Source organism: Hesperophylax consimilis, chromosome 17 (genome assembly GCF_061612785.1).
Source record: "Hesperophylax consimilis isolate HC1 chromosome 17, BYU_Hcon_1.0, whole genome shotgun sequence".
In the NCBI taxonomy this organism is placed as follows: Eukaryota; Metazoa; Arthropoda; class Insecta; order Trichoptera; family Limnephilidae; genus Hesperophylax; species Hesperophylax consimilis.
Genome location: NC_142852.1, coordinates 16564907 through 16636995, shown reverse-complemented (window position 1 = coordinate 16636995; position 72089 = coordinate 16564907). Strand labels below are relative to the sequence as shown.

Genomic DNA, 72089 nt, shown 5'->3' with positions numbered 1-72089 from the left:
CGTGCGGAAAAGAGCAGTAGACAAGGTAGAAAAAACTCAAGGTCATCAAAATATAAGACGTAACCATAGACAATATAATTGCTCTCGGCCTACTACATTCATTCACTAGCCCAAAAATATATTTTAAAAATAAAAATATCCTTGAAGCAGAAAAATGTCGAAATTTTTTCCAAGGGCAAGGTTCATCTGCCAAACAAAATAATCTTTTTAGTGTATTTCCTTAAGATAAAACTTGTAAATCTGAGAAGAAGAAATCCAAAATGACAAGAAATTTGCAAAAACACTGAAGAAAATTTCCAAAACATGATTGTCCGACAGTACAACGATGAATTCCTTTTTTTTTTATAGTTAATACCTCAAAAGAGTCCCAACTGCTCCCGTCTGGAGCCAGTGAGACTATGGAATCCCCAATTGCGCGATGTTGTGAGGCTGAAGGTAAGTGGGGAAGGGAAAGAGGAAGGTGGGGAAGTACCTGGCTATTCAGATCTAGTCACTAAACACGGCTAAAGCCATTTGGAGCAACGTTTCAATTCTGAATGGTGGTCTTACACCAGGGCGATACTGGTAGTATCTTCCACTCTGGAACGTGCCGCAAATATACTATATATTATTTTTATTTAATTAATTGTGAAATAACACAAATCAATCAAATAAAATTGATTTGCGCACGCCGGGTTTGAACCCGCGACCTTCGGAATGGCAGTCCAGTTACCACTGGACTATGCCGGCCGTCTCATGGTTACATGTGTTTAAAAATCTTTAATTTCACCAAAACAATAAGATAATACAGGAAAACACTAATCAATAACATGAATAAGTTGGTCGATATAATAAATAACATTTAAACGTTGTGGAGGAAGACATATGCAGAGTATGAAGCATTGTTCAAAATCCCGAACGAACAACCTAAAAACTGTTAATTCACTTTAAACTTGAACTTACGTAAGTAGGTTAAACATATGTTTGTGACTTGCTAACACTATACTGGCTTATATTGTATTTTCATCACGAACCACTTTAACACGCATAATTTCGACGCGAAATAATAGTATTTCGGCAGCAAATGACAACCCGCGTGCAAAAATAAATCACTCTCATTTTGTTTGAATGATTTGAATACAGTCAAGCGACAACATTCCGTCATCTCTTTCTGTTACACGAGTCATTATGGTAGAGAGCGAGAGATCAAACCAATCATTCTGCTCCAACCAATGAGATCTGAGCTTTAAGCCATACTAATCGTTTTCTATAAGAATAAGGAGGTGGGCGCGGCGGTTTCAAATGGGTTTTAATGCCAAAGCTGAGTTAAATAATGTACCGAATTGTGAGCGGAGACAGAAACCCAGCCGAGCAAGACGTTCTTCCTTTTCGTCCCGGAGAGAAAAAAATCACATAAGATCCGAAGGGGGGTCACTAGGGTCCCCCAATTTGTTTTGCTTATTAAAGGATGTTAATGGCATAATATTGCGTAATTTGTTTTAGTAATAATTAGGGGGGAGTATATTCAACGTGTTTCAGAAGTCATTATCTAAATAATTCCATAAATAAAGTCGTAGTTAATATTCTAATGAATTTAGATAATAATGCGCCTTTTCCCATACAAAACAGGGAAGGCGGGCCGAAAACGAGCATAACTCCTCGATTCTGAATCTTGACTGGCGATTGGCGATTACAGCGTAGCTAGTTTGTTGGACAGAGTGATCCGTAAATGATGGGTATATTTATAAATATATATTTTTTGAGTTTTAAAAACCTACCACTACCTACCTAGGTACGGATGTTATTTCGAATATTATGGAATTTTTAGATGTACCTAAGTGAAGGTTATAATTCCTAATTTATGATTTTAAATAGTACATTTACATTTAGGGTTAAATCGTAGTGTTTGCCTTACCATAAATAATGGGTTCGTTTGTATATCAAGGGGTTCGAATAAAACGAATTTTTGGAAAATAGTGAAAAAAACAAGGTATTTTTAAAACTTAAACGTGGAGAAGTTTATTTTTCATTGTAACCTCAGATATTCCTGTTTTTGATTTTTCTATGTAAATACACCACAACAGTCCCAACTGCTCCTAATCATCTGGAACCAGTGCGACTATGGCATTCCCAAATGGGGGATGTTGGAGTGGCGGCTCGTAATTTTTAGGTGTACTAGAGTGATAATATTTCAATTAATAGTAGACCCAAAAGTCGCGAGCCGCTACTGGTATGTTGTAAGGCTAAAGGTAGTGGGGAGGGTAAGGAGACGGAGAAGAGGTAGGTGGGGAAATACCTGGCTATTCAGATCAGGTCACCAAACAAGGTAAAAGTCATTTCAAGCAACATTCAAAATGAATTCTGGTCAGTAAATTGTGAAATATCACACAGTAATCTATTAAAATTTACTTGCGCACACCGGGATTAGAACCCGCGACCTCCGGTTTACTAGTCTAGAGCCTTACCTCTTGACAACAGATGCTGTAATATTTATAAAAAAATATATATAATATCAATTTGCAGGGCGGTAGATGCTTTCAGTATAGCCCTAGTAAAAGACCACCATGTAGAATCCAAACGTTGCTTGAAATGACTTAAGCCTATATGGTAATTAGATTTGAATATGCATGTTTGCTTAAATTTCTTAAACTTCCACCTTTGTCTTTCCCATATCCTCCCCCTCCCCATCCCCACTATCTTCAGCCTCACAAAATACCCCAATTGGGGATGCCATAGTTCCACTGGATAGGACTGTTGGGGCTCTTGTGCGGTTTTCACACAAATTAATTAAAACCATAGAATTTTATGATCTAATTTAAAACATTGGAAAATATGCCGTAAGAAACTGCAATAAAAACCTGCCGACTGATTACATAAATTCTAATATTAAAAGTACAGAATAAATATTTTACAACCCTGAAATAGATATTAATTTATAAACACTATTTCATAAATATGAATGAACTACTTACCAGTCTGAAGATGCCCATAGCAGGGTGAAACTAGTCCGGTTTTGCAGAGAATTGTTTACCACGAAAATTTAGAGAATTAGCAAAAACCCAATATAAAATTTAACAGACGTTTGCGATAGACTTTTTAACCATATAGTATTCTGTTTTTATTCAAGTTCCTTCAAATTACTTAAAGATGTAAACAAAATATGTGTCTCTTTCTGACCGATTTCTTTTCCATGCGAGAAACAGAGACAGACATAATTTTAATGTTGTCTCTAAACATGAAAAATTTACTGGATGGACGCCAGATAGGCCGATCTTAGTCCGGCAAGTGAACATTTTAGCATCGCAAAAGGAAATACCAGTAGTGCAGTGTACGCGACCGGGAGTAAGCCTTTTCCATAAAATGCAACTTTTACGGTCCAGTTCGCAGCTCGCTGGATCGTTCGCGGTGGAGAGCGGGGAGTGGGGATGGGGACGGGGGAATTTTAGCCGATGCTACGAAGCTGAGGTGCGGGGCAGGGATAGGAATTTTGGCGGAATTTTGTACAAATTATTTAATATCTGAGAAACTAGAAATAAAATATATATTTTTTAAATGCAGATCGATAACCAAATAGTTTTTTTAGGATTACCTAAATTACAGAGTATGTGGTGTAAAAAACAACTTAGATATAGCATAAAACTCTCGTTAGTGTAAGTGTGTTCCCCCCGTCCGGTACGGAAGTGTTAACATGGATCGAGAATAGAAGCACTGTCATCTGTAGCATCCACGTGATCGAAATTGACAGGCGGTAGTTTGTGCAGTTTGTTTTGATTCTGACCCACAAATGTTGATAGAGCTTTATTCTCAGTTTCCTTCAGTATTTTAATTATATCGTATAAATTCTTGAACTTCGCCTTTTTTAAGAACCCTGCTGTCAACTTTTTTTAAAATTATTTATTCATTCAGTTGTTTTTACATTTGTATTTTAAATAGTGTCTTACAAAACTGGTAAGTATTCAGTTTGATTGTAAAAAATCTCTCAATTAATAATTTTGATTTATTCATTGACATGTATTGTATCTTGATAAATAGATTAAGGTTTTAATTACATAAATATATTTTTTACGTGATGCATTTTTAGTCTTAAACAAATTTTAAATGAAGATACTAGATTGATCATAAACTCATTAAAAAACTCGTCTTCAACTGGCTTGTACGAAATATCAAATATCGCTTTAAAAAAACTTGTATCAGAAATAACCACTCCATCAAATCTTATTAACCTAAGCATCCTAAAAGGCCGATTCCCCGACAATCTAAAACACGGAATCATAATCCCAATACATAAAGGAGGCTCTAGAGCGGACATAACTAACTATCGTCCAATTTCATTACTAAATTCACTATCTAAAGTCTTTGAAAAAACTATTAATAATCAACTAATTGAATACCTTGAACAAAGTATATCTGAAAACAGGACGGTTCGTTGTTATTTTTCCCTTTTTATGACAAAAAAAACAGAAAACTTCGCAAACCATAGTTAAAAATATATATATATATATATGTCAAAAAAGACAGGAATTCGAATCCATATATGCAAACGTAAAATCACCCTTGACAGATAGGGTGAGATTTGTAGAGGTCCTTTATCGAATGGTGAAAAATTGAATTAGCTGCCAATTGATAGATAAACCAAATAGAGGTCCATTAAATGGAAGACTTGGGAACCTAGGCATCGAAACCGAAGCTAGTGGTTTGAGTGCACTTCTGCTGAGCTGTTCCCGTCTGCAGTCTGCGGGGTAAACTAACCCACCGTTTGAAAGGGAACAGGAAGAATAAGTTTACCTCGACATTGGTTAACTCAAGATGAACGAAGTATTACTTGTTATCAGGAGAGTCAATATCTATTTCAGAGAATGCGCCACATTCTTGCACACGTTCCTCTGCCGCTGGAGTCCCCGGTTCACACCTGTTGGCAGTAGCGTCTTCTGTTTCCTGTTTGAAAATCCCGAACTGCAATATTTCTTCATAAGGGGATGTTGAACTCTCTTCTCCGGGGATTGTCTCCGGTTCGGACTTTATGACACCGACATCTGAGGCTACTAGATCCATTTAAGGAAACACTGCTTTGTCAGTCTGATGTTAGCAAGATATTCTGGAAAACAAAATAGTCGTAGGTATGTCATATTCACGTCGTACGAACCATCTACGAGTCAGAAGAGATGTGCACATTGTATCACACTTCTTCAAACTGATTCGTGGATGGTTTGAAAATCCGACTATCGTGGAGAGTATTAGTCTCTATGTTCCTGATGGTTATCTCCGTCACCGACAGCATAGACTCTTGTATCTCCCGGCCTGCAGGACCAACTTGCCTGCAGGTCATGCCGGTGGGGAGAGCAGGCTTGCTGTTGAATAGAATCAATTCGGATATCGACATATTTAGCAACGGCGAAGCTGCCGTTAAAAAGCAAGCTCTATTGATGCTGGTATAGTTGATACACCGTTTACTTATTATGTAATACCATTTTACAAATGTACTTAAGAATTAAGATGTAATTTTTTAATGTTTTTAAAGGAATAAACTAATTGAATTGAATTCAAATTATGTAAAATGTGCCTCGTGTATCGGTTACTTTTAAGCGCGGCTTGGTTAGAATGTCAAGTTTAGCACACAATCAAATTGTGTATAAATATGATTTTAATATATGAACATGCTTCTTGTTTTTTGCAAAACCAATCCAATGTCAACGTAAAGCTTATGTCAAGGAACGCAATTTTTTTTTACGCGGGTTGTAGCACACAATTTTCGTAAAGGTATGAGGGCACTATCCATATAATTATGACGACTTAAGCGTTGAACACAAACTGTTTATACTATGAAACTTTTAAAATGTTTCATATATCAGTATGATCCATCATCAATTAATATCATAGAAATAACTCATCGCTCATGAATCATCAAATACCAATATGTTTTAGTAATAATGTTCATCATGTCCTCCGATGTTTCCTTGCCTTACGCAGTAATCACAACGGCATATTTGGGTTCTTCGATTTGTACCGTTCATTCTCTTAGTATTGTGGTTCATTTTATTTACGAGTTATACCTTGTCATATCTTTTTTTAGGAGATCAGTAATTTGTTCCCGGAAATTATTTCTAGGTTTCTTCTAACTCGTTATTTCACACTTTGGAATCCTTTACTGTAGTTAGATTTTTTAGGTCGCTTTTTAAATTTGTAATTAACTTTAGCACGACCATTATGTGTTCAACTTTAGCTTAACTCTATAGGGAACAAACAAAAAACGTAAATTTATATATATAATCGTATATTTATTTAAAACGAAACAAAAGTGTTGTATTTCTTGTTTACTTGCATGACCAATAAACAAGAAATATAAACCTGAAAATTTAAGAATGAGGAGCTGGATTTAACAAACAACAGTCAGTGAATATCGTCATTTTATTAAATAAACATTTTTATTTACTTTGAAACATTCAAAACGGACATGACAAATTCCAAACGACACTTAAAATTTCACGTAAGTCGTTTAAAATGTTGCCTCTGAATCCAGTGATTTGATCCATCAAAAAGTTGAAATTCTCCAAAATTATCCATGTAGGTGTTAGAGAAAGTTTGAACATGAAAATTTAAGAATGAGGAGCTGGATTTAACAAACAACAGTCAGTGAATATCGTCATTTTATTAAATAAACATTTTTATTTACTTTGAAACATTCAAAACGGACATGACAAATTCCAAACGACAATTAAAATTTCACGTAAGTCGTTTAAAATGTTGCCTCTGAATCCAGTGATTTGATCCATCAAAAAGTTGAAATTCTCCAAAATCATCCATGTAGGTGTTAGAGAAAGATACACCAATCCACCACGAATAGCACACAAGATTTCGGGCACACCATGATTATCAAATTGGATAAGGGAATATGTGTTTATACCGTTAAACATTAAAATAAAGCCTTACGCAATTACTACATTTACGAGAGCATTTGTGTGTGCATTCCGAGCAAGCGAAAGTTTTCTAAGCCGTGTGGGTTTTGGTATGACAAACCAAATAGATTTTTGTAGAGGACTTGTACGTGCATTCCAAGCACGAGAATGGTTTCTCTCCAGTGTGGGTTCTAGTATGAAGAACCATATTTGTTTTTCGACAGCACTTGTACGTGCATTCCGAGCACGAGAATGGTTTCTCTTCGGTGTGCGTTCTAGTATGACGAACCAAATCTCTCTTTTGAAAGCACTTGTATGTGCATTCCGAGCACGAGAATGGTTTCTCTCCAGTGTGGGTTGCAGCGTGATACACCATACTGCTTTTGACAGAGCACTTGTAAGAGCATTCCGAGCATGAGAATGGTTTCTCTCCGGTATGCGTTCTAGTATGACGAACCAATGAGCTTTTTGTAGAGGACTTGTACGTGCATTCCAAGCACGAGAATGGTTTCTCTCCAGTGTGGGTTCTAGTATGAAGAATCATATTTGTTTTTCGACAGCACTTGTACGTGCATTCCGAGCACGAGAATGGTTTCTCTTCGGTGTGCGTTCTAGTATGACGAACCAAATCTCTCTTTTGAAAGCACTTGTATGTGCATTCCGAGCACGAGAATGGTTTCTCTCCAGTGTGGGTTGCAGCGTGATACACCATACTGCTTTTGACAGAGCACTTGTAAGAGCATTCCGAGCATGAGAATGGTTTCTCTCCGGTATGCGTTCTAGTATGATAATCCAAATGGCTTTTTTTAGAGGACTTGTACGTGCATTCTAAGCACGAAAATGGTTTCTCTCCAGTGTGGGTTCTAGTATGAGAAACCAAATTACTTTTTTGCCAGCACTTGTACGTGCATTTCGAGCATGAGAACGGTTTCTCTCCATCGTGTAATCCTGTATGATAAAGCAAACTTACTTGAGACGGTAGCAAGGAAACTTTTCCAAGCATTTATATGGAAGATGTAAAACAAGGGCTATAGAAATATAAATCTACCATAGCTTCTCTAATAACATCCTGGATATGTAGGGTCAGAAGGGTAGAGGTCCTACATCAGATAAACAAAACTCGTTTAAAAATATAAATAATAAAATAAAACTTTAATTGGAATAAAATAACCTAGTTTGAATACAACTAGATTTGAGTATAATATAAAAGCCAACCAGTTTCGATTCGACCAGAACCTCATTCAGGGTGTTAAGAAACATAACATATATTGTAATTATACTCTCTCGCAGAGAATGCTTTATATGAAAAAAATAATAATTGAACGAGTTACCAATTGAAATATAACTCAAATCACTTTATATTGCGCTGTTCCGGGCTAAAGTCTGCAGGATAAACTAACCTCTAACAGTAGATGCAACCGGAAGAATAAATAAATAGCTTACCAAGACTTTGTTCAATCCTTTCAAAACATTCCTTTTTGATATCAGGATAGTCAATATCTATTTCAGAGTGTGCGCCACATTCTTGCACATATTCCACTGCCGCTAGAGTTCCGGGTTCACACTTGATCGCAGTAGTATATTTGGTCTCCCGTCTGACTATTCCGAACTGCAATATTGCTTCATGATGTGATGTTGGACTTTCGTCCTCGGGGATTGTCTCCGGTTCGGACTTTATGACACCGACGTCTGAGGTCACAAGATCCATTTCAGGTACACTGCTTTTTCAATCTGATGTTAGCAACATATTCTGGAAAAGGGTTGAGCGGCCGATGTATTATACTTAAATTTGAACGAGGAATGTCGTATGTAACTAGCTTACGGATCTACTGATATATCGGGCCTCAAAGACTGTGTGCGAAGTACTTTTTTGGAGATGGGTACCAAACGTAGGACTAAGATCTAAACAACCGATTTTAGAATGTCAAATCTTGTTGTGATTATAAATCGTTATAGTGAATTGAATAAAAGGCTCACGAAGTGACAATTTAATTAACAGAATATTAATTTGAGATGTATTAGTAGATAATTCTGCGTTAGAAGAACGATGACAGGCAGGTAAAATAATGTCATAGACAAATAACACCAAAGGCAAAACGGATAATAGCACACAAGTCAAAAGTATTAAGAAATATATATATGGCAGCACTCAAATCGTTCATAATTCTTTTAATGGCAGCACTATGTATTTGCTTATTTGTTCTAAATCATTAATACAAATTCTAATATTGAGCGAATAAATGTTTTAATTACAAATGCGGTTGTGAAGGGTTGAATCAATCTTGGGATGCATCCTTCAAGTTTGTACCTGTCACAGATGGAATTTTTGTCTGAGCTGAAAAACGTCGCGCAGTCCATAAAGGCCCGTTTATAATAGGAATAAGCGGTAAGAATAAGCCGTAAGGCCCTAGGCCGTAGAAGTTGGAAGATAGGAAACCTGTGTACCCGTTTATAATAGATGGCAATAATCTCTTATTTTTTTCCATAACCAAAAAGATGGTCCAACTTTATTTTTTACGGTTACGGATTACAGAAAGCTGAGATATATACCGAGATTTATGTTTTTTCGATCGATAATCTATGGTATCCACTATTTGACAAGAGTGGTTTATTTATGTATTTGACAATCGAACAATAATATTTGTGTTGTAGAAGTCCTAACAATTTATAGAAATAGGTCTGCGACATTCTTGTATATTTCTTAAATTGATCGTTGTCTACTGTTGCCATGTCTTTAAACAAATTATGGAAATGTCCTGTTTTCTTCCTTTTATGATTAATGGGACGCACACTCCAACGTCGTTTTTTCCTTATTTTTTTCGTCAACTATGTGTCTCCTATTGCAGCGTATGCTAGCCCCAGAATTGACAAAAACATTCCACATGCAACAATATCTGATGAATCCATCGTTTCAATATTTATTTATCTAAAACAATATTACTTTTATAAGATGGAGGAAGAATATACTCTCGGTCGACAGTTGACATAGACAAGTGACAGCGGCATAGTCACTTCTATGGGCGTATTCTATTCTATTCCTATTTCAATTATAAACGATAATCTAAAATATTACGGATAACGGATTACGGCATCGGCTTATTCTTACCGCTTATTCCTATTATAAACGGGCTTTTATTATCCCTAAATCTCTTTATTCAATGCATCATTTCAGTTCAACGCAATTTATTTTTAAGGGTATTAATTTATTTTTTAATCTTAAGCTAGCTCATATTGTCGTGTGTGCGAGTAGTTTTAGAAAAATATTAAAAAAACTACAGTAATTTTCAAACAATGGATCTTTAAATATTCAAATGTAAGTACATATTATGTGTCAAAAAAAACATCAATATCTGAGGAAAAAATTGTTTTCTCAATTCCTCTTTAAACTTAACCATCTTCTCAATCTTAGTTATTTCCTTCGGGTTTTTTTTATACATTTGGACGGCCTTGTACAATAGAAATTTCTGGGTGCTTGATTTTTTTCGTGTTGGAAATCTGATTTTTCTCGCATTTCTCGTCCCATGTCCGTGTATCTAGTGGTTGTAATTTATTTTTCTATTCAGTTCCATAGAAATCATCTCTATTTTAATTTTATGAATAAAAATAAGTACATTAAAATATATAAATTGTTTTACCGTATTAAAAATTTAGCTCATTTAACACGTCTCTTATTCGTGTGTATATGTTGCGCTTGAGTATTTTTCGCATTTCTTTATTTTGCAGTATTTGTAATTTATTAATTTTTCTCTTCATTGCGGAGAAATATAATACTTGAACAGTTATTTAAATGGGGGTAATGGTAATTTTTTTAAATCAACCCACAAATTTTTTAGTGGATGTTTTTAATTGGACACGTTTTGAAAGATCTTCATCTAGGTGCACACTTAGGCCATGGAGTGTTCATTGTAATATGTGTTTATAATAATACCGGGATCATTACATAATTCAGTACAATAGTGTAATGTAAAACAGAACATTCAACAATTCTAGCGTAGTTCAATCGCAGAACGCTGTCAAAATGGTAACACGATGACGCGCGTTACAATCGAGTTGGCGAAAAATATTATATTTCTATCTGTTTTTTTACTAAGATGTATTCTAGTGTTCCATTTATGCGACATTTTAATGCCGAAATATGAGACCCGAGCGCCGAGAGACGATATACATACGCGACTGACTGGCTATCGTCCTATTGATGGGTGGGGTAAGACATTATCCTTCAGAGATAGTTTTCCCGTCTCTATTGAACAGTGTCTTCGTTTATTGTCCAGTCTTTCAAACGACTGTTCACACTCTGTGTCCGAAGCTGGGACAAAACAGTTTTCCACTGTCCTCGTGTGATCCCTGCATTAAAAACCAGTCAATACAATGTTCTTGTAGTATGAGAAAACAAATAAATTTTTCGAATGTATTGTTCTTTGAATGTCAAAAGATTACACCAAAAATGTTGATGGTCATGTTTTAAGACTAATTTTTGGTACTTATTAAGCAACAGAGATTTTGACACTTTGATATCACGGAATCAGGGATCAGCACTTAGCCGGCATAATTCCTCACACTCACAGTCCCTATCATTGTTTAAAAAATCTTAGAATATACTTAAGCTCTACGCTTTTACGTTGTTTTGTTTGTTTTAACTCTGTGTTGGCACACACTCCTTACTTCACGTACGTTCATAAAGCGTCTTAGGCTTACGACTTCTGTTATTCTGACTCTTGACCGGACTCAATTATCGTATCTAGTAGTTTTTTTTTTATTGAATATATAAACACATTACAATAATTTACAAATGTAGATATTTCGAGGCTGATTGCGAAAAAATTAGAAATTTTTAACAAAAAATTGCCCAACTCAATTGAAAAATTATTTCTCGTGTTTGAGTTGGGGAGTGTTGTGAGTCATTATGGTTTATAGGTTGTAAAATTTCACTAGTTGATGTAGCTAAAAATTAACAAATAGCTATAAAACTAGATGATAAATTTGATAACACTATATAATTAAGAAAATAAGAAATTTAATTACAAACTAAAAAATAAAAGATATAACTTAAATAATATAATAGTTATTAAACTTAGAAAAAATAAGATATAAAAATAAAAATGTACTTATAAGGTACGAAATAATAGTAGGTAGGTACAGTACTGGTAGTAAATTGTTCAAAGACCGAGCTGGCAATCTTGTATGAAATGAGTACTCATTAAAATGCAACAACAATAAACGCATATTAGCACAAATTAGGAAGCGGATAATATAACTTTAGAGGATTTGTATTTTTTTAAAAATATTAAATTTTGTTTATATATATTTTTTTTATTAATCATTAATCAATTTTCCTAAATTCATAACGTAAATTAAGGAAAATTTAATTAATAAAAATTACAAATGAGTTCATACAAACAATTATTTGAAAAATGTATCCAATGAAATTAAAACTTGTGATTACCGTTGGGTTTTATCTAAAAGTTGTTTGATTTGTGATTTGAAGGTTTTGTAATTTTTTTCAGTTTTAATTTTATCCGGAAGGGCATTAAACAATTTTATACCTTGATAATTATAATGGTGTTGACCAGCACTAGTATTACATTTAGGAATTTCTAAGTTACCACGTGATCTAGATCGGTTACTTATTTTTGTAGAAATTGTTGAATTGAAATGGTCTTTATGAATTTGTAACAGTGCATTCTTTTTAAAAATTTTGTTTAAGCTAAGATAAGATTTTGTTTATGCGACGGCCGGCATAGTCCAGTGGTAACGCATTGGACTACCATTCCGAAGGTCGCGGGTTCGAACCCGGCGTGCGCAAATAAATTTTATTTGATTAATTTGTGTTATTTCACAATTAATTAATTAAAATAATATATAGTATATTTGCGGCACGTTCCTGAGTGGAAGATACTACCAGTATCGCCCTGGTGTAAGACCACCATTCAGAATTGAAACGTTGCTCCAAATGGCTTTAGCCGTGTTTAGTGACTAGATCTGAATAGCCAGGTACTTCCCCACCTTCCTCTTTCCCTTCCCCACGTACCTTCAGCCTCACAACATCCCCCAATTGGGGATGCCATAGTCTCACTGGCTCCAGACGGGAGCAGTTGGGACTCTTGTGAGGTATTCACTATAAAAAAAAAAAAAACGGCTCCGTGGTTGGAAATATCGATGGTTTTCTTAGGATGACTTTCAAAATTAACCTCTGAACCTTTTCTACAGGTGAAAGGTTAGTTTTGAAAGTCCCTCCCCAACCGATTATACCATATTGTAATATGGATTGGGCAAGAGAAAAATATATAATTTTAATCATATTATATGAAAGGATGTTTCTCAATCAAATGAATAAGTAAATAAGTTTTCTTACTCTGGTTGCCGTATTTTGGACTTGTTCGTTCCATTTTAAGTGTCTATCTATTATGATACCCAGATACTTTATACTATTTGTTATGAATATGTATTTGACACAATGTTACGATACTTACTTAGCCCATAGATGTGTTAATAGGCTGTTATTGTGTGTGGTTTTTCTAAGTACATTATTGACTGTTAATATGATTGAATAGTGGGTGGCCAAGTTTGACTTTGTTGGTCTTTGAAGGCCAACGCGCCAGAGTCCCTTCCAGTGGTTGAACTGGAAAAGAGCTCGCCAAACCGACCTACCGACGGTAGAGCATAATTCTCCATTCAGGGCGGGGAAAAATATATCCCATCTACATGATGTTTGAAAGGAAGTTGCAAGGTTGTAGAATGAAAATAATCTGGATAAACTTTGGACTGGCCGTAACAAATTATATTTGATAAATTTCACAGAGAAATACAAAAAAGGTGAAAACTTACCCCCATCGACCAGAACGTAGAATCTATCTACCCTGTCTAAAATAATAAGAACGTATTTAGTTATGAGGAACGAACACTGAGTGCCGCGAATGGCGGAGTAGATGAATCAGCCATGTAGCTAGAGGACGGCAGCATCAGGATGTGGCTGGCCGACGGCCCAGTGTGGTCCAGCCAGTAGGAGTAGACGGCATCAGAATGTGGCTGGCCTCCGGCCCAGTGTGGTCCAGCCAAGAGGAGTAGACGGCATCAGAATGTGGCTGGCCTACGGCCCAGTGTGGTCCAGCCAAGAGGAGTAGACGGCATCAGAATGTGGCTGGCCTACGGCCCAGTGTGGTCCAGCCCTGAGTAGACGGTTAATCCGTAAGTTGCCCTTCCACGAGGCAAGGTGGAACTTAATAATGCTCTGAATCAAAATGCACACGGCGAAAACAGTTTATCGGCAGAAATAATCACCGATCGCTTGGATAAACTATGATTACCCCCACGGCCACACATGGTAAAAACGTTTTCATTATTCACGCCACCCGGGGCGAATTCCACTCGCGGGAAATATGACTAGACTTCTAATCTCGAAGCACAAACTGAACATTTCGGTATTAATCGCAAATCCATGAAATAACTTTCGATTAGATCCTCAGACCTCCAGAAATAATAATTGACCCCCCGACCGGACAGCCTGTCTCCTGTGACCGGCCGGGAAGTGCCACCATCTTGAATTTTTTCTCACTTCCTGTTAAAGTTCTAGGTTGCCAGAGCATAAACAATAGACAAGATAAATCACAGATTTGACAGGTTCTTACTTAGAGTGAAAATCGTATGTTATTTTCATAACATTACCCCGGTCGCCCCCAACGTGTTTGCCCTCAAACACAAGGAGAACAAAATAAAAGCCTGAGCTAAGAGATACCCTAACTTGGTCTGATGGGTTCCTAAAACATACATGATATAATAACATAAAAAAACGAGTTATATAGCAGAAATGTACTAAAAGTAATAGTATGCTTGCAAAAGGGTGTGTCACAAAATCAGTCGCGCCCATCATGCGTAAGACATGATGGATGAGTCTGCGGCGCATCCAATTGAAGTTCAGAGTATTAGATATAACAAAATCAGAACTTAGAAATAAAGACCTTAAATTGTACACAATTAGCAGTAAGAAGATACGTGGACGGGGCCCGTAATCACCCGCAGCATGTACGACGCTGGGTGATGTATTCTGACTCTCGTCTGGGACTACCGTAGACGTAGCATCTATAACAGAATAGAACTTAAAATTAGTATACAAATATTATCACTAAAGCATGACATCAATATACATCAAAACATTAAATATGCACAAAGCATCACTGTTCAGATTCACTTTTTAAATAAGCCAAAGTAGGCTACACTCGTAGATGGTGTACCATCTGCACTTTATCACTGATTCTAAATCCATTTTGGAAAAGAAGAGTTCCTCTATAGAAGAGTATTCCTATCTAACTCCCTAAACTGGTCTCGTGGGTTTAGTTTTTCTGACAGTTATACAATAGAAAACAACATATAAGTTTATTTTACCATTGGTATATGAAATACAGGATATAACCAACCATTGTAAATGAATGGTGTTATGAATAGTCTTACAATCATCGCAAAAATGATGCCACATTATTTAGTAAACAACCATCGTTAAAAATGGTGCCAATAGAATTGTTAGCGACCATCGTAAATAAATGGTGCTATAAATAGTCTACAACCATCGTTAAAAATGGTGCCAATCAATTAAGTATTCGTCTTTTGTCCCCGAGGGTTCAATTTGTAAATTGTAGTATTAGTGTAACTAATTACCGAGGTTCTCACAGGAACCAATCAATCACTAATTTATTTTTAGGATTGATTTACATTTTTCAAATGATGAAGTTTTAATATTATATAAATTTATTAATATTAGTTCAGTAGTAACTTGTTTATAGAAACTTAACAAGAATTTTTTGTAATAGTAAAGATACTTACATAGACAAATGGGCAATGAGACCTATGTAAGCACAATATATTTAAACTCGGAACATCTTGAAATACTGGGCGAATAACTCCATATGTTTTTACTTAAAGTAATACAATATAAAGGTATATGAATACAGTTCATATGATATTAAGCTTAGAATACAAGAGGATATGCGGGTTCATATCGTCGTATAATCCAAGTTGACATAAAAATAAACTTAAAAATAAATATGAGCTAAGTTGAACTGATCGTGACCAGAAATATGTATGTATTTGTGTTTCGAAGCATCTCACATTTGTATATATATTTTATAATCTACCAAATTTTAACTTATTATTTTAATGAGAAATTATACTCGAGTAATCAACTGGAGTAAAATTAATTTTCCGTAAAGGACGAACTTAAAAATATGTATATTTATTAACAAATACTGGTCATAGCAATCCGGATGATCAGGCCGAACTGAAATGAGCAGTATTCAGAAGATTTATTTAAAGATAGCACCTGTAAAGATGGCCAGTCTCCACACGATACTTTATGGTAGAAGACTAAACTGGTATGTTATCTGATTTTACTATATCTTTGACATGAAAGTCACCAGTTTCCTTACCATTTAAATCAGCCAGTGTATAGACTAGGTCTGATTTTTTTTTAACAACAATATTTTGAACAAAACGAGGTGCCAATTTTTGTGAAAAATAGTTCAAAGCATTGGATAATACAAAGTTTCTTCTCCAGACTACGTCTCCGACCTGAAAGGTAACGTTTCTTCTCCGTAAATTGTAGTGATTAGCGCCTTTTTTAAATGCTGCAAAAAGAGCGTTTGAGACTTGTTCATAAATTGTGGACAATCCATTTAATCTGTCAGTGTAAATTTTGAGATGAGAGGAATCTTGCGGACTGGATACTTCATCTGCTAATGGATTACGGTGGAGATCCCCATCTAATATTTGTTCTCTACCGTGCATAACAAAGAAAGGAGTAAATCCTGTAGTACAATTTACGGTATTATTCATTGCCGATTGAATTTGTGGGAGAAATTTGGACCAATTTCGATGATCTGATTCCACTAATATTGATAGTGCCGTGCCTAAGGTTTGATTATACCTTTCAACAACATTGTTCTGAGGTGTGTACAGTGAATTGTAAAATGGAGGGCTTATATTGTAACTTTGTAATAGTTCTTTAAATTCTTTTGAAATGAACTGTCTCCCATTATCACATACAATGGTACGCGGTACTCCGTGTACAAGGAAAATATTTTCCTCTAAATTTTTAATAATACTTCTCGCGGTTCCTTGGCGTAGCGGGAATAACCAGGTATATTTAGAGAAAACATCCACGCATGATAATATAACTGTAAAACCTGAATAACTTCTAGGCAGAGGGCCTACTAGATCCACTGATAACATCTGCATAGGTCTCGTAACTTTTTTATAATTTGAAGAAATTCCATTAGGCGGGGCTGTACTAATTTTGTGTGCTTTACAGACGGCACATTGATTTACGAATTGTTTCACCTCTTTGTACATATTTGGCCAGAAATAACGGAGTTGTAATTTTTTATAAGTCTTAAAGACTCCTGGGTGACAAGCACGAGAGGATTCATGTGAGTCTGACAATATTTCCCTTCTGTTTTCCAGAGGGACTACTTTTTTCCAAGAAGTATCTTCACACAGAGGTAAACGGGTTTTTGTGTGACGAAACAATTCATTTTCACGTATCTGAAAGTTTTGAAAACGCTGAGGACATTCTTTGCAGCCTCTCCAGATATCTGTATACCACTTATCGGTGGACAAATTAGATTCAATGACTGCTATTGTAGCTTGGTCCATTCTCGAAAGTACGTCCGGGACGATGTGTTGTGTGCCTTTACGATGTATAACATCGAAGGAGAATTGAGATAAGCGAGAACTCCAACGTGCAAGACGTCCACTAGGGTTCGATAAAGATCCTAACCATTTTAAACTAGAGTGGTCAGTGATAACAGAAAAATGTGCCCCTTCTATATATGGTCTAAAATGTGTGACCGAGTCTAATACTGCTAACAGTTCACGCTCTGTGATACCGTAATTACGTTCATGTGTATTAAGGCACCTAGAATAATAAGCGATAGGGTGTTCTATCCCTTCAATTGATTGTATAAGGACGCCACCTATACCCACAGAGCTTGCGTCACAATGAATAGCAAAAGGCTTAGTAAAGTCTGGACAACTAAGGACAGGAGCAGTCGTAAGAGCTTCCTTTAATTTATTAAACGCTGTTTCAGCTTCTTTCGACCATTTAAATAAACTTATTCCTTTTTTTGATCCAGTAAGTTTTGACAGGGGAGCAGCTATACTAGAGAATCCTTTTATGAAACGTCTAAAATAACCACATAGCCCGAGAAAAGCTCTTATTCCTTTAGCATTTTTAGGAATTGGAAAATTTTTTATACTTTCTATCTTAATTGGGTCGGTGCGAAGACCTTTGGAATCCACCATATATCCCAAGTATTTAAGTTCTGACTTACAGAATTCACATTTTTTTAAATTAATCGTGAGACCCGCATCTCTTAACCGTTCAAAAACTTTAATTAACAGTTTAAAATGAGATTCTAAATCTTCAGACACTAAGATTAGGTCATCCAAATAACAAAATGCGTTCTCATCGAACTCTGGTCCAAACAGAGCGTCTGCTAGTCTTTGGAGTTCACTCGGAGCGTTTTTTAACCCGAAAGGCATCCGAGTGAATTCGAACAAACCGCGACCGGGCACGACAAAAGCTGTCTTTTCACACGAATCTTTGTCTAGGGCGATCTGCCAAAAAGCCTTTGACAAATCTATTGAGCTGATATATCTGGCTCCACCAAGCTTGTCCAGTATGCGAGAGATATACGGTAACGGATAACTGTCCCTAATTGTAAGATTATTGATCCTTCTGGAATCGAGGCAAAAACGACCCGTTCCATCTTTCTTTGTGACTATTAATACTGGGCTAGACCAAGGTGAGCGTGAAGGACGGATGACTCCTAATTTGAGCATTTCATCTACTTCATTATCTAATTGTTTCTGTCTAGCAAGGGAAAGAGGGTAATATCGTTGTTTAACCGGAGGACCCGTAGTAATAATTTTATGTTTGACTAAGTGTGTTAACCCTAAACCTTTCTTTTCAAAAGAAATGGATTCAAATTTCTTAATAATTTTGGTAAGAGTTTTATTTTCCTCCTTGGATAAGGAAGAGGCTGGCTGAATAGCTCTCAACTCATTGATATGACCCGTTCGTTGAGGATTGGGTTCTTTCGGAAAGAGTTCCGGCGCGACTTGAAACACTTTCCAAAAATTTACTCCTAAAATATAACTAGGAGATAAAGAAGGGACGACGTAGAAAAGTACATTATGTGTTATAGACTTGTACGTAACTGGCAATGTCATTTGTACCTAAAACACGCTGATTTGTTCCATCAGCTGTAGAAATATTGAAATCAATATTAACTAATTTATAACCTAATTTTAGGAAAACTAAATGAATATCTCCTCCTAAACAGGAGATTGAAGAACCACTGTCAAGTAGTGCTTTATAAAAATTATTTCCAATAAAGATATCCGCAAAAGGTCGATTATCCCTTTCAAGCTCGGAATCCTTCGGCGGCGGTACCTCCACCTCAGAACTCGAGCCCGAAAGAAACTGTCTAACCAAACGGAGCCAACTCTGCCACTCGCATTTCCTCTGCGCAAAGGAAGGCGCGTGAACAGAGCGACTCACATTTAGTTTTTTGATTCTCTATATTTTAAAGAAGCAACCCTAGGTTTAGAGTTGTTGTGACTCTTCTTCCTACATTCCGATAGTAGATGCCCCCTTAATTTACAAAAAGAACAATAAATATTGTTCCCTGAGGAATTTGATTCAGTATGACACATCTCCTTTTCTCTATTGTCATTGGAAGTTGGTTTTTTTGAATGATGGTTATAAAAAACCCGAGAATTATTATTGTTTTTAGAATAATTGGCATTATGTTGTTTATTATTATTAATATTATTTTGTTTATAATTATAATCCGTTGAACGATTAGTGTGGGTACCACGATAAGAAGGGTTATGATTAAAATTGAAATTATTATTACCCCGTGAATTGGTATAATAATTTTTTGTATTATCTTTAAGTTGAGTATTGTAAAAAGAAGAAGAAGATTTATTTTCCCTTGAATTAGACGTTGAATAAGACTCCAACTTATTTGTAGCTTCGGTTAATTCTGAAAAAGAATTGAAGTCCCGAGACGCAAGAAGGTTGATATAAGTAGGTAATAATGCCGTCATACATAATTGTAATAGTTCAGAGGTAGGTAATTTGGCATCAAGCATGTTGTTATGCTTCTGCATTCTCAACGTAAATTCGAAAGCAGACATACCGGCAGGTTGTTTCATAGAGAAAAGTTGTGACTTTAATTCTATTTGTTTAATATTTGTTTCGAATTGTTTTATAAGTAATGTAGATAATTCAATCCAAGTTAATTCGGGAGTATAGATGGACCTAAACCATAATAAGGCCAAACCCTCTAAAATATCAGGAAAACATCTTACTAAGTCAACATGACTGACGTTCCTAGTTCTACATTTTTCTTCTATTTGAATTATAAAGTCCCTTACGCAACTATTTCCATCAAATTTAATCTTCCAATCATTAATAGTACTTAAGGATGAAGAAGAGGAAGGATGTGATTCGTTATATATTACTTTAGTATATTTTATGTAATTTGTCCCAAATTCGTTGTCATTGTCTGGGTTAACATTCCCCTCGTGATGCTCTAAAACTCTTGAAATCTTAATATTTTTGTTATGCCTTCTGGCCTGAGTTCGCATTTCCTCTAATGTACTGTCCGGTGTAATATTTCTGGATAAAAGGTCCGAAGACAATTCCTCCTTCGTTTTACCATTGATGTTATCTATTAAGGTCGACATCTTGAAAAGTTTAATTATAAAACCGCAAGTATTGAATACAAAATGATTATAAATTAGCTAATGACGATAGCTATGAATATATTGTACTCCCGCGAGGCAAATATATAATTAAATGCACTTATAAGCACTGTATAGTATTGGTTGCATAACATAATTATCGAAACTTTCAAAGTGTATTATTATTTTGACAGTTGTTGTCAAAATCGCGATGTTTGTTTACGCTTGACATTCCTAGCTGTCAAGTTGACACATAGTATTGTGTTGCCCGTAAAATAAAATAATATTGCCCGTAAAATAAAAATAAATTATAATAATGCGTACAAATCGTTATTTATGTTGGTTGCACTGATGGCACTTTAATAAGTTCGCACTGTTGACTGACATTTATGTACCTAATAACATTTATAGGTTATGTTTTATGTGAGACACGTCGAAACAAAACAAATACACATGATAACTAAAATGCTTGCAACTTCGATTCAAAATCAAATAATAAGAACAAATACGAACCAACCACGTTGATGCGCCATGTTATGAATATGTATTTGACACAATGTTACGATACTTACTTAGCCCATAGATGTGTTAATAGGCTGTTATTGTGTGTGGTTTTTCTAAGTACATTATTGACTGTTAATATGATTGAATAGTGGGTGGCCAAGTTTGACTTTGTTGGTCTTTGAAGGCCAACGCGCCAGAGTCCCTTCCAGTGGTTGAACTGGAAAAGAGCTCGCCAAACCGACCTACCGACGGTAGAGCATAATTCTCCATTCAGGGCGGGGAAAAATATATCCCATCTACATGATGTTTGAAAGGAAGTTGCAAGGTTGTAGAATGAAAGTAATCTGGATAAACTTTGGACTGGCCGTAACAAATTATATTTGATAAATTTCACAGAGAAATACAAAAAAGGTGAAAACTTACCCCCATCGACCAGAACGTAGAATCTATCTACCCTGTCTAAAATAATAAGAACGTATTTAGTTATGAGGAACGAACACTGAGTGCCGCGAATGGCGGAGTAGATGAATCAGCCATGTAGCTAGAGGACGGCAGCATCAGGATGTGGCTGGCCGACGGCCCAGTGTGGTCCAGCCAGTAGGAGTAGACGGCATCAGAATGTGGCTGGCCTCCGGCCCAGTGTGGTCCAGCCAAGAGGAGTAGACGGCATCAGAATGTGGCTGGCCTACGGCCCAGTGTGGTCCAGCCCTGAGTAGACGGTTAATCCGTAAGTTGCCCTTCCACGAGGCAAGGTGGAACTTAATAATGCTCTGAATCAAAATGCACACGGCGAAAACAGTTTATCGGCAGAAATAATCACCGATCGCTTGGATAAACTATGATTACCCCCACGGCCACACATGGTAAAAACGTTTTCATTATTCACGCCACCCGGGGCGAATTCCACTCGCGGGAAATATGACTAGACTTCTAATCTCGTAGCACAAACTGAACATTTCGGTATTAATCGCAAATCCATGAAATAACTTTCGATTAGATCCTCAGACCTCCAGAAATAATAATTGACCCCCCGACCGGACAGCCTGTCTCCTGTGACCGGCCGGGAAGTGCCACCATCTTGAATTTTTTCTCACTTCCTGTTAAAGTTCTAAGTTGCCAGAGCATAAACAATAGACAAGATAAATCACAGATTTGACAGGTTCTTACTTAGAGTGAAAATCGTATGTTATTTTCATAACATATTTTTGCATGTTATTGGTAAACAATTTACATTACCGCATTCTTTTTTATTTTCACATTGTGATGAATGGATTTTAATGGTAATATTGTTTTCAAAATTTTTTCCCTGCAAAGAGAATGGGATGAAATATGTTTTCTCGGTATTTAGTGAGAGACAATTTAGGTCGAACCATGTTTTGAGTATGTTTATTTTTTTATTTTTTTTAAATTTTTTTTATTTTTTTAAATTTATTTTTTTATTTTTTTTATTATTGTACGACAGACAGGTAAGTCCAATTATGGTACAATTTTATTAAAACTAACAATACATGTACATATATTTTTTAAAACATGGTATAGTGATATTAAACACATCTATATCCGCTGGTAGGGCATTTAGTAAGGTCATACCTCTTGTCATGCTATGTCGGGCAATGACATCTGTCCGACCCTGCGGTATACAGAATAGGTCGTGGCTACGATTTCGACAGTATTTATCAGGAACGAATAATCCACAGCATGACAGGAGATATGGGCAATCGATAAGGTTTTTTAGTAACTTTAATTCAAATACCATGAGTCCGGCATTACGCCTAGTCTCCAGGCTTTGGTAATTTGTCTCCTTTAACAGTTCCACGTGATGCATGAATTTCGGATATATTCCGTATGATCGCATGTAAACATACCTTAGGATTTTTTTTTGAATTTGTTCAATCATATTTATGTATTTAAGTTGATAAGGTATCCAGACAGTACTGGCGTACTCCAGCTTGCTTCTGACCACTCCGTTGAACATGGAGGTCATTGCTTCTTTGTTATTGAATTGTTTGCAAGTTCTAATTACAAAACCAAGAGTTTTGGAGCAAGCCGAGGTAAGCTGGACTATGTGGTTTGAAAATGTCAGCTTGGGATCAAAGATCACCCCAAGGTCCTTGATGATGTTTACGCGTGTAAGTACTTCACCATTCATTCTATACTGGCAGAATACCGGATTTTGTGAACGACTATAAGTCATAACAACGCATTTTTTAATATTGAAGTTAAGTTTATTTTCTACCGACCATATCATGATTGAATCGAGGTCGGCCTGCAGTTTCGAATAATCATAATCTGATTCGATTTCCTTCATCAGTTTCATGTCATCTGCGAATAGTAGACATGAGCTGTGACGTATGCAATCCTGAATGTCATCAATCAGAATGAGGAATAACATGGGACCGAGATTCGATCCTTGAGGAATTCCTGACAGAGCTGCGAACTTATGGGAGTCGTATCCATTTATATTTACATACTGACTTCTATCTTTTAAATATGACGCAAAAAATGTCAGTAAGGGTTGATTAAAACCTATTTTATGCATCTTTTTTATTAGAATATCGTGATCTACTCGGTCAAATGCCTTTGCGAAGTCCGTGTAAATTACGTCCGTCTGATGCCTACAGTCTAGGCCTTGTGCTACCCGTCGAGAGAAAGAGAGTAAGTTGGTTACCGTTGATTTCTTCGGTAAGAAGCCATGTTGATTACCTCTTAAGAAAGGCGTGATTTGTGGACTGATTTTATCACAGATAATCATTTCAAAAAATTTTGGAATTGTTGACAGTACTGCAACTGGTCTATAATTTCTGACGTCAGTCTTTTCATCAGCTTTGTTTATATTAATATTGGCTATCCTCATTGTTTCCTCCCATGATTTTCCTTTTGTGATAACTTCAGTGTCGTCTGCGTAAGAAATGATATCTCCAACAATGGGAAGAGTGAACATTTGATTTACATATATAATAAAAAGGATTGGACCGATGACAGTTCCTTGCGGTATGCCAAAAGATGAGGTTTTGGGTTCACTAAGGGTATTATTGATTTTGACATATTGGAATCTCTCTTTTAGGTAACTTTGGAACCATGATAGTACTATTCCGTCCAATCCAATTTGTTTTAGTTTCTCAGTGAGTTTTGAGTGTGATATGCTATCAAATGCTTTGCGGAGATCAATGAAGATTCCAAGACACTTTTCTCCATTATCTAATTTTTGCATTATTGTTGATGTCAATTTAGCAATCGCATCCTGTGTGCTGAGATTGTCCCTAAATCCGAACTGGTTTGGGCTCATTATCTTCTTATCTTTTATGTAGTTGTTGAGTTGTTTTTTAACAATTTTTTCATAGATTTTTGCTATATTTGATGTGAGTGCTATGGGACGGTAGTTAGAAGTGTTTTTTCGTCACCAGTTTTAAAAACAGGGGTCACAATAGTCTTCTTATAGATGTTCGGGAATATGCCCTCTTCTTCAGACTAACATTTATTATATGAGCAATTGGTTTGCTGATTATCTCACGTACAGTTTTTAATGTTTTTACAGTTATGTTGTCGTAGCCAGGGCTCGCTGATCCTCGTAGACTTATTATAGCGTTTTCAACTTCTTTATCAGTTACTGAAGCAAATGTGTGGAAACCTTCATCAAAAGTTGGGTTTAGCTCTGGTTGTTGAGTTTGTTTTTTGTCTAGGATAATATTACTACCAAGATTAGCGCCGACATTAACAAAATAATCTTTAAAGATATCACCACAAAGTTTTGGGTTTTTTTCTGTGTCAGTATTGATTCCTTGATGAGTAACTTCTTTTGGAAATTTTTGTTTTGTGCTTTTGTTGGTTATTGTTTTGATAATTTTCCAGAACTCTTTGCTGTCTTGACCAGTATTTTTTAATTTATCACGAAAATACTTTTCTTTAGTCAGTCTAATTAAAAGCGTAAGTTTGTTTCGATATTTCTTGAAGAAAGTAGCGATTTTTTCGTCGTTAGGGAATTTTTTAGACTGGTGATAGTATTTTTCCTTATTTCTGATTGAAATCACTAATCCATGGGTTATCCATGGTTTTATTAATCTGTGTTTAGATTTTGTTTTAGAAATAAGTATTTGTGTAGAAAGGTTTATGTGATTTAGGAAAACAGTTTCGAAATTTTCCGCACAAGTATTTGGATTTTCCGATTCAATTATTGATGCCCAGGTTTCCATCTTAAGATTTGTTTCTAAAGTTTCCATATTTAAATATTTTTTTTCTTGTTTTTTTTTGTCAGTTTTGTTGGGGTTGGTACTTTTTTGTCTATGTTGTTAACGAATATACAGGTGTAGTGGTCAGTTATGCTGGTTTTCCATAATATCGACATGTTTTTTTCAGTGTTATTTGAGTTGCACCATATGTGATCGATACAGGAAGGGATTTGTCCGCTGATATTTCGGGTTGCATTATTTATATATGATTTATAGTTTAGCGAAGTCATTACATTTATATAATCATCTTTCGTTTTGCTTTGTACCCAGTGTCCGATATTAATGTTAATGTCACCAACAATAATATTAAAGGTACTTTTTTGACTCAGTAATAATTTTTTGTATACAATGTGGAGGAAGACTAACCTAAAAACTGTCAATTCACTTTAAACTTGAATTTACGTAGGTAGAATGAATATATGCTTGTAACTCGCTAACACTATACTGGATAATATTGTATTTTTATCACGAACAACTTTAACACGCAATATTTTCGACGCGAAATTACAGTATTTCGGCAGCAAATGACAACCCGCGTAGAAATAAGAACGATTTAAAAAAACAGTCAAATGACAAAATTCCGTCATCTCTTTCGGTTACACGAGTCATAATGGTAGAGAGCGAGAGATCAAACCAATCCTTCTTCTCTAACCAATGAGATCTGAGCTTTAAGCCATATTATTCGTTTTCTACAAGAATAATGAGGTGGGCGTGGCGGTTTCAAACGGGTTTCAAAGCCAAAGCTTAGTTAAATGCCCCTTGCATGAACCACTCACTAGATCAATATCTTAGGGTTTTTTGTACTAAGCCCATGGGTCCTAAATTTTACCATAGATAAAAGCCCATGATAAGACTTCTCCTGTAAAATATATGTCACCACATGTGATACTCACCATCGACTAGGATAGAGGAAACTGTAAAAAAGGCGTAACCATAGACAATATAATTCTCATTTTTTTTGGTAAACTAATGTTTAAGACAAGAATTTTTATGCATAGCACAAAGGGTAACAATTGTTTTACAAGAAATAATAATTAGCCTGAAACACTCATCCACATTGAAAAATCTCCTGATAAAAGATACATGACGCCAAAGGGACTTGAACCCGTGTCCTTTCGATTTCCGGTCGACAGCTCTTCGAAAGGACACGAAAAGACACGAAAGGACCGGAAATCGAAAGGACACGGGTTCAAGTCCTGTTAAATAATCTTTTAATCCTTATTGACCATTCGCGAAACAGAATCTGGCACTCCTTAAAACTCGGAAATCTATGTCGAATTGATGTAGTATCGGTACATCCTTTCACATCGCACTTAAAACAGTTTTCGTCATTTTCATGTTTTGACAGCGGCGTAAACATGCATGAACTGCGCACTGGTGTGCAAAATATACATATCCATAGAGTTTTCCGTGTCTTTTTTTCTGACCCACTTTTTTCTCGGAGTTATACCCCCCTGTCCATGGGTAAAATGATGTCAAAAAGAAATAACACCATAGAAAAAACACATTAGAGCATGAAACGCAGGGGGGGTCGACTCCGACCTAAATTTTGGTCCTAGAATGTTGGTGCTTTGGTGACGTCATAGCAATATTTAAAATGCCAATATCCAATAGGAACACTTTGAACGCCATAGAAGAACTGAGTTGTATAAAATGGGATATCTGTGGTAACAAAAGTCAAAACACCACATGTTTATGGTTATGTTCATGGTTCTTCGCCGACGTAAATATTTGTGAAAAGTGAAAGTAGATTTGTTAAAATGCCTCGCTAATTTCGCTGTAGTGTCGAAAGCTGTGAGGATGTTGTTTCAGTGCGACACGACAATAACGAGAGTCTGTTTCGGGAATGGGCGTGGAGAATTGGCAGAATAGATTATATTTATTACCCGATTTTGGCAAATTATGCACATGTTTGTAGTTCGCATTTTGCAAAAAAATTAAAAACGACTTGTTGCTCGTTGAAAAAAGATGCTTTGCCGACCCTTAATCTTCCAGATATCGGAATATATCGGGATTTACCTGGTGCACAAGGGACCCGGGATGTTAACAGAAATGCAGGTGCGAATCTCCCTCTGTTTGTTCAATGTTTCTAATGTAACTTATCATTCACTTGAATCACCTCAGAATTGAATCTATTTTCTTTTTTAGACCGTATTCGTGTTCCACGTGTACCCCCAGTGTACTACTGCACAAATTGTGGTGCCCTCCAAGATCACAATTACAGTTTTAAAGGTATAAATCTCTATCGACCTTAATATTATTCATATGATTGTTAGTGTTGGTAGAGAGATAGAATGAAAGAATAGACGTTGATTTGAGTCGTTATTATGATAAAGATATTCATTCAATAGAATTATTATTTCTTCAAACCCAGCAACTGAATTACAGATATAATATTCTATGTTTTGTTTGAGTAATGTGATGATGTGATGTTTATTTATTTCAGATGCTAATGTCTTCCCTGAACCCAGCAGCGGGCCCATTGCTGCCAAAATGGACGTAGAAGCGTATACCTTCATACGCTTCTATATACAACTGTTTTATTTTTCTCTAAAGGAAATAATATTCTAATATTCTGTTTTGGTGTGTTAACATTTTATTGTAATTTAAAATGTGTTTTGTGTTTACACAAGCTTGTATGTCCCTTTTTTGTGTTATCTGTGTTTGAGTAATAAAATAATTCATGCAATTACGAGTTTTTCATTTTTAAATAATATTTTAGGCTAATAAATGGGGACCGTATTTATATTGTCTATCGTAGTACCGTTTTTTTTTACTTTCCTCTATCTTTGGTCGATGGTTTGTGACGTCGTGACAACATATTCCCTTCTCTTTCTTTTTCTCTTAGTTCCAAAAAAATCCGTCGGACGAAATATGTTCAGTACTAAAAGCACGAATATGACGATCTAGGTGTAGGTTCATTTATGATGAAACGGTACAAAAAATAATATGACCTCGTTGCAATCGTTCTTTCTGAAGTAAGTTGTTTATTTATAAGTAAAACTTTAGCGGCTTCAGAAAAAATATTTTTATATTTATATTATCTACCAACCTTTACATTATGTGACGGCTTCCAAATCACTGATCCTGACTCTAATATTAAGCGAATAAATGCGAAATATAGGTAGTATGTAAATTATACATGATAATATTAGTTATGGTTAAGTTCCTACAAATATTTGGGTTCCATTTACGCACGACTATTCTTGGTCCAACATTAGAACAACCCGTGGACGCGTATGTCTCCGCCCTTTTTCCGCGCTTCTTCAAAGACGAGCGTTAACACATTCAGACCCACTGTTTAAACAAATTAATTATTTTGTTTTATTTGTCTACCGACAAATTAAACATTATATACATTCAAATAATGATGATGATAGTATTACCAAATATATTGTACTTTATTTGGCATCAGATTTATCAAATCGGCTAAGAAATAAATCCAAAGTTGAAAATATCATTGCGATTGAAAAAAAAAATAATGTTTCTCAGATGATCCATTTGAAATGTCAAAAGCTAACGAATTATTATTATCGTCCTCGAGTTCATCAATAATGTGATCGATATTCCAAAATTTATTTTTCGAAACCAATAATATGTCGAACAAAGTTACTCCAATGCTCTGGTGTAACTTTTTAGATACCTTCTTTCATGAGTCGTCTTACGTCACTTCTTTTGAAGGAGGTAGGTATTGTTTACTTTCAAGTGCTGTTTAACCATTGATCACACCAATTCAATCGGGTTTAACTCACAATGATAAGGAGGTAATCGAAACACAGTTTTGTTGACTTCGCTCGCAGTAACATCTACCACATTGATTGTAAAAAATCTCTCATTTATAAATTTGATAAATTCATTGATATGTATTATATCTTGATGAATAGATTTAGGTTTTAATTACATAAATATTTTTTTTACGTGATGCATTTACTAAATTTTTTTTTTTTTTTTTTTTTTTTTTTTTTTTTTTTTTTTTTTTTTTTTTTTTTTTTTTTTTTTTTTTTTTTTTTTTTTTTTTTTTTTTTTTACAGTATTACCGCACAAGAGTCCCAACTGCTCCCGTCTGGAGCCAGTGAGACTATGGCATCCCCAATTGGGGTATGTTGTGAGGCTGAGGGTATTGGGGAGGGGAGGGAGATGGGGAAGAGGAAGGTGGGGAAGTACCTGGCTATTCAGATCTGGTCACCAAACACGGCTAAAGCCATTTCAAGCAACGTTTCAATTCTGAATGGTGGTCTTACACCAGGGCGATACTGAGAGTATCTTCCACTCTGGAACGTGCCGCAAATATACTATATATTATTTTAAATGAATTAATGTGAAATAACACAAATTAATCAAATAAAATTTATTTGCGCACGCCGGGTTCGAACCCGCGACCTTCGGATCTGTAGTCGAAAGCGTATACCACTAGACCACGCCGGCCGTCGTTTTGCGCTGTTCTAAAAATATATACGATTTCTACGACGTCCATCCTTTAGATACGGAACATGTTTTTACATATTGCATATTAGGTATTATACCTAAAGTCTAATAGTCTAAAAGTCTAATAGTTTATCGAGTAAATTTATAAATATTTATTTTTTACTAAAGAATGAATATCGTATAGGTACATTATTGCACTGTTTACTTTCGTATTTCATTATAATCCTGCGCTCAACTGTTTCAATGCAAAGATTGTCTTTACTATTAAAATTTAAAAAAAATTTAAGGTAATATTATAAGAACTTCGTTTCTGGAAACAATTTACTGATACATGTTTTAGTTGATGAGATATAATGGATTTAGTAGAACTCTCAAATTAAATGGTTTAGAGAACGCGGGTGAGGAAGCCACCAGGAGAAGAGTAAGACTTTTGTGAAAATACTTTCCTTCGAGTAGGTACTATTCACCTCCAAAAATTCAGCTTTCCCATTTTTTTAATCCAGTAAGGGTTGATTTTTTGCCTAGATTTACTTTCCATTGCCATTCACGAGCATTCCTAACACGAGAATGGTTTCTCACCGGGGTGGGTTCTAGCTTGAGAAACCATACAGCTTTTTCAAGAGCTCTTGTACGTGCATTTTGAGCACGAAAATGGTTTCTCTCCAGTGTGGGTTCTAGTATGTGCCCATTATTATTTAATGTGTATATATACGATATTCACAAATGTTTTTTACATGCTAATTACCTAGCATATGCAGATGATAAAAAAATATATTTAGTTATTAAATCAATCAACGACTGCATTAAACTTCAAGAGGACCTCAATCGTCTCTTTGTCTATTGCGAATTAAACAAACTTGTTATTAACATCGCAAAATGCAATAAATTAACATTTAAACGCAATAAAAATAAAATATCCTTTGTATACACACTAAACGGCAAACACATCAATGAAGTAAAATATATCAGGGACCTTGGGGTAACACTGGATGTTAAATTAAACTTTATCCAACACACTGATGAAATCATAAACAAAGCCAATAAAATGCTGGGATTTATAATTCGCATAGCAAAACCCTTCCACAACATAAACACTCTATATTCCCTTTACACCTCATATATTCGCCCGCACCTGGAACACTGTACACCGATCTGGACTCCTTTATACCAAGCCCATATCGAAAGAATAGAAAGAATTAAAAAAAAATTGTTTAAACACATAAATTTTAAACTAAACTTACACTTCTCAAACTATACCGAATCCATTAAATTTCATATTTTTAACTCCCTCCAAACACGACGTCTAATTTTTGATCAAATCCTATTATTTAAAATCCAAAATAATGGTCTGGACTCAACAGAACTTAGTAATTTAATAAATTTTCATATTCCGTATAGATAAACCCGACAATCTGATTTATTTTATCTACCCTCGTGAAGAACAAACATTCGAAAAAATTCCCCAATTCCTCGTATATGTGCACAATATAATAAAAAATTTTACAGCACTGACATTTTTTGTAATAACCTAAAGAAATATCGTTTGAAGTAAGGCGTACGATCGATTATTAATATGAGAGCATGGAATGTATCGGCAGCATCTCCTATCCTCTTCCTATTTTCCTCTTCCTATCCTCTTCCTTTCCCATTCCTTTAACACTAAATTAATTTTAAGAAACTAAAACTTCATTACTAATGCACTGTAACATAAGAAACTTTTGTGGCTTGACTATTTATGTATATTTATATCTATCACTGCATATTATATAAAAGCTGTTTGTTTCTTACAAATAAATAAATAATGCTTTTTTGAGAGCACTTGTACGTGCATTTTGAGCACGAAAATGGTTTCTCTCCAGTGTGGGTTCTAGTATATTAAATAAAATAGCTTTTTAAGAGCACTTATACGTGCATTCCAAGCACAAGAATGGTTTTTTACAGGTGTGGGTTCTAGTATGAAAAACCATATTTCTTTTAGCAGAGCACTTGTGCGTGAATTCAGAGCACGAGATTGGTTTCTTTCCAATGTGGGTTCTAGAATGACGAACCATATTGCTTTTATTAGAGCACTTGTACGTGCATTCCAAGCACGATAATGGTTTTCACCGGTGTGGGTTCTAGCATGAGAAACCATTTCGCATTTTCTGGAGCTCCTGTATGTGCATTTGGAGCACGAGAAAGGTTTATCACCGGTGTGGGTTCGAGTATGAGAAACCATACTGCTTTTATCAGAGCACTTGAACGTGCATTCCGAGCACGAGAATGGTTTCTCATCCGTGTGGGTTCTAGTATGACGAACCATGTTGAATATTTGAGAGCACTTGTACGTGCATTCCGAGCACGATAATGGTTTCTCGCTAGTGTGGGTTCTAGTATGTAAAATCGTATAACTTTTTTTATAGCACTTGTACATGCATTCAGAACACGAGAATGGTTCCTCACCAGTGTGGGTTCTAGTATGTGAAACCAAATTGCATTTATGAGAGGACTTGTACGAGCATTCCGAGCACGAGAATGGTTTTTCACCGGTGTGGGTTCGAGTATGTGAAACCATATTGCTTTTAATAGAGCACTTGTACGTGCAATCCGAACACGAGAATGGTTTTTCTCCGGTGTGGATTCTAGCATGAGAAACCATATGGCTTTTTTGAGAGGACACTTACGTGCATTCCAAGCACGAGAATGGTTTCTCACCGGTGTGGGTTCTAGCATGAGAAACCATTTGGAATTTCGTAGAGCTCTTGTACGTGCATTCCAAGCATGAGAATGGTTTCTCATCGGTGTGGGTTCGAGCATGAGAAAGCATTGAGTATTTTCTAGAGCTCCTGTACGTGTATTTTGAGCACGAAAAAGGTTTATCACCGGTGTGGGTTTGAGTATGTGAAACCATATTGCTTTTATCATGGCATTTGTATGTGCATTCCGAGCACTCGAATGGTTTCTCACCGGTGTGGGTTCTAGTATGATTAGCCATATATCTTTTATCAGAGCACTTTTACGTGCATTCCGAGCACGAGAATGGTTTCTCTCCATTGTGGGTTCTAGTAAACCATTCTTCTATTATATGAGCACTTGAACGTGCATTCAGAGCACGAGAATGGTTTCTCAACGGTGTGGATCCTAATATGCGTAATCACTTTTACACCTAGGCCGGTAGGTACAAGTTGGGCAGGAAAATAAGTTCTTTTTTGCATCACTAACTGATATTTTCGACGAAACAAAATCTCTAAACAAAAACAAAATAAATATGTTGTGGTTATTTAGTAAAGCGATATTGATTAAAAGCAAATTTAATTTCATTTCATATATGCACGTTCACTTAATTGTCGCTCATTCACAGCACTTCTGTAACCTTGAGCGAAAACTATACTCGTATATATACGTGAAATCCGAAAAAATCGTTGTTATGTTTTCTACTTCATGATGAAAATATCAGGAAAGTTTGTACAGCATCGATACGGAAGATTAAAAAAGAAAACACAAAGTGTGAATCTACCCATGTAGGCGTTAATAACTTTGGGCAGATGAGGGTGAGAAGATTAGAGGTTCTACATCGAATGGCCAAAAACTAGATGCCAATAGAAAGATAATCCAAATAGCTTTCTAGAGGTAGATTGAACAAAAGACGTGACATCAATTATTATGCATCAAAACCGAAGTAACTGGTTTAATTTGTTTCTGCTGAGCTGTTACCCATGTAGGCGTAAATATATTTTGGACAGATGAGGGTGAGAAGATTCAAGGTTCTACATCGAATGGCCAAAAACTAGATGCCAACAGAAAGATAACCCAAATCACTTTCTATACGTAAATTAAACAAAAGACGAGGCATCAAGAACCGTGCATCAAAACCAAAGTTACAGATTAAATTTGTTTCTGCTGAGCTGTTCCTAATCTTGGATGGGAGAAGTCATTGGAAGAATAAATTAATAATAAAAGATATAAATTTGTTTTAGACCACCTTAATTTTAATTGTACTCTACCGGTTTCGGTTTAAAATTCTCCTGACGAAGGAAGGGTGCTTCCGAAACCGTTAGAGTAGAATTAAAATTTAAGTGGTGAAAAACAAATTTATATCTTTTATTGTTAATTATGACGAGCCACAAAGTAAATGCTTATTACAAAAATGTAATAATATAATAGCTTACCAAGACATTGGTCGATCCTTTCAAGATGAACCAATCATTCTTTTTTAATATCAGGAAAGTCAATATCATTTCAGAGAATGCGTCACTTTCATGCTTATGTTTCTCTGCCGGTAGAGGCTCTGGTTTACACTAGATCGCAGTAGCTTCTTCTGTCTCTTGTTTGACCATTTCGAACTGCAATAATGCGGGACTTTCTTCTTAAGGGATTGGCTCCGGTTTTAATTTTATGACACTGACATCTGAGGTCACAAGATCCATTTTGATGTTAAGAAGATATTCTGGAAAACAAAAAAAGTCGTATTTATGTCATTCTCGTACCGTACTCCGCGACTCCTCTATTGTGAACATCAATCCGAGACTTTAACGAAGTTTGAATGCAAAAAAAAGCATCAAACATGTATTTTTTTTCAATTCGATAGCATGAACTATAACGTGACCTAGTGATAGGAGCACCAAAAAACTGTATAATAACTATAATAACATTGCCCTTAGGGCACGCCAAACAAAAATAAAATAGGTAAGTTTTTTAGATTCTCACGGCCAAAAGCATTTTTGTTGTTTGTTTTTGGGGTGTTATGCCGTGTTGGGCTAACTCCTTCTTTAGCCGACGTTTCGGACAGCGTTGCAGTGTCCATCATCAGGGCAGATCCGGTAGATCCGAAACGTCGGCTAAAGAAGGAGTTAGCGCAACACGGCATAACACTCCAAAAACAAACAAAAAAAAAAATATAGTTTAGTATGTCTGAAACCAGAAATCGCCTACTATATTAAAGATAAATTGAAGATATCTACTGACTTGGTATAATTGTTTCCCTCCATAAGTATTCAGGGAAAAGATGAATACATATGGAAGTTAGTCTTAGAATTTCTGCACTGAAATAAATCCTGACTTCTATTATTACGTTTTGAAATCCGGAAGCTTACCAATTCTAGTAATACCGGACTTTCAACTAAATCATTTAGAATTTTATATAGAAATACCAAGTCAGTGAAAATTCTTCTGTTTGACAATTCAAGCTAATTCATATAATTTAACAGAGTGTTGTAGTTCAACATAATTGCTGGAATACTCATTTTAAAATTTATAAAACGCAAGTATTTGTTTTGTTTTCCTTCAACAACTTGTACATGTATATTATAATGTGGGTTCCAGACAGAAGAATGGTACTCATGTTTACTTCTTACATAGGCAAAATACAACAATATAATACACTTTATATTGTTAAAATTTCTGGGGCCTTAGCATGAGAAGTCGATATAGCCCTATAGCAATACGATATCGTTAAAATACGTCATCAATGAGCACTTAACGACATATGCTAGCACGATCAAAATATAACAACCGACGATTGTTAAAATTCCTTGTCTATGGTCAAAGTAGCGACGGTATCGTTAAAATTGCGAGCATGAGAATGTATCGATAGGATAACTTCCGACCGACGGTTGCTAAAAGCCCGCCGAATATAACGTGGGGTCTTGAGTGTCAGTTAAAACTTTGGTTGGCTGTCGATATACGTATTTTTTTAATAATGTCGTTCATTATGCAAAATTTCTGGTTTAATGAAAGGAGGCAGGTTAGGGAAGATCGTAGGATTGAAAGGCGTCGTTTACGCGATCAATTGAATCCGTTCGAACTTGCAGAGACGGAATTCAGACAATTGTTTCGAATATCTCGCATTATGGCTAGAGATGTCATTGATCAATTAACTCCTTTTCTAGTGTAAAAAAATACATTAGGACTTCCAGTATGCATTAAAGTGAGAGTATTAAATATTATTGATATCTTAGTAAAACAAAAACACAATATAAATCTATCCACCACTGGAACGACCACGTGAAATAAGTAAATTTGTTTCAATTGCTGATGATAATTTTTCACAATAAAGTGATTAAAATGATCAAAAGTGAAGTTTATTAATTAGTTGTATTATTTATGATGTTGACAGGTACTCGCACCCATCAGCTTCTTTGCTACAGGTAGCTACCAACGTGGAGTAGGCCAAGATCACTTCTTGGCGATAGGGCAAACTACCGTTAGCAAGTGCATAAAACTGTTTATGAAAGCAGTTTTAGAACATCTGTACAGAAGATGGATACATTTTCCGGCTACAAATGAAGCCCGCAAGCAAGTAGAGAGTAGTTTTAGGGAAAAATTAAACTTTCCACATGTTCTGGGATGCATCGATTGCACCCACATCGCCATCGTCACCCCTTCCAGACACGAGGAGCAGTACAAAAACCACAAAGGATTTTATTCGCTGAATGTTCAAGTGGTAAATATTTTTTCAGAAATAAAACAGCCGGATTGTTGTTTTCAAATTTTATTGAAGGTTTTTTATGTTTGATAAACAGGTCTGCGATGCTACGTTGAAAATATTGAGCATCAACACACGCTTCCCGGGTACTGTCCATGACCAATTCATTTGGAATAATAGTTTAGTCAAAACTGAAATGAACAGACTATACAATCAGAGAATTGGGACATATTTCTTGCTAGGTATGTATTTCAACAACTCATTTTAAAAAAAGGCAAAAAAATCATAATTTAGTAGTTGTATGTACCTATTATAATGGGTGTTTTGTTTCAATCAGGCGATTCTGGATATACACTCGAGCCTTATCTGATGACACCAATATTGAATGCAGTCGAGGGGAGTGCCCAATGCAGATACACAAAGGCGCACTGTGAGGCGAGATGTTCCGTAGAACGCCTATTTGGGGCATGGAAGGCTATATTCCGTTGCCTCAGGAAAGACAGAGTTCTCCATTATGAGCCCGATGCTGCTGGTCAAATAATTATTACTTGTGCTATACTATACAACATGATGAAGCACTATAAGTCAGTTTCCTTGTTGAACTATATGCATTTAAAAAAGTAAGGCAACAGTACAAAATATTAATAAATTGTTCTCTATTTTCAGATTAACAGACGATTATAATGATAATGTAGAGTTAAGAGAGGTTGAGCTGCTGCACCAGCCTGAAGATGTCAGCAGGGTTGTTGCAGCCCGCAGAATGAGAGACGAACTAGTGCGAAAGTACTTCTCCCACGAATGATAATATATTAAACAAGGAAACTGACTTATAGTGCTTCATCATGTTCAAACATTGTATCGTATGTACCTACATTGTAAAAACAATTCACGCCTCACAGAGACATTGCGAGAGTTTGAAGAACTGCTACTAATCAAGTATACATATATGCAAAGCGCTGCATGCAATATTTCTCAAAAAGAACTTCAATAGTACTTTAAAACATTGTATTGTATGTACCAACACTGTAAAAACAATTCACGCCTCACAGAAACATTGCAAGAGTTTGAAGAAATGCTACTAATCAAATATACATGTATGCAAAGCGCTGCATGCAATATTTCACAAAAAGAACTTCAATAGTAGTTTAAAACATTGTATTGTATGTACCAACACTGTAAAAACAATTCACGCCTCACAGAGACATTGCGAGAGTTTGAAGAACTGCTACTAATCAAGTACATATTCATATATGCAAAGCGCTGCATGCCATATTTCACAACAAGTACTTCAAAAGTATTTTAAAATATTGTATTGTATGTACCTACATTGTAAAAACAATTCACGCCTCACAGAGACATTGCGAGAGTTTGAAGAACTTCAATAGTAGTTTAAAACATTGTATTGTATGTACCAACACTGTAAAAACAATTCACGCCTCACAGAGACATTGCGAGAGTTTGAAGAACTGCTACTAATCAAGTACATATTCATATATTATGCAAAGCGCTGCATGCAATATTTCACAACAAGTACTTCAAAAGTACTTTAAAATATTGTATTGTATGTACCTACATTGTAAAAACAATTCACGCCTCACAGAGACATTGCGAGAGTTTGAAGAACTGCTACTAATCAAGTATACATATATGAAAAGCGCTGCATGCAATATTTCTCAAAAAGAACTTCAATAGTACTTTAAAACATTGTATTGTATGTACCTACATTGTAAAAACAATTCACGCCTCACAGAGACATTGCAAGAGTTTGAAGAACTGCTACTAATCAAGTACATATTCATATATGCAAAGTGCTGCATGCAATATTACACAACAAGTACTTTAAAATATTGTATTGTATGTATCTAAATTGTAAAAAAATGACATTTGTTGTTGAGTTTCACTTTTTCACAAGAAACATAAAAATTATGAACATACAAAACGTTAATAAAAATAAAGATTTAACACAAAAAATATACAAAAAACTTATTACCTTGAAAATTATTAAAAAAAACTTAACTAATCGTATTCATCCTCCGACTCCAACTGCAACGTATAGTTGGGCGAGTTGGCAAATGATGTTGACGGTTGATTCGATGGTTGAGTTTGTCTAGAATTAGAAATGTTTTATTAGAGATCTCATTCATTCTACTTTCATCGTACCTCCTAGCTGGACTGCTTGCCTCTCCAAGGACAATTGTTAATAATCGTGTTCCATCCCTTGTGAACATACTTCGCAATCTCTCAAGTGACATATTAAATAATGCAATATTTAATTTAATTTGTTCAGTTTTGTATATTAAATGTTTTTAAAAGCCTGTATAGATGTATAGCAAATAAATACCTCGCCAACTGTCGTTGGAGTAAACAAACCCTTTCACGTTCCACTGCCGTGTATCTCTGAAACAAGAGATGATAATTCATTAATTTACTAACTTAATTTACCTTCTATAGTAAATTAGTTATTAGTGCCAGTGAGACGAGACCAGAAAAGCACCATGTCTATGTAGACACTGTATCTTGCCCGGTCTCGGGGTGCCCTGACAAATAATTACAAAAAGGAACAGGAAATACCTCAAAAATGTCAGCAAATCGATCCATTGAACTCTGAAATGATAAATAACAACTCATTAATTTATTTTAAATAACAATAGGTAGTCGACATACTAAAAGGAAGATTATAAATTAATTTATTCATTTTGAATTTCTCGCCAAGCTGGATTTTACATGTTTATTAATTTTTTTTAACACAAAGAATATCTAAACAAACAGAACAATAAAAACTCCACCGCGCAAAATGGAAAAATAGTACATTGGGAATAGTACAATAAATAAATGAAATAAGTCAAAGCTGGGCATTTTATTTTGTTCTACTAAGATTTAATTCTAATTTAAAAGTACAGTGCCACACTTATAAGTTGGCGGTGGCCTAAACATGATTTGACGCTTTTTCTTTATATTTTAATCTGGCAACTTACACGTGTAGCGCTGTATTTGGGAGTGATTCGAAGAGAAATAGGAAATACCTTAAAAATATTGGAGAAATTATTAATAGCTCCCACAAGCTCCTTGGATGATTTGTTACTAGCCTCCTGCGCCATCACCATCCGAACCCCCACATCTGGCTTGTCAGTTAGCTTCCTCTTCTTGCTCGGGCGAGAAGGGGAAGCTAACTGCGCCGTCTGGAAATCTGTGGGCCCTTCTCCAACTTCATCGGAATACTGTAAAACACACAAATAATTTTCATTGATAATGAAAGATCAACTAAATTTTGACAGAATATATTATATTAACATTTTAAGACATCAGTGACCTCAACATCCTGCATTATGAGTTCAGGTCCCTCTCCTATACAGCTTTCTGGAAGTCCGCTGCCCTCAGAACTGGCTCTGCCGATGATGTTGATGACCTTCTGTGTCAGGTCAGTTAACACCGGTATCTCGGCAGTGTTTCCAGTCGTGAGGGCAGCTCGCTTGGCATCGGCATTTTGGGCACGCGACTTACATTTTAAGTCACGCCATGTCTGTAAAATGTAAAAATAATGTCAGGTTAAAAGTGATTTACGGTCTTATATCAAGTGTCTCGATGATAGATTATATTAGAAGGTCAGCAAAGTTTGCTGCAACCAGTTTGTATAGGTAGGTACAAATACTCACTGTTTTCCACTGCTCGGCTGACTTAGCAGGACCCAATTCTGCCAGCTGCCAGGCCCCTGGGGCTGGATATCGTTAAGTTCGATCGATTCTCATTGCAATTTTAGAAAAACAGAACCATTTTTAGTTAGCACTGAGCAAATGAGAACGAAGTCGAAATGAAGATGGTTCTCAAAATATGGGTTTTATTACGGATTTAATTAATTTTTTTTTTTTTTAATTTTACAAAAAACATTTACGAAAGTTATTTGTATAGGTATAAAAATTACTTTACTTTACTAAAATACTATTCTCACTTTTATAAAAGTAATTTATAACTTTTATAAAATCAATAAATATATTTTTACATCAATAAGGTTTTTCTTATATGGTTATTTTTATAGGGTGTCCGGGGGTAAAGTGCTCAAACTTCAGGAGGTTATTCTAAATGCTAGAAGAAGTAAAAATGAAATGGAAATTATTCGAATTTCCAAATTTTTTCCACAAAAATTTATTTTCCGTAGAAGAAATTGTTTTTTTTTCTATACAAAAAATTAAACTTTTTTACTCGAAAACTATCTTAAAACGTTGGAATTCCAAAAAAAGTTTTTTTTTCTTTTTTACTTGTACTATCAATTAGAATCACCTCCCGAAGTTTGTGCACTTTACCCCCGACATCTTGTATAATATGCGCAATATAATATTTATACACGTGTAATATCTACTTTTGTACATTTATATAAATTATATACACGTTTACATTTTTATGCTCATCAAATGTATTATATTATAAAGATAGATAGAAAGATCCTTAGTGCTTCCCGAGGATTTACAAATCAGAAGACTTTTTTGTAATTATTTATTTATTCATTTAAACAATTCAATAATTATAAAGAGTAATAAAACATGTAAGCAACATAAAATTACATTCTAAAATGTGAAAGGGGCTCTATTTATTTACATTTTTATGAAATTACTACTTTTAATAGTTTAAGCTTTCAGTGAACTTTCAATTTTATTTTTAACTTCTCTAAATATTATTTGTTTAAATTGTCAAATATAATTTAATCACAAACACAAGATTCACTCAAAATGAAAGATTGGTGGTTCTGAAATGTTCCCATAAATACGGTGAAAGAACCCTAAACTATAAACTTATTACCCTAAACATGCTTCGAGCGAAATGCGGATCTGGAAACCTTATCGTCAATCTGAGCAAAACATACCATGAACGTCAATATAGCAACAGCCTTTGTTCTGCTGCAGTTTCATTAAATGCCGAGAGATCCGTTTACAGTCTCCAAAAAGCAATACTGGGGCACAACCCTAGAAGCAAAGCTAAATGATTGGAATACAGAAAGATAAAAACACACCATTGTCAAAAACATCTTGGCCGTAAATGATTAAATAAAATTAGATTTATTCAGGAAGGCAAGCATTACGGTGATCGATGTTAAAAATCTAACATAGCCCTAGAATAACTCCAGTATCTTTAAGAAACCTTTCTCTTAAAGCTCAGAAAAAAACTTTCCATGACAGTTAGATATACCACTCTACAATAAGACCGCGTACGGTAAAACTGTAAAAAAAAAATAAAGTAATAAATAACAAAATAAATATTTCACAACACAATAATTTCATCGAAAATCTTAAATCCGTTTCACCTTTCTACATTTTCTATATTCTCCTTAAGAGTATAATCCTTAGATAATGCCTTTTCAGATTATTCGTGGAAGCTAGAAAAAAATAAAATCATTGATTATAACTGCACTTCAAGTGACCTTTTAAATAACAGTAAAGGGCTCAAATGATTTTATTATTACGTCCGTGCCTTTGCATCTTTACAAGACTTGGGCAAAACATTCTGTAGCGGAGTATAGATTTCACATCTGAAACATAATTAAAGAGTTTATTGAAAATAGAACACCAAGGTACGGTTAGTCAAAAAACGTACAATAAAGTTAATTCTGGGAAGAAATTGTACAGTTGACATTCAGGACAGGTTCACTCCCTCCTCCTCAAAAAAGACCCTCTATACAGCATTCTCAAAGATGACACAGGCTCTGAGAGAAATTATTTTCTTCAGGGCCTCCTTCCGACATAAAAAATAACATCACTGAACTAAATTATATTCTTGTATTATTGTAGAAAGCAATCACTTTGTGGTTTGACATATTTAATAAAATAAAATACTTTTATGTTTTAAAACCACGATATTTATTAATTTAAGAACCGACCGGTTTCGCTTTACTTAAGCATCATCTGGGTACAAATTAATACTAAACAAGAAGTACATAATGTGTGCATATATATAACAAAATATAGAGGGAGACAACATGATACAAATATAAGCAACACAAAGACTGTCATAAAATACATTAGCATAAGTGCACAAGTAATGGAAAAACCGCTAGATAATTATGTAGACTAATGGGTTATACGAATAAATCGGGAGAAACAAAACATCAATAAAACCTCAATAATAACGGTTTTTCCGAATTCGCAAATCATTTGATCGATAAAGATCATACATTCTGTCATAGCACCGGTGCTAACATCTTACATAAAAACGGGCATGGTAACAGACTAAACAATTTAGAGGCACTAGAAATTAAAAAAAGCTGTAAAAACCAAAAGTCAGATACTTAATAATCAATTAGACATATCAAATAGTCCAATATTAGGTCTGTTTCCAATAAACCCATAAAAAAATCCCAGTTCTCCTTACCTCCTTACCACCTTGCCAGTTGATATTTTGTTTCTCCCGATTTATTCGTATAACCCATTAGTCTACATAATTATCTAGCGGTTTTTCCATTACTTGTGCACTTATGTTAATGTATTTTATGACCGTCTTTGTGTTGCTTATATTTGTATCATGTTGTCTCCCTCTATATTTTTTTATATATATGCACACATTATGTACTTCTTGTTTAGTATTAATTTGTACCCTGATGATGCTTAAGTAAAGCGAAACCGGTCGGTTCTTAAATTAATAAATATCGTGGTTTTAAAACAAAAAAATATTTTATTTTATTAAATTATATTCCCCACAGTTTCAGAACTTTCAATAGCTTTTTTCGCTCGCACGCTTTTTTCTGGATTCCACGTTCGAGTATTGTTATTTGAAACAGGTGGCCCATATATTATTATTACATATTATATTATATTTCGGACATCGTTGCATTGTGAATCATTAGAGTAGATCTTCAAACGGAGAACAACACGACCGTCCGCGAAGCTCTCTAAGCAGTGACTGAAAGGCAGATAGCGTACGCGCGTAAGGAAGTGAGAGGGGCTGAAATAATCATGCTTAGAATCATAAGACGTAAGCGACTGTTGTGAAAATGTTTAATAAATCACGGCGTATTTCAAAAATAGCAAAAATCACTTTTGGGGTCTATTGAGTAGCATTAAAAGAAGCATTGTGATTTTTTTCATACATATAACTTGTAAAATAACAGAAATAAAAGTGTTAATAATATTTTTCGGAGCATACTTTGCGATTTATTTCTATCGAGGGAATTTCAAATAATTACCGTTTCGGCTTTTGGAACAAATAGATACTATCTTAAAGAATAACATATATTTTTTTAAGAGCTTAAAAACTTCAAACTTTTAAGGAAAATATCTCGGAAATTGGATGAAATTCGAATAGTGGGCCCTTAATAACATAAAAACTATGAAATTACTATAAACGTCTCTGGTTAGAAGTCAGGTTGAATACAATTCAACCATTTGGTGTCCTCATTTCAACTCTCATTGTTTACAAATTGAAAAAATGCAAAATAAATTTTTACGTTTTATTAATTTCAAAATTGGTATTCCTATTATTGAAATCAATTATGTCAATTTACGCAGTAAACTTAACTTATCGAAATTATCTGAAAGGGATTTTATTATATAAAATTTTTCATTCAAGGTTGGACTGCCCTGACACTATAAATTTGCTATTTTTACATATACCTCCAAAATATACTAGACAGAAAATTTTATTTTACAACACAAACTTCGCTACGAATTCTGTGTTAGAAAGAATACATAGGTTGGGCAATGAACTACGTGATGTCGCTGACATATTTAATTTAAACATCAATACATTTTAAGCCAAATTAGTCCACCATTTTTTAAATGTAAATAATAATGTATGAGAAATCATTATATTTCATATCGATTTTCAATTGTTTGTTTTATACTGTTGTTAAAAATGAAATTTGTAATTGTTATGTACTTAAAAGCCCAATAGGGCGTCAATAAATAAATAAATAATGCCCTCCCACTAGCCATTAGGCTGAACGAATTTTTTTAGAAATATAAAACAGACATCAAGTATTGGATCATCAGCCAAGACAGATCCAAGATCAAAAATTTTATAAATTTTTTTTATTTTTTATAGTGAATACCTCACAAGAGTCCCAACTGCTCCCGTCTGGAGCCAGTGAGACTATGGCATCCCCAATTGGGGGATGTTGTGAGGCTGAAGGTAAGTGGGGAAGGGAAAGAGGCAGGTGGGGAAGTACCTGGCTATTCAGATCTAGTCACTAAACACGGCTAAAGCCATTTGGAGCTACGTTTCAATTCTGAATGGTGGTCTTACACCAGGGCGATACTGGTAGTATCTTCCACTCTGGAACGTGCCGCAAATATACTTTATATTATTTTAATTTTTAAAACAATAATTTTATCTACCTACAGACTTGACGTTTCATCCTTGCTCATACTAATTTAAAGAAATAAACGCAAATAAAGCTATATTTAAGCAGTAAAAAAGTGCAGAATACATTGATTTCACGATCGTGCATTGTTTGTGCGTTTTCAAACTTTAAAAAAGTGAATCTGTGCTCTATTTCATTGTTTGTGAAAAAAGGACAATAAGACACAAAAATTTAGTGAATTAAACAATTAACAAACAGTGAAACATAACGAAATTTAAAGTTTATCCTAAATATCTAGAACCTATTAAGGTTTTTATTAAAAAACGGTGTTTTTTACTTCAAAAAAATATGAATCCACATCAATTCATGGATTCTGCGAAGGAGGCAATTGATGATTTATTGAATTGTGTTCAAGATAAAGTGAATAAATTTAATAAAGAACAAATTAACTTAATTACAACGAAAACAAGTGCTATATTTAACTGGATGGGACATCTAACTCTTCAGTTATCTGAAGCAAAGGAAAAAATAATCGAACCAACATTTGGATACGGGAAAGTAGCTGAAAACCAAAATAAAGTATTGGAAAGTGATTACAAATTAATAGTTTCATCGACCAATGCTGACGAATCTTCAGAAAATATACAAAATAAAATCAGGAAGAAAATTAACTTAAGTAAGATTGGTGCCAAAGTGATTGGTGTTAATGCGATATCTAAAAATAGAATACTTATAAAATGTTCGACAAAGTACGATGCGGAAAAAATGAGTAAAGCTATCGGAGACGAGTTCAAAGACATCAGTGCTACAGAAATTAAAAAGAAAAGACCAACTATAATACTTAAGGGCATTGCTAATGACTATAATAAGGATGATATTATACAAGATATAATCGAACAGAATGAAGATATCAAGGATGTGATGATAGATAAACCAGAAATTGAGATGACCTTAAAAAAGATCTTGAAAAACAAATATAATAACACATCTAATTACATAATAGAAGTTAGTACTGAAATAAGAAGAAGGCTAGTATATACCGGTAAAATCTATGTGGGATACCAGAGAATACAAGTAGAGGATGCCCATCCTCTAGTGCAATGCTATCGCTGCCTGGGCTTTGGACATACTTCTGTCAGGTGTCTTCATAAAGAAAAGGACAAACCATTGTGTACACACTGTGCTGGTGATCATTCCTACAAAGATTGTGCTAACAAAGATAAAGAACCTAAATGTAAAAATTGTGATAAAAAAAATAAAAAAATGAACTGGAATATTGACATCAGGCATTCTGCAAACGATAAAACGAAATGTATTGTGTATAAAAAAATGAGCCTTTTAGCAAAAGAAAAAATAGAATATTGACTAGAAATAAGATTAAACCTGTCTCAAAGTAGATTTAGTGTTATTACATTTTATTACATAAATATCGTTATAAAAATTATAAAAAATCACAAATTTACTAACGAAAATAACATTATTATTTTACATTATTTTTTTAATAGTAATATCATAACGTCACCTTCAACAACATTTTTTTGTTTACTTAAACATGCTTTTTTTCACTGTGTACTATATTTCACATTCATAATTATAAAAACAGCTTTTAAAATTTTTTTAAAATATGAAAAATATTCTGAAATAACACTAGATGTGAACATACAGTTTATTTTATATTTATTAAGCCTTTATCAAAAATTACTTGTACCAATTAGCTTCAAATACAATCAATTTTATTTTGTTAAATATTTAACATTAAATTCTTCAATTTATACTCAAAATATGTCTGTTAAACAAAACAAGAAAACAATTAATTACCATCACGAATTAAATGGCGCAGAATAATTTTTCTTATATAGATAATGATAATGAAATAGAAAGTAGTACAGTAAATAATTTAGGAGATTGGATAAAAAAACAAAACATAAATTCGTCTGATAATCTTGTTTGTATTCAATTAAATATTAGATCTATACAAAAATATTGGGATGTATTGCATATTTATTTAATTAATTGTTTGAAGCATATTGACATTCTGATGCTATGTGAAACATCTATTCAAACTGAAAGTATGTGTACCCGACTAAATGTCGTGTGCATACAGACTGAAAAAATAGGGGTTAGTTACACGACTCAAACGACTTTGTAAATGCCAATCAATTGACTTTCGTCCTGAAAAGGACGTTTCTGGAATATACACGACTTTGTGCAAAATGCAAATCAATTGAACCTCGTCCTGAAAAGGACGTTTCTGGTATATAGACGACTTTGTGCAAATGCAAATAAATGAAAGATTGCCTTTAAAAAGGCAGTTAAGTATGTCAGCTTCTTAAGCCTCGTGGTTCCCGCCGGAATCTAGTGGATGCAGGATTCTTCAGTTGAAGGAGAAAGGCCAATAAAATTCTCAGAACTCGGCAGAAAGGGGCAGCGGCAGGTAGCTCGTAGATGCGAAGGTCCGAGGCGAGGGTGATCCAATGGAGAAAGAGGATTTAGAATTTAAAAATGCTGCTTTTTGTCAAAGTTGCGACTCGGCAACGGCACATAAAAAAAGGTCAGCCAAGGTCCAGCGGACCGTTTATGGCTTCTCATTGGTCGGATTTCTATAGCCGTTGGAGCGTACCAGCCAGCCTTGGACCCCACACTTTCTAATTTGCTACCCGCCGGCCAATTGTTTATTGTTTATTTTTTTACAAGTTACATTTTTTACATTTCAAGGAATTTGACAATCTTAAAGCTAGGTACACAATGCAGAGTTCCGTGAATGTGGACAATTTCAAAATAGTTTATTAATGTCACATCCACGGATTAACATTATACGCAAACAATATTTATTTATTTCTTATAGTAGTAAATAGTAGCGAAAGATGTAAACAAAAACAATACTTGCATCTGCTGCCAGCTTTCTCTCGAGGGACTGTAAACGTTTCAGGGCACAGTGGTAATTGTCGGGCAACGTGACTTCCGGGTTTCGCCATAATAGCCCGGTTTCCCACCTGCCGTTTGGTAGAGGACGGGTGGTCTTTTCCATCAGGGCTGTGGCTTTGAGTTCACTCGCATTGACTCTGGCCGCAGATGTTACGCCGAGAGAGTCGACGGCAAAGTTGGATTTCACCAACTCTCTCAGGCGGATGTCTGCGGCTGTCTCCATCTGCAGGGCCAGGGTGGTAGCTGGGCCGTCGCTGCCAGGATCGGTACCACCGTGGGCAATCCACCCTAGTGCGGTCCGCGACACTATTCGCGTGGTGCCGAAATCTTCCCGCACGTCTCTTGATACTATCAAATGAGCATTGTCTTGCCCGATCAGTATCCGAGGGGTGACGCGTCTTCCTGGGACACGCTGCTCCGGTAGACTGAGGTCAGTCACTGTGTGAGCCGTAATATGATACTCATCACTGCTACCTGCACCTCTTATGGTTATTTTCACCCGGCGGGAGTGTAAGTCAGATGTGCACATTCCCTTTGCTCCATGAATTTTTAGCCCCTGGACTGGGCCGCTCGCGCCAATTTGTGCCGCAGTGTCAGCATCAATGAGGGTTACCGTGGAGCCTTCGTCAAGAAGCGCGAACACTGAAGCTTCATTTTCATACGAAGTGCTCAGTACTACTGGCACGATCTTCAGTAGTACACGGCAATCCGTACTCTGGCGTCATAGATTGACGGCACCACTCACGACGGTATTCACTGGCGTGGAAGCGGGCGCGGGGTTATGTAGCAGCCTGTGGTGGGGGGCGCGGCAGCCTCCTACTCCACACCACACTTTAGAGGTGCACTCGCGGGTATAGTGTTTTTCTAGGCACTTGCGACACAAAGAACTCGCGCGCACTGTTTCCCAGCGGAGATCAACTGATTTCGCAAAGAATGCCGGGCACTCACGAGTTTTATGGTTCCCGCCACACTGCGCACAATTAATGTTTTCACTATTGTTTTTGTTTTTATTGTTCACTCTTGAGTTAGCGGGCACATTTGCATGAACTTGTTCGCGGCGCGGGGCACGTGCAGACCGTGCGGGGTCAACCATTCCGCTTAAGGGGATCGCGTTTGCAAAACTTTTCAAAAATGCCGCGAACTGAGTTATGGTGGCGGGAACTGTTTGTCCGCGCACTTCCGCCAACCAGGCTAGTCGCAACGTGCACGGCATTTTAGATGTGACGTCAGACAGCAAGGCAGGATTAGTGAGGTACCCGTCGGTCCGCAAGATTCGCAACGACGCCACGAGGTTCTGGATTGTTCCAGAAAAATCTGCCAGGTCCTCAAGTGATGCTTCGGCGGTGAGATGCGGCAGTTTTTTCACCTTCTCCAGCATCAAGGCAGCAATTGAACCCGAGCCGCCGTATCGCTGCTCAAGGACGGCAATTATCTCGGGGACTTGCGTTGGATCCATCAGCAGGGGGCCGACGGCCTCTCGGGCTTTGCCTTTCAGTGCACGCTGCAACCGAATGAGATTCTCGCTCGAAGTCATCTTGCAGGTGGCCGTGGATTGTGAATATTGGGCCATCCACGTAGGCCACTCGAGCAGGTCCCCCGAGAAGGAAGGTAGGTCCTTGGCGGTAGATTGCCTGGCTATTAGGGCAGCCATTCTTATGTCATCCTCTACGGAGGGACGGGGGCTATCCTCGGATCGCGAGGCGCGAATTGCATTTGTAATTGCAGAAGCAAGTTGCGCCACGGAGTCCGCGCCTTGGTGTGCCCACTCACTTGTGTGTCTAGAAGTCTCATCGGCAGTAGGTGGTGGTGGAAATATTGGTGAGAACTCCTGGCTGGAGGAGGTTTGATGCTGGTAACCAGGATGGAGCTGCCGATTGAGGTGCACATTATACCCTGGCTGAGTAGGTATATCCGCATGGGGCAGACTGGCGGGCTGCCCATTCTGCAGGTTGACAGACCGCGGCTCATTGTACGATGCGGCAAAGTGTGTTTGTAGATCAGGGCCCGGCGCATATAGTGGAGGCGCTTGCTGTGGGTGACCGATGTTAGATACAGGTCGTTCAACTATGGCAGGCTGCAATACCGTGTGGCCGACTTCAGGTGCCGGCTGCATGCCGTCGGTATAGCCGTAAACGGGCGTAATGATTGGGGCCGAGTTGTAGGCTGGCATTGTACCCCCGTCACGTCGCTCGACTACGGTAGGCTTCGATACCGTGTGGCCGACACAAGCTACCGGCTGCATTCCGACGAATGCCGGGGTAGGGGCCGGGATGTTCACCGGCGTAGTTATTTCATGAGACGCCGCAGCCGGGACGATCACCGGCGTGGTTACTCCGTAGGACACCGTGGCCGGGACGATCACCGGCGCGGTGGTTAGTTGCACAGGCCTCAGGGCCGCCAGCAGGTCTGCGATCTGCTGGGCGTGCTGTTGTTGCATGGCACGCATTTCTCGACGTAACTTCTGGACGGTGTCATCGGTTGACGTAAGCCCAGGCGAAGCGACATCATCGGAGCAGATAGATGCGTGGCTCGGGGCCAGGGGGGCCGGGATAGCGGGGCCCGTGGCAAGGGGGGCCGGGACAGCGGGGCCCGTGGCAAGAAGGGCCGGGACCGCGGGCGCGGCAACATCGAGACCTCGGTTGGAGACAGCGTGCTCAGAAGAGCCCGAGGTAAGTGGGCCCAAGTCTAAAGGTGGCGAAGGCCCATCTGGAGCAGCGGGGACAGCGGGGGCGGGCTGGGATGTCTCTGAGGAGCTCGAAACGCCGCGCCCGCTGCGTAGAGTAGGTGACATCCTTCAAGAAGGCGTGAAGGCGTGATGACCTGAAGGCGTGTAGGCGTGTGGACCTGATGACCTGAAGGCGTGTAGGCGTGTGGACCTGACGACCTGAAGGCGTGTAGGCGTGTTGACCTGATGACCTGAAGGCGTGTAGGCGTGTGGACCTGAAGGCCTGAAGGCGTGTAGGCGTGTAGGCGTGTGGACCTGATGACCTGAAGGCGTGTGGACCTGAAGGCGTGTAGGCGTGTAGGCGTGTGGACCTGATGACCTGAAGGCGTGTAGGCGTGTTGACCTGATGACCTGAAGGCGTGTTGGCGTGTGGACCTGAAGGCCTGAAGGCGTGTAGGCGTGTGGACCTGATGACCTGAAGGCGTGTGGACCTGAAGGCCTGAAGGCGTGTAGGCGTGTGGACCTGATGACCTGAAGGCGTGTGGACCTGAAGGCGTGTTGAATCCGGTTACCAGAAGGCGTGAAGGCGTGTTGAATCCGGTAACCAGAAGGCGTGAAGGCGTGTTGAATCCGGTTATCAGAAGGCGTGAAGGCGTGTAAATCCGGCTCGAAGGACCAATTATGTACCCGACTAAATGTCGTGTGCATACAGACTGAAAAAATAGGGGTTAGTTACACGACTCAAACGACTTTGTAAATGCCAATCAATTGACTTTCGTCCTGAAAAGGACGTTTCTGGAATATACACGACTTTGTGCAAAATGCAAATCAATTGAACCTCGTCCTGAAAAGGACGTTTCTGGTATATAGACGACTTTGTGCAAATGCAAATAAATGAAAGATTGCCTTTAAAAAGGCAGTTAAGTATGTCAGCTTCTTAAGCCTCGTGGTTCCCGCCGGAATCTAGTGGATGCAGGATTCTTCAGTTGAAGGAGAAAGGCCAATAAAATTCTCAGAACTCGGCAGAAAGGGGCAGCGGCAGGTAGCTCGTAGATGCGAAGGTCCGAGGCGAGGGTGATCCAATGGAGAAAGAGGATTTAGAATTTAAAAATGCTGCTTTTTGTCAAAGTTGCGACTCGGCAACGGCACATAAAAAAAAGGTCAGCCAAGGTCCAGCGGACCGTTTATGGCTTCTCATTGGTCGGATTTCTATAGCCGTTGGAGCGTACCAGCCAGCCTTGGACCCCACACTTTCTAATTTGCTACCCGCCGGCCAATTGTTTATTGTTTATTTTTTTACAAGTTACATTTTTTACATTTCAAGGAATTTGACAATCTTAAAGCTAGGTACACAATGCAGAGTTCCGTGAATGTGGACAATTTCAAAATAGTTTATTAATGTCACATCCACGGATTAACATTATACGCAAACAATATTTATTTATTTCTTATAGTAGTAAATAGTAGCGAAAGATGTAAACAAAAACAATATAAAGTCATTCTTAAATTATAATGAACAAGCGTCCGATATAGTATGTGTATTTACAATATTCCTGGATATAATGCATATAACTACTGCAGGACTGATAAGTCAGGAGGAGGTATTATATTGTATATAAGAAACAAATTTGAATTTAGACTAAAAACATTAAAATCAATACATTTTGAAAATATATCAGGAAAGCTCATACTCCAGGACAAAACTAAAGTCAATATAATAGCTATCTATAGACCTCCTAATTTCAGTAAATCTTCATTTCTGACGGAATTATCATCATATCTTGAGACAATTAATAGTAAGGAAAATATTATCTTACTTGGAGATATAAATCTTAATTTGCTTGATGAACAAGATAATATTGTAACTTCGTATGAAAACTTACTTACTAACCATTATTTAACTAAATGCATCAATGTAGTAACCAGAGAAGCTGTTTCAAATGGACAAATTACTCGCACGTGTATTGACCATATATTTGCCAAATTTAGAGGCAAGAAAATAACAGCTTGCGTCTGTGAAAATAATATTGCCGATCATTTTATCACTGCTATTAATATAAAATGTCATAAACGTCAGGTAGACTTTGCAAATAAGTATATTCAAATCATCTCACAAAAGGATATTGATAGACATATCAGAGATAATAACTGGAGTAATCTTATAGAGGATAAGGATTGTATTTCATTATATGAAAAAATAAAATCTTTATTTAATAAATTTTACAAGAGTAGTTCTAAAACGATAGTGCAAAAACCGAAAACACGACCTTATGCAATAAATGAATGGGTAAGCAGTGAATTATTATGTCAAATAAATAAAAGGGATAAACAATATAAAAAATGGAAAAGTACACCAACAAACAAAACATATGAAACAGAATACAAAAAATCACGAAACCTTGTCAATAAACTTATAAATAAAGATAAAACTAACTACTATAATAATAAATTTAAAAACTGTTTTAATGATACAAAAAAAACCTGGGATGTGATAAATAATATTTTAGGACGTAAACCCAAAAACGATTGTGATGAAACAATAACACGATATATGTTAAAAGATAGAACTGAGGATTCTGTGTCAAATGATTTTGTGAATTACTTCTCGGATAGCATCAGCAACATGTTACATAAATGCAATCACAAAGCTACTAATATTGTACTGGAAGAACTGCCTCACAGTTTATTTATACCAAGAGCTACTATAACTGATATTGAAAACATTGTTAAAAAAATGAAAAACTCTAAAAGCACAGGTATTGACAATATAAGAATGTTTGATTTAAAAAGAAATATAAAAACTCTTGGGCCAATAATTACTCATTTAATCAATACGATAATAAAGCAAGCAAAAATTCCACAAGAATTTAAATGTAGCATTACTAGACCAATATTTAAAGGTGGAAAACACATTGAACTGGGAAATTATAGGCCTATTAGTATACTACCTGCGTTAGAAAAAATTCTCGAAAAATTTTTATCAAATAAATTAAATAATTACATTGAAAAATTCGCTATCATAGATCCAAATCAATATGGCTTTCAAAGAAAAAAAAATACTGAAAAATTACTGCAAGATTTTTCCAATTACATAAATAATCAATTAAATAATAAATTACATGTTATTGTGTTATTTATCGATAACTCTAAAGCTTTTGACACAATTAACTCTAAAAAACTGCTAGAAACCTTAGAAAAAATTGGAATAAGAGGAAATGTGTTAAATCTATTTAAAGATTATCTTAGAAATAGAAAAATATGTACCAAGATAAATAATACTTTTAGTAAAACAAAGAATGTATCTGCAGGAGTTCCACAAGGTTCCATATTGGGACCTACACTATATATAATTTATGTAACTATAATGAAAAAACTTTTCTCTTTTGTTAAACATTTTGTATTTGCAGATGATACGGCATTGGTCATATCACATAAAGATCTAAAAATTGCAATTGAACTTATGCAAATTGACTTTAATCAACTTTGTAAATGGTCACATGATGCAGGACTATTAATAAATGCTAAAAAAACCAAAGTTATGCATATACGATCACCTAATGCCAGATTTCAATTTAATCCTAATATTATTTTTCATAGTTTTAATTGCATCCATAAAAATATCCGACTAATTGTAAATGTGAAAGCTTAGAATTAGTTACAGAATATGTCTATCTTGGTGTTACAGTAGATTGCTTTTTCAAATGGGACAAACATATTAAAAAAACATGTAAAAGACTCAGATCAATTGCTGGCAGAATGTACACATTAAATTTTTTCCTATCAATTGAAACACTTAAAATAATTTATATGTCAATGGCAGAATCTATTATAAGATATGGATTAACCATATGGGGAAATACTAGTATAACCAATCTGAAACAAGTCCAAGTTGTACAAAACGCAATTGTAAAATTACTAGTCGTCCCTAATATTTTTAAACAGAGACATAATACACCGTTGCTGTTTCAGAGTGCCAAAATTTTACCTGTTAAGGCTATACTATGGCAAAAAATCATAATTCAGTATATATATACCCCGCACCATAAAGAAAAATTAGAACATAAATACAGTACTAGATTCACGCGCAATGACGGGTTAATAGTTCCGAAATTTAATAATAAATACGGACAGAGAACGTTTGAATACAACATACCGAAGATATTTAATTTATTACCTGATACTATAAAGCAATGTAAATCTATTAATAAGGTTAAATATATGGTGAAAAATTGGCTATCGGAAAAAAAATATTTATTTTAATATGTATGAAAAATTGTATGAAAAATTGTTAATTCTGTAGATATAAGATGTAAATTATAACTTTAAAAAATGTATTTGAAACTAACTTTAAGCACCTGTTGACAAGCCAATTCAATCGGCTTAGCAGGACTTGTTTGTTGATATTATGTATTAACTATTTATTCAATAAATAAATAAAAAAAAAATTAATTAATCGTGAAATAACACAAATTAATCAAATAAAATTTATTTGCGCACGCCGGGTTCGAACCCGCGACCTTCGGAATGGCAGTCCAATGCGTTACCACTGGACTATGCCGGCCGTCAACATATGAATATTAATCATATGAAGCTGATATTGTGATGTAGACCTTTATTTAAAGAAAAGCAATATTGTACCTACCAAATCAGTGTCTCACGGACGGAGGCAGGCTAACGATTCCAAAGAAGCTCGTAAGATTGAAAGACGCCGTTTACGCGATCAATTGAATCCGTTTGAACTTGGAGAGACTGAATTCAGAAACTTGTTCCGGATATCTCATATAATGGCTAAAGATCTTATAGATCAACTAACTCCCTTTTTATTGTCAAAAAGTACAAGCGGACTTCCAATGTACATTAAAGTAAGTACAAATCAAATCAAATCAAATCAAATCAAATCAAAAATTATTTATTGTAAAATTAAAATTACAAAAGGTATAGCTTATGGGTAGACCCCATTTCTTCCAGCTAACCACATTTATTTAATTACAATGTTTATACAGATAAAATAATAACAATATACCAATGAAAAAATAAAAAAATACAAATATATATACCAATAAAAATAGGTGTTTCATTTACGTGAGGTATTCACTCAACGTGTAGTGACATTTATTAACAAGGAAAGTGTTTAGTAACGTTTTGAATTTGTGTGTATCTTGTATTTGTTTAATGTTATATGGAAGGTTGTTATATACTTTAATGGCCATGTAGTATGGTCCTTTTTGGAATATTGTTTTGTTTGCTTTTGGTATTAGTAAGTTTTCTGTGAGCCTTGTAGCGTATTTATGTGTTGAGTTTTTTAGTGGGAACTTGTCTGTAGATGATCGCACTAACATGCATAACTCCAATATATATATGTCTGTGACTGTCAGAATTTTCAGATTTTTAAACATAGGTCTACATGAATCTAAACGATCAGAGTTTGTAATTTTTCTTATGCATCTCTTTTGTATGATGAAAACATCTTTAGCGTTTACCGAGTTTCCCCAAAAAATAATACCGTATTTTATTATTGAGTATACATAACCATAGTATGCGGCTATTACTGATTCGGTGTTTAATATTTTTCTTAAGGTACCCAGAACATAAGAAAAACTACTGATTTTTGCTACAATTTTTGAGACATGTTCTTTCCAGTTTATGTTTATATCTAATTCCATTCCCAGTAGTGAACAGGTTTGGGAAGGTTCGATAATATTATTATTAATGTTTACATTTATATTTATAGGTGTAGCTTGCACTGGACAAAATTTTAAAATTTGGGTTTTGTTTGTGTTGAGTGATAGATGTTGCGATAACAGCCAGTTTGCTATTAATTGGCAAGTCTCGTTAACTTGTTTGTTAAATTCGTCAACATCTCCATTACATTCAAACAACAAAGCGGTGTCATCAGCAAACATTGAACATTCTGTGCCAGCAATTATTGGAAGTTCGTTTATATAGATAAGGAAGAGGAGAGGCCCAAGAATGCTTCCTTGTGGCACACCCTTGTTTATTGTTCTCCATTTGGATTCTACCATGTACTGGACCATTTTTTCATTGATATTTGAAATTTGAACTTTCTGCTGACGATTTTTTAAGTACGATTCAAACCATTTTAATGCTAGACCTCTAATACCCACATGTTCAAGTTTAGTTAGAAGAAGCTCATGATCAACATTGTCGAATGCTTTTGAGAGGTCGAGAAAGATACCTACAGTTTTTTTACTAATATTAATATTTTCTAGAATTTTGTTCAAAAAAATGAAAACTGCCTGTGTTGTTGAACGGCCTTTACGGAATCCAAATTGTTGTGGACATATTATCTCAAAGTTTTCGAGAAAGTTATAAATGCGATTGTACATGGCTCTTTCAAATATTTTTGAAAAGTTTGGTAATAAGGATATCGGTCTGTAGTTTGAGATTTCCTGTTTAGGACCCTTCTTATACAAAGGTACAATAATAGATTGTTTTAATTGTTCTGGGAAGGTTCCTGATTCAAAAGATTTGTTAATTAATATTTCCAACGGGTAACTTAACGCTTCTGCACATGCTTTTACAATTTTTATAGGGATTTTGTCAGTGCCGACACTGCTTTTATTTTTCAGTTTTACGATGATTTTTATAATTTCCTCCCTGTTTACAGGCGTTATAAAGAATGATCGCGACTGTTTGTTTTTGACTGTTTTGGCAGATTGTGGATGTAGAGATGTGTTTTGTGGTGGTGGCGGTGGTGCAAAGAAAATGTTAAATTCATTTGCAATGTTTTTTGGTTCTGATACCAGGTTATCATTTATTTTAAGACAGATTTTTGGTTTACTTTTAGAATTAGAATTATTTGAGTTCTCTTTTATTATGTTCCACGATGTTTTGGTTTTATTTTGCGCATTTTGAATTCGTTTACTATTGTAATTCCGTTTAGCTACCTGTTTTACTTTACTGAGAATTTTTTTGTATTGTTTGTAATTGTTTATGATTGTGAGGTCATTTGTGTTTTTTTGTTTCATGTACAGATGTCTTTTTTGTTTAATAGATATCTTAATACCAGTCGTTACCCAATTTATTTTGCGTTTTTGGGGATATTTATACTGTTTAAAGGGGAAACAAAGCTTCATACCATTATTTATTTCATTAATGAAGTATTCGTAGCTGTCATTAATGGATTCAAAGGATTTCAGTGGTTCCCAACATATACACGATATGTAATTGTTAAAAATGTTTGTGTTTTCTGTGTTAAATAATTGTTTTTTTGTATACCACGTTTGGTTTATATTATATTCTGTTTTTACGTGCATTAACTGTGCCATATGATCTGATACAGCTAATTCTGTGACTTCCCATGTGTAAGAGCTTTTTGATATATTTGTACCTATATGATCAATTATACTTTTTTTATTTCCTTGTATACGAGTAGGTTTATCAATAATCAAGCGTATGTTGTGAGATTTTAGTGTGTTTTTGAGTGAATCTGCGTTTTTGTTTTAATTTAATATTATTATGATATCTTTGTAAAAACACAATGTCGATCATTAATAAAAGGATTATAATGTTGACAGGTATTAGCACCAATAAGTTTCTTCGCCACAGGAAGTTACCAACGTGGGGTGGGGCAAGACCATATATATATATTTTTTTTTTTATAGTGTCACCTCACAAGAGTCCCAACTGCTCCCGTCTGGAGCCAGTGAGACTATGGCATCCCCAATCGGGGGATGTTGTGAGGCTGAAGGTAAGTGGGGAAGGGAAAGAGGAAGGTGGGGAAGTACGTGGCTATTCAGATCTAGTCACTAAACACGGCTAAAGCCATTTGGAGCAACGTTTCAATTCTGAATGGTGGTCTTACACCAGGGCGATACTGGTAGTATCTTCCACTCTGGAACGTGCCGCAAATATACTATACATTATTTTAATTAATTAATTGTGAATTAACACAAATTAATCAAATAAAATTTATTTGCGCACGCCGGGTTCGAACCCGCGACCTTCGGAATGGCAGTCCAATGCGTTACCACTGGACTATGCCGGCCGTCAAACGTATGTACTAGATGCTGATTAACCAATTTATCATTTATTATTATTATTTATTATTTTTTATCATTTTCACATTGTCATTTAATGTAATGAAATATTATATGTATCAAATAATATTATGTAAACATTAATTTATGTATTCAATACGTCTGTCTCGACACAGGTTTATCCTAGTGAGACAGACATCGAAAAAACCTGTAAAAAAAACATTAAATTGATAGTAAAAAATAATTAAATAAAAACCTAAATTTTTGCCCTACACTAAAAATATGAAAAATAATAATATATGACGTCCATCCTTTAGAAACGGTGCATTTTTTACATATTGCATATCAGGTATTATACCTAAAATAATACCGTAGGTGGAGGGAAGGGGAATATGTTAAAAATGGAGCTATACGAAAAGTCTAATAGTTTATCGAGTAAATTTATATTTATTTATTTTTTACTCAATAATAAATAAAGCATACATTCTTGCACTTTTTACTTTCGTATTTCATCATAATCCTACGCTCAACTGTTTCACTGCAGTAAAAAAAATTATATTTTAAGGTAATATTATAAGAATTTCGTTTCTGGAAACAATTGACTGATACATGTTTTAGTTGATGAGATATAATGGCTTTAGTAGAACTCTCAAATTAAATGGTTGAGGGAACGCGGGTGAGGAAGCCATCAGGAGAAGAGTAGGGACTTTTGTGAAAATACTTTCTGCAAGTAGGTACTATTCACCTGCAAAAATTCAGCTTTCCCATTTTTTGATCCAGTAAGGGTTGATTTTTTGTCTAGATTTACATTCCAATGCCATTCACGAGCATTCCGAGCACGAGAATGGTTTCTCAAAGGGGTGGCTTTAAGCATGAGACACCATATAGCTTTTTATAGAGCTCCTGTACGTGCATTTTAGGCACGAAATTGGTTTCTCTCCAGTGTGGGTTCTAGTATGTAAAATTAAATAGCTTTTTTAGAGCACTTGTACGTGCATTACAAGAACAAGAATGGTTTTTCACCGGTGTGGGTTCTAGTATGAATAACCATATTTCATTTTCCAGAGCACTTGTGCGTGAATTCAGAGCACGAGATTGGTTTCTTTCCAATGTGGGTTCTAGTATGACGAACCAAATTGCTTTTATTAGAGCACTTGTAGGTGCATTCCAAGCAAGATAATGGTTTCTCACCGGTGTGGGTTCTAGCATGAAAAACCATATCGGATTTTCTAGAGCTCCTGTACGTGCATTCAGAGCACGAGAATGGTTTTTCACCGGTGTGGGTTCGAGTATGAGAAACCATACTGCTTTTATCAGAGCACTTGAACGTGCATTCTGAGCACGGGAATGGTTTATCTCCAGTGTGGGTTCTAGTATGACGAACCATGTTGCCTATTTGAGAGCACTTGTACGTGCATTCCGAGCACGAGAATGGTTTCTCGCCAATATGGGTTCTAGAATGACGAACCATATTGCTTTTATTAGAGCTCCTGTACGAGCATTTGGAGCACGAGAAAGGTTTATCACCGGTATGGGTTCGAGTATGAGAAACAATACTGCTTTTTTCAGAGCTCTTGTACGTGCATTCTGAGCACGAGAATGCTTTCTCTCCAGTGTGGGTTCTAGTATGACGAACCATGTTGCCTATATGAGAGCACTTGTACGTGCATTCCAAGCATGATAATGGTTTTTCTCCGGTGTGGGTTCTAGCATGATCAACCATTCGGCTTTTTGTAGAGCTCTTGTACGTGCATTCCGAGCACGAGAATGGTTTCTCGCCAATATGGGTTCTAGTATGACGAACCATATTGCTTTTATTAGAGCTCCTGTACGAGCATTTGGAGCACGAGAAAGGTTTATCACCGGTGTGGGTTCGAGTATGAGAAACCATACTGCTTTTATCAGAGCTCTTGTACGTGCATTCCGAGCACGAGAATGCTTTCTCTCCAGTGTGGGTTCTAGTATGACGAACCATGTTGCCTATTTGAGAGCACTTGTACGTGCATTCCGAGCATGAGAATGGTTTTTCTCCGGTGTGGGTTCTAGCATGATAAAGCATAGAGTATTTTGGAGAGCTCTTGTACGTGCGTTTTGAGCACGAGAAAGGTTTATCACCGGTGTGGGTTCGAGTATGTGAAACCATATTGCTTTTACGATAGCATTTGTATGTGCATTCCGAGCACTCGAATGGTTTCTCATCGGTGTGGGTTCTAGTATGATTAGCCATATATCTTTTTTCAGAGCACTTGTACGTGCATTCAGAGCACGAGAATGGTTTCTCTCCAGTGTGGGTTCTAGCATGAGACACCATTTGGCTTTTTGTTGAGCTCTTGTATGTGCATTCCAAGCATGAGAATGGTTTCTCACCGGTGTGGATTCTAATATGCGTTATCAGATCACTTTTACACCTAGGCCGGTAGGTACAAGTTGGGCAGGAAAATAAGTTCTTTTTTGGATCACTAACAGATATTTTCGAAGAAACAAAATCTGAAAAGAAAAACAGAATATATATGTTGTGGTTATTTTATAGTATTTTATAGTAAAGCGATATTGATTAAAAGCAAATTCAATTTCATTTCATATATGCACGTTCAACTAATTGTCGCTCATTCACAGCACTTCTGTAACCTTGAGCAAAAACTATACTCGTATATATACGTGAAATCCGAAAAATTCGTAGTTATGTTTTCTACTTCATAACGAAAATAACAGGAAAGTTTGCACAGCATCGATACGGAAGATTAAAAAAGAAAACACAAAGTGTGAATCTACCCATGTAGGCGTAAATATTCTTTGGGCAGATGAGGGTGAGAAGATTAGAGGTTCTACATCGAATGGCCAAAAACTAGATGCTAATAGAAAGATAACCCAAATCACTTTCTAGAGGTAGATTGAACAAAAGACGTGACATCAATTATCATGCATCAAAACCGAAGTAACTGGTTTAATTTGTTTCTGCTGAGCTGTTACTAATCTTGGATGGGAGAAGTCATTGGAAGAATAAATTTATAGCTTACCAAGACTTTGGTCGATCCTTTCAAGATAAACCAAACATTCTTTTTTAATATCAGGAAAGTCAATATCTATTTCAGAGACTGCGTCACTTTCTTGCGTATTTTCCTCTGCCGGTAGAGGCTCTGGTTTACATTCGATCGCAGTAGTTTCTTCTGTCTCTTGTTTGACCATCTCGAACTGCAATAATGCTGGACTTTCTTCTTCAGGGATTGGCTCCGGTTCTAATTTTAAGACACTGACATCTGAGGTCACAAGATCCATTTTATGTGAACTGCTATTAGATTTTGATGTTAAGAAGATATTCTGAAAAACAAAATAGTCGTATTTATGTCATTCTCGTACCGTACTCCGCGACTCCTTTGTCGTGAACATCAATCAAAAACTTTAATGAAGTTTGAATGCAAAAAAAACATCAAACATGTATTTTTTTACAATTTGATAGCAAGAACTATAACGTGACTTAGTGATAGGAGCAATAAAAAACTGTATAATAACTGACAAAAATACACACAAAATAATGCACCCGTAAAAAATAAGAACAAGCGTGTACACGTGCTAAGTAGCCAATTGCTACCTAGAATCCTTCTGGAATCCGTCGGTCTGGAATCAGACATTGCCCTTAGGGCACGCCAAACAAAAATAAAATAGTTAAGTATGTCTGAAACCAGACATCGCCTACTATACCTTCTCAGGGGCGTGGGTTAAGATATGTTATTTATTTATTTATTAACGCCCTTATTCGGGGCTTTTACATGAGGATATTGAGAAATATACATTATTTATTGTACATAACTGAATTGCTTCAATAACAAATTTTTATATTTCTTTAAAGATAAATTGAAGATGTCCACTGACTTGGTATAATTGTTTCCCTCCATAAGTATTCAGGGCAAAGATGAATACATATGGTAGTTAGTCTTAGAATTTCTGCACTGAAATAAATCCTGACTTCTATTATTACGTTGTGAAATTCGGAAGCTTACCAATTCTAACAATTCCGGACTATCAACTAAATCATTTAGAATTTTATATAGAAATACCAAGTCAGTGAAAATTCTTCTGTTTGACAATTCGAGCTAATTCATATAATTTAACAGAGTGTTGTTGTTCAACATAATTGCTGGGATACTCATTTTAAAATTTATAAAACGCAAGAATTTGTTTTGTATTCCTTCAACAATTTTTACATGTATATTATGTGGGTTCCAGACAGGAGAATTGTACTCAAGTTGAATTCTTACATAGTCAAAATACAACAGTTCAATTTACTTTATATTGTTAAAATTTCTGGTTAGCCTAGTTATAAATTTCATCATTTTTAAGCCCTTATTAGAGATTTCTGTTATGTGGTTAACAAATGAAAGATTTGATTGAAAAGTGAGGCCTAAGTCTTTGATTTGTGTTAATATCTCAAGAGCATTGTTATCAATGTTGTAATGCATTGTTATCAATGTTGTTATCAACTACAACAAATTTACTACTGTTTCAAAACTATATATTGGAGTCTTTTTCTAAAAATAAACAAGTTGACTGTATATATACTGATTTTTCGAAAGCCTTTGATAAAGTGTCTCACAAAGTACTGATCCAAAAACTTCACCCTATAGGAATCAGAGCAAATATGTTAAGCTGGTTAATTAATAATAATAATACCTGGATGACTTTTATAGCGCCGTTTTTGTGCAAAAACACCTCAAGGGCGCTGTACAAACTTATAATACATTTCTACAATGTTATTACTTAACTATTTATGGAGAATTTATACAGTACAATACTTACCTGGTAGGTCACTTGAGATTAACACTTAATTAACATTATCTAATTGTTTATTGGCGAAATTTAGATACAGGGTTTAGGACTTAATTGAAAAATTGAATATAACTGGACTTTCTCTTAGGATTGGTATATTTAATTTAAGGGTACGACAACTTAAAAAGGTAAGTTTTTAGTTTAGACCTGAATTCTGTTGGACTTGTTATGGATCTTAGTTCCGGAGGGAGTTTATTCCAAGCCTTCGGCCCAGATACACCGAAAGCGCGATCACCAAACTTAGTATTTGGCTTGCGCATAGGTTCCATCAGTCTGCCTACAGCTGCTGATGTTGCTGATCTAAGCGTTGACTGCCTCAGACCAGTGTTTTCCGGGAAGCATAGTTCAGAGATGTAGGGTGGGGCCATTTCATTGATGGATTTAAACACCATCCAGCACAGTTTGTACTGGATTCTTTCAGGGCACTTGAGCCAGTGAAGGTTACGAAGGTGTTCTGAAATGTGCGAATATTTTGAAACTCCCGTTATGAGCCGTGCTGCTGCATTAAACACTGATTGAAGTTTGTCAATTTGATATTTTGGAAGGCTGGCATAAATGCCGTTGCAGTAATCGAGACGTGAGACTACGTAAGAGTTGACAAGTAGTTTTGTTGCTTCTGTAGGAAGGTTTCTTCGGACAGACTTGAGTTGTCTTAGGTGAGTTGTCTTAGCTACATATCTGGTAGAACTTTACTTGAAAATAAAATCTTTTTTATCTAAACCATTTTTGGCCACTAGTGGCGTGCCGCAAGGTAGTCATCTTGGCCCAATTTTATGTATTGTTTTTTTATAAATGACATAGTCAACTGCTTTAAAAATGTCAATGTACTGCTATTCGCCGACGATATTAAATTATATAAAGAAATAACATCCTTTAACGACTGTCAAATTTTTCAATCTAATATAGACATGCTAAATAACTGGTTTTCACAAAACAATTTTTATTTAAATGTAGAAAAATGCAAAATTTTGACCTTTTCCAGAAAAAAAAACATCACAATTTTTTGACTATTCAATACATAAAACAAATTTAGAAAGAGTAAAGAAAATGCGAGATCTTGGCAAAATAATGGATGAGAAACTAGACTTTACGGCCCACATTCAACAAATTGTGAATAAGGGTATGAAAACATTAGGTTTTATATTAAGAACAACTAAAAACTTTGAATCTTTACAAATCATAAAACTATTGTACATATCCCTTGTTAGAAGCCTGATAGAACATAACTCCATAGTTTGGTCGCCCTTCTCAATGTACATATTCATAATGTTGAAAGAATTCAAATAATATTTCTACACTTCGTCAATTTTAAACTTAACATCCCTTTAGAACACATAAATTACCAGTCATTATTGAATCTTTTAAATATTCCGACATTAGAAAATATAAGAAAAATAAACGAACTTACCTTTTTATTAAAATTGTTGAATTCTAAATTCGATTGTTGTGAACTCCTGCATTTAATAAATCTACACATACCTACACGAACAACTAGGCAAAAATCAACATTTTACATACATACATCTCATTCCAACTATAGTTTTCACTCTCCAATACAATGTTTACACAGTCTTGGTAAGAAATACTTAAACAATATAAATGTATTTGACAATAATTTGAACTTGGCAAACTTTAAACGGAGTATGTTAACTATTAGTAATTAGTAACTATTTTTATTTAATTTGTAAACTATTGTTTTACTTTCTTATTATCGTTATGGTTGATTTGGAGGATTTTGGCAGATTTTCTATTGTTCGTCTCACTTATTTGTACTCTATCCATACCTATATTTTTTAAACACTTATATTTTATGTAACATATTTTGTCAACATTGATATTTTTTATGTAACCTGTATTTTGTTAACACTGATTTTTTTCAAATGTAATCTGTATAAGTAAAAAAATAAATATGTACATTATTATATGTAAAAGCCCTATGGGCGTTTAAATAATATAAATAAATAATAAAAAATCACTGGATTTTTTATTCGATAAAATCTAATTATTGGACATTTGGAGATATTTAAGTAAAGTATATTTTCACTACACCAAATTAATACTTTGTATATTTTTGATCTTGTCTTGAAGAATGTTGCAATGGTAAATATTTTGAATAGTTCTATAAATGTTGAGGTCATGAACAAAAAATAAGATAGATACATCATGAAATATTTTTGTAAGATCAATTATAAACAAGCTAAATAAGATTGGGCCAAGGAGTGAACTCTGTGGAACTCCACTTGTTGCATTAATTTTTTCCGACGGGGATGATTTTATTCTAACAATTTGTTGTCTTCCAGTAAGATAGCTTTCAAACCAGGCTAATATATTGCCACGTATACCAAGCTTTCATAATTTCCAAATGAGAATTTTATGGGAAATTGTATCAAAGGCTTTACTAAAATCAATATAGACAGAGTCTACATGTTTTTATTTTAAAAGCTTTGGATATAAAATTTTCATAAATAATTAAGTTGAAATGAGTACCTTTACCTGGCATTAATCCAAACTGGCCAGGTGATATTACAGTTTTTATTTGTGTAAAAAGTTTGTCAAGTATCAAGCTTTCATAGAGTTTCGGTATGGTGGATTGAATGCACATGGGTCTGAAATAACAAACATCACTTTTACCACCCTTTTTGAAAATCGGAGTCAGATAACTAATTTTCCACTTATCGGGAAAACTTCCACTGGATAAAGATAGATTAAAAAGTTTGGATAGTGGAAGACCAATTGCTTTTATACATTCTTTGATAAATATTATTGGGATATTATACAAACCCGCAGATTTGTGGATATCTAAGGATTTAACTTTAGTAATTAAATTAGAAAGACTTATGGTACACAGTGAAATATCAAGAGTTTCATCTAGAGTTGTTTTTGGAACAGGAGCATTATTAGAATCTGTTGAATACACACTTTAAAAAAAATTGCAAACAAATTAACAATACCATCAGTATTATTGCTATGGCTGCTATAAAGGTGCATAATACTCGGGAAATCAGAATCACCTTCTTTAAGAGATTTCGAGTATTTCCAAAAATAACTAACATTATTTATGATTGAGTTTTGATTTTCACTGATATAATTACGGTAACAGGTCTTAGACATTTTTTTACATGAAGTTCTTAAATTTTTAAATTCTATTTATCAGAATTTTTTTGATATAATTTATATTCTTTATAGTAAGGAGCGAAGCGGGCAAGTGGTTCATAATCACGCATTTAGCGTTATTACGGTTTTCACGTTTTCCGATTCACTTCAGCACGACGTTCTCGAAAAGAACATGGCTTCACGGTCACTTTTCACCCTCTTTACTCAAGTTTTACAGAATAATCACATCCCACAGTGGGAATTTAATAAAAACATACACCACGCGTATTTTTTGTTAAGATAACATCACCTTCGTCGCGAATCAACACCCCTTATCAAATTAAAACAGATTGCACAAGACCATCGCGGACTTATCGAGCGGGTGCCTTCTAGCCGATCTTGTATATCCGCGAGGGTGACCTCCTTCCGCTCTCCTCTCGTTTTACTTATTGTAAAAAACATCAGTTTTGCTGGATTAAGACTGTTCTCATTAGATCTATTCAAAATTTTCCTTTACTTACCAGATTGTTGTAGATTGAATATCAGTAATTAGCGAGGATACGCAACTATTAGGAAAGTACGAGGCCTCAAAGTCTTAACTACGTTTGTGTGAGATGTGACTAGACGTGGGATGACTAGAGGTGACAAACTTAGGACTGAGATCTAAACAACCGTTTTAGAACTCCAACAGTTATGGTGAATTGCACAAAAGCCTCACGATGTGACAGCTGAAAGTAATTGAACTTACCGCTTCGACTGGTTGGTTAGAATTAGACATCGGATTATATTTTACGCACTTTCGTGATAGTACTGCCGAGATGACGACTCCGGTGACTGTTATATCACAAATTTAATGATTACAAAACATAATATCTAACATATATTTCAATCCAATAAATATTATCCTTTTAACAAACGATGACAGAACTAAAATGATTTCATAGACAAATAATACCAAAGACAAAATAATTACTCTATAATAAAAGGTTCACAAATAATGATAATAAAATGTGTAAGAAAAATTGTGGCGGTGAAATACCGTCCAACAAGTTATGTTGACGTTGAGTGAATTTGTTCATTGACATTTATTTTATTGCTTAAATTAGTAAAGTTAAATAATTACGGTAAAAGCATTTTTCTATGATGAGGGGAGGTTAGTGCAATCTCACACTTCGTTTACGGTCAATTTTTATTGATATACACATATATTTTTGTAGGTATATAAATATACATTTTTTATTAAAATCAAATTATATAGTATAATTATTAAATTCTGCAAGAATTTTTTTGGTTTTTGTTATTGTTACAGCTGTTTCGGCATTCAAGGCCATTTTCAAACTGTATTTTTAGCCACGTTTAGACGACTTATTTATATGATTCTATTTTACCCCCTCCCAATTTAAAATGATTTATTATCGGTTAAACCGATTTACTGATAATATAATTGTGACAATAGATTTCATATTCTGTCGGGGTATTTTAGAGTCTGTTTTCCCCACATTAATGTTATCTTAATTGTTTAGTAATGATGTAGCAGTATAGAGTCAAATAAATAAAATACAATGAATACAGTATAGAATCATATAAATAAGTCGTCTAAACGTGGCTTAAACCACGGTCTGAAAATGGCCTTGAAAGCCTATACATCTGTAACAATAACAAAAATCAAAACATACTTGCAGAACTTAATAATTATGTTATTAAATTTGATTTGAATTAAATTTCTTAAAAAAAATGTAATTCTACGAATAAAATACAAAAACAATAACTACACACATATATAAAATAGAATAGAATCTAACAATTTCTTCTTAAAATTGAAGACCGTCCTAAAATTTATAAAAAATTAACAGTAATAATTCAAAATAATGGAATGCAAAATCAGCTTAAAAAAATGTGATCCCACATATTTTTGCATATCAAAAAAAGTTTTACCAATCCTAAGGCAAACATGAAAAAAAATTGCGTTCCGAGTTAGTAAAAGACGCTATGAGAATGGAAGAGCCAGAGCCCTCCACTCAACAGCCGCTCACTGAAACCTGCTAATTGCAGTCATTAAATGGTTTATAAGGCAGTTCAAGTAGATAATCGGTGTCGCGTTACCTATAGAAGTAAATCTACTTCAACTATGCCAACAATGACAAACACAGCTTGTTCCCTATTGTGGGTTGTTTTTTGGGGGTTTTATGCCGTGTTGCAGTACCTCCTTCTTTAGCCAACGTTTCTGACAGCATTGCAGTGTCCATCACCAGGGCAAATGTTTAATCTAAGGTACTAAGGAAAGAAAGCATCAAAATTGTCTTCGGAACCACAACTAAAATACAGGACTTACTAAGGCCTGCAAAAACTAAGTTTCCTCTGGAAACAGATGTAGTTTATAAACTTAGCTGTTCCGGATGTGACAAGGTTTATTTAGGTCAGACGGAACGGACAATCTCCAGTAGGATATTTGAACCTTTTAGAGCTTGTAAACTCGGCCAACCTGACGAATCGGCAATTGCCGAGCATTTAATTGATACCGGGCATTACTTTGGATTTGTTCCTGAAGACCTGGGGAGACCCAACACATATAGAGCACGGCTGATTACGGATGCCATTAAAATTTACAAAAATCCCGTAACTATTAATAGAGACGATGGAGCTAAGCTCAGTAGTTCTTTGTATTCGGTAATTGATGGCTACACCAGAACTACACGCAAAAAAACCACTTGAAAATATACGTTAATGTCAGATCTTAGAGGGTTGGAGCTGGCAACACGGTATCCCATCTTCATAATTCAACACACATTTCACGTCAACCTTATAAATGAGGTTTTTTATCCAGTTAAGAATTTTTCCTCATAAAACTAATGAATGTAACGTAAAATCATTCAAGTAAATACAACCATCAGATGGTAATAGTAATAAGGCCAAATGAGCCGCGGTACTAGTCAGTTAGAAACATGAAAGGGTATTTAAGAGGATTACGAAAGAATCAATAAAATCAAAAAAAAAGTCAACCTTAGATTACACATCTGCCCTGATGATGGACACTGCAAACTGTCCGAAACTTTGGATAAAGAAGGAGGTAGTGCAACACGGCATAATACTCCAAAAGCAATATAAACATTTGGCCGTGAAAATCATACCTGACAGCTTTCTCCCCATTGAAGTCGTTACCGCAAAGCCTATTTCTGTCAAAGGTGGCTTGCCTACTCATTGTGATAACATAGATATTATCTCCACTAGTTCCGTGAACAATGATTCAGACCACACTCCCTCTGAGATTGATACTGGAGTTTTAAATCTGACCATGAGACAATCTTCCATCCTAGTCATAGAGAGAGAGCATGGATTCTGTTTAGGAATCCTTAAGGAAATGTACCATATTATTTCAATTGTAGTTGCAAAGGTACCTACAGAAACAGTTAATGTATTAATTGCACTTTAAAAAATTAGGTTCGACGATTCTTTTGCCATTCTTGCACTTCACTTTAGTTTGGGGTTTTAAAAATATTCCCCATATTTTGCGGCAGATGGACTGAAAACTGATTCGCTCACCAAGTGTTTGTGGAAACATTCATTCTAGCCGCGAAGAAGTGAAGCAGTCCAAAAGAATTGCCACATTGCGTATTGTGTGCGTGTCATAAGTAGACTTAGAGAATTCCAAATGCTCAGAATGCATCACTGATCGAAATCACATTTCCATAATTGATTACAATATTATTATAGTTTGTGATGGATACTGCAATGTATTCCTTACCGTGGATAAACAAAGAGACTCTGATAAGTCTTACAATGTAAACTGAGGGAAAAACCAATGAAAAGAGTAACATTATGAACAAAGCATTTGACGAAAAGACTGGTGGAAATTATCTTTTTGTACTTTTTTTATTTAACACTACAGAAATCATCACAGGAGATAAAAAACGGGATAAAAAAGAAATTTATTTAAACGCTTGAAACTATATAAATTTTGATTTCTTATAAATAGCTTGGGACCAAAATGTAAAGCAATTGTCCATTGGCAGTAATTTTAATCATATTCTATGCAACACACAAAAACATCTTTTGAACTTCCAAAGTCAGGCTTTGCTACACATATTGAATGAGAGCTATGTATCTATCACTGGGTTTTTCCATGGCGAGGCCATATATATATTGGACATTTGACTTCTACTACGCAATTGTCTGGAGAAGCACCAAAAAAAGAATGCAGATTGGAAAGAGTAAGGCCACTTTTCTCAAACATTATTTGAAGTATTTGCTACAGTTCTTTAAATACTTCAGCCTCTAGAATTCTGCCAGGCCTGAGAAACTTAGTGTCTACTAGCTTAGAACCTAGAATGCTCTCAACGTTGTAGCTTTCCATGGTTTGACAATGAGAAGCTTCATGGGTCTTAGATACGGTAATCCTAGCATACCTTTAGTTATGCCATAATGGATAGTGTGATTGTCCAACAGTCATCTGCGCTGCCCTTTCACAGGCAACTGTGCTCATATTCTGTTGCCAATATTGAAAAAAAAAATCTGCTAATGTTGAACCCATATCTTTTTCGAGGCAATTGAATTTCATAAAAATACCGTAAATATTAATAGAATAGAGACTATGGAGCTAAGCTCATTAGTTCTTGGTATCAGGTAATTGACGGCTACACCAGAACTAAACGCAGAAAACTGTTTTAAAATTATATGTGAAAGTCAGCTCTTAGAGGGTTGGAGCTGGCAACACGGAATCGCATCTTCATACATAAGCACACACTTCACCACAACCTTAGATTACTAAATCCGGATAATCCGTTATTTAAAGCGCTGGGTAATTACAACTCGCCAACGGATCTCGCTTTCAACTACAAACATAGGATGCCCAAACAAGTCATCATGAAGTTCCATGAGAATGATACAGCGACAGCGAGGCAATAGAAGAAGAAGAAGAAAATTATTGACAATGTATCCTTTTTAATGTCACAAAATGTTATTCTCCCAAACGTTTTTTTTTTCTATCATGTAGATATGCAGGACAACCGAAGCGAAAAGGACGCAGCCCAAAGATGAAAAAATGATAAACTTACATTGAGTAAATCATAATGGCAAAGTAGAGTAAAAAGTTCAGAACTTATTGTTTTTTCTTTTCCCTGTCATTTGTATAAGGTTTTTAATCCAGTTAAGAATTTTTCCTCATAAAACTCATTAATGTAAGGTAAATTCAGCCAAGTAAGTACAACATTCGATGGTAATAGTTATAAGGCCAAATGGGGCGCAGTACTAGTTAGTTAGAAAAATAAAAGGGTATTGTTATAAGCCCTTGCCAGTTAGAGGATTACGAAAGAATCCATAACATCAAAAATCAAATCAACCATAGATTATTAGGGTTTTTAGGTAACAATTTTTTCCCTTCCGAGAAAACCTAAGGGCTCTAAGTCTATAATAGCCAGGTAACATTTTTAACATCTACATGAGGAAAAAAATATGAGGCTCATATGACGCCGTTCTATTTGTATAAAGAACATTAACATTAAATTCAGTAAATTTAAATGATTCGGCCTTCATGGAAAATAAGTATATCGAAAATCAAAAAACAATCTAAGATTACATAACACACAGACTCCATAAACACTTCCTGATGGACGCAAGTCTGATGCTTCATCATTATAAAACAAACATTCGTTTGATAAAGACAGAGACGTTAAAATTCTCCATACTTGTAATACAGGTCATAAACCTGACAAACTAGAATCCTTTGAAATTACCCGCTTCACTAAAAAAATTGTAATGAATAAGCAATTATAATCATTTGTCTCCGCTTTTGAATCCATTATAATTTTCATAACAATTCTGAAATTAAAATATGTATATAGTTTATATAATGACCATCCCTATACCAATGTAAACACATCCCTTCAAAATACAACAAAAAATAATTTAAAGAAATCCCATGTATCATAATAACGATTTGAACATAAAATTCGGTCATTAAGAATTCGTATTACTTGTAAGGTTTTTCCCTGAACAATATTGAAACAAACTACAAACCCCTGGTAATAAGCCTACTGGAAATACCAAAATAATTAGATATCGACAGTCTAAAACGACTTAGTAACAAAATATGTAATTAATATAATTGATTAAAAACCCTTGTAGACCACCCC

At 35.4% G+C, this 72089-nt stretch overlaps 2 protein-coding genes and 1 long non-coding RNA gene across 4 annotated transcripts; all 3 read right to left on the bottom strand.

Annotated features, from left to right (window-relative positions):
• Positions 1–6320: 6320 nt before the first annotated feature.
• LOC149416105 (uncharacterized) lies at positions 6321–8912 on the bottom strand. Of its 2 annotated transcripts, XM_089642056.1 has the most exons (3): positions 8739–8912; positions 8316–8622; positions 6321–7820 (listed from the first exon to the last, which is right to left on the bottom strand). In XM_089642056.1, the coding sequence occupies exons 2-3, from the start codon at positions 8578–8580 to the stop codon at positions 6964–6966; spliced, it is 1122 nt and encodes a 373-aa protein (XP_089498182.1). In that variant the 5' UTR covers positions 8581–8622; positions 8739–8912; the 3' UTR covers positions 6321–6963. The 2 variants fall into 2 exon arrangements, with proteins under 2 accessions (XP_089498182.1, XP_089498181.1); XM_089642055.1 differs by having other exon boundaries at positions 8316–8912.
• A 29072-nt stretch (positions 8913–37984) lies between these two features.
• LOC149416104 (uncharacterized) lies at positions 37985–39278 on the bottom strand. The gene is made up of 4 exons (XR_016303645.1): positions 39194–39278; positions 38742–38774; positions 38512–38567; positions 37985–38277 (listed from the first exon to the last, which is right to left on the bottom strand). It is a non-coding gene; the product is annotated as an uncharacterized LOC149416104 (long non-coding RNA).
• Positions 39279–59414: 20136 nt separating this feature from the next.
• Positions 59415–66872, bottom strand: LOC149416103 (uncharacterized). Its single transcript, XM_089641877.1, has 4 exons — positions 66710–66872; positions 61062–61362; positions 59849–60531; positions 59415–59498 (listed from the first exon to the last, which is right to left on the bottom strand). Exons 1-4 carry the CDS (start codon positions 66737–66739, stop codon positions 59415–59417), a joined length of 1098 nt encoding a protein of 365 aa, XP_089498003.1. The 5' UTR covers positions 66740–66872.
• Positions 66873–72089: the final 5217 nt, after the last annotated feature.

Bases quoted from the DNA above. Each gene is read 5' to 3' on its own strand.
- LOC149416105 (XM_089642055.1), bottom strand. From the start codon at position 8,580: ATGGATCTTGTGACCTCAGACGTCGGTGTCATAAAGTCCGAACCGGAG. The intron at 7,821-8,315 runs GTAAGCTATTTA...TTTATCATACAG, and splicing joins AAGGATTGAACAAAGTCTTG to GATTACACGATGGAGAGAAA.
- LOC149416103 (XM_089641877.1), bottom strand. From the start codon at position 66,739: ATGTCTAATTCTAACCAACCAGTCGAAGCG. The intron at 60,532-61,061 runs GTAAGCTATAAA...TTTTCTTTTCAG, and splicing joins AAGGATCGACCAAAGTCTTG to ATTTTGTTTCTTCGAAAATA. The intron at 59,499-59,848 runs GTTCGTCATACT...TCGTCATTCTAG, and splicing joins GCTCTAATAAAAGCAATATG to AACCCATATTGGCGAGAAAC.